Source organism: Zalophus californianus, chromosome 7 (assembly GCF_009762305.2).
Source record: "Zalophus californianus isolate mZalCal1 chromosome 7, mZalCal1.pri.v2, whole genome shotgun sequence".
Taxonomy (NCBI): Eukaryota; Metazoa; Chordata; class Mammalia; order Carnivora; family Otariidae; genus Zalophus; species Zalophus californianus.
Genome location: NC_045601.1, coordinates 43285096 through 43346043, shown reverse-complemented (window position 1 = coordinate 43346043; position 60948 = coordinate 43285096). Strand labels below are relative to the sequence as shown.

At 39.1% G+C, this 60948-nt stretch overlaps 1 long non-coding RNA gene across 1 annotated transcript; it reads right to left on the bottom strand.

Annotated features, from left to right (window-relative positions):
* Window positions 1-9389: 9389 nt before the first annotated feature.
* On the bottom strand, window positions 9390-28307 carry LOC113926266. Its single transcript, XR_003521255.1, has 3 exons — window positions 27993-28307; window positions 18165-18216; window positions 9390-9630 (listed from the first exon to the last, which is right to left on the bottom strand). It is a non-coding gene; the product is annotated as an uncharacterized LOC113926266 (long non-coding RNA).
* Between the last annotated feature and the right edge of the window lie 32641 nt (window positions 28308-60948).

Genomic DNA, 60948 nt, shown 5'->3' with positions numbered 1-60948 from the left:
TAGTCACTCCAACCATAAGCTCCTATGATGACTGTGGACCAGTCCGGTCCCTATAAGCCAAATGGAGGCTCTGGCCCCTACAGCTCTAACTCATTGCTGCCCTTTGTCCACAGGCTTAAAGGTGTACAGGCACTGTTAGTCATGAATTTGGGACTTACTTAATTGTTATAAGTGAATTTAAATTATTTCAGTGTTTGTGATAGCACTGACATATCGTTTCTGGTGTTTTCTACCCTATGTCTCCAAAATAAAGCACATCCTGGATACATGTTTTTGAGAAAGAAGGAACTGAGAGAGAGGATGAACTAACTTTCCTTTTCCCAGCCCTACCACTGTTCAATTCAACACAGTCTTCTGTGGCAAGTAAAATTGAGTCCTTTACAGAGAGCATCTTACTTGCAATGCACTTGCAATTTCGAGCAGAAGCAAAACGTGTGTGTGTGTGTGTGTGTGTGTGTGTGTGTATTCATATATATGATACACATGAAAAAGTAAATTTCTTAGAGAAAGGTTATTATATACACACCCAAAGCAAACCAATCACTACTTTCTTAATGCTTATATTCCAATAAAATTTTTAAAAGGCAGGGACACTGGAAGGCTCTCCCTCCTTTACGGTGACTCCTGTGAGCCGATCCTGGTTATTCTCCTTTACCTGAGGCCCTGAGGCCGGCCCTGAGGAAGGGCACCAGCACTGATCTCTGTATTGGCTTTTAAGTTATGAGCAGTCAACCGTGAGAAAAAAGCTTTGAAACCTGAGACTACAATGCATGCTTGGAATTAAAGAAACTCTTTTCCTTAAAAGAAAAGAGCTTTGGCAGCTCACAGAATTATCTCCTCATTTCACATATGCCTTCTACACGTATGAAGTCCCAGACTCCATAGGTAGGCTCGCCTTTGAAAGTCATCAATTCCCCACCTCCCTTTTAGTGCCAACCTCGTGCTGAGCTGAGAGTGAGCCTCTCCAAACAGCAAACTCATGACCTCCCATTAGAGAGCTCTGTTAAAAGGTGTCTTCCTTTCATTGAATCGAAATCTGTCATCCCAAGTGACCAACTATTCTTGTTTGCCCAGTAATATCTTGGTTTGAACTGAAAACTCTGTGTCCTGGAGGACCCTTCAGTCCTGGGCAAACCAGGACATTTGGTTGCTCCATCTTTAGTTGTCATTTGTTGGCCCTCTCCTCCATCTTGGGCTATGCAAAGAAATGCTTTTGTTTCCTTCAGATGATATCCATTTTGACACATTTCAGGTACAGTTCTCTAGCTCCAAAAATCTCAGCTGGCATAGCTCTAAATACCGTATTTTCTACATCATCTCCTCAGAATGTGTTGTCCTCCATTGGGGGAGGAGCTTTCCATTTCTAACCACGTGTTTCCATAGAGGAGAGGAATTTTACTTCCCTCTCCATGCGGGGCTGAGGGGTGGGGTGGGAGGGTGGTGGATAGGAACACTTTTGTTGTTTCTCTATCCACTTCTCCTTTTATTCCACTCAGCGAAGAACTGAAGCTAACCTGATTGTTGAGAACCGTAACTTTTGGGCCAAGTTTCTCACAATGGCCAGGATTCCTTTACCTCACGGGTGATAAGGAGGGTCTATCTTTTTCACTGCCAGCCTCAGCCTCACAGATCACGTAAAAGACCTGACTTTCCTCCTTCCCTGTTCTTGCTTCCAGGCAGTGAGCAAGCCTTGTCTTTTAGAGGCAGCTAAAAGTTCCTTAATTTTGCTTTAATTTCCAATTTCCCTGCTTTCTGGGCGAGTAGGTCCGGTCAGCCATGCCCTATAAAACATGGCTGTTTTTAATTTAGAGTGGACGAGAGGAAGGTGGGCTATCACTTCCTCCCATTTTTCTAGAGAGCCCAACACTTGTTATAACAATTAATTAGTCTAATTCTTTGGTTTCTCCTTTGGCTTAATTCCTCATATCTTGTCTTCATCCTTTGCAATAGTGATGAAAAAGAGGAGTGAATCCTCTAATTTAAAGCCCCATTAAGCTAGAATTGAAGGCCTGGTGCCCAGAAATGAGTGTAATAATGTACATGTGACAATTTTTTTGTTATAGATGTAGCCCTTCCTTAATCCAACCCACAATCACATTAGTTATTTTACTGACTTTATTCTAGATTCCTAGTTTTCTTAGTGATGACTGAAACCCCTGATAAGAAATGCATTTGTCCTCACACTTCTGCACTGGTTGTTTGTACCAAAGTCCAAAGGTTTGACAACCTCGGTACCCGACATTCACTTTGAACTGACTGTTGTGAGCCTCCTGCCCCCCAGTATGCCAGAGCAATTGCTGTCATTAAGGTTACTGATGATTTTCCAGTGGACAATGCTATTAATTCCTGGCCCTCTGCCTGATCACTTGCCCTGGGTGACCTCCTTCAACCCAACGGGCTTTATCTACCACCTAGATGTTCATGACCCACAGCCCAGACCTCTCTCCCAAACTCCATATTCAGGTAACCCAACTACCTGTAAGATAGCTCTATTTGGATGTCCTATTTGCACTTCAAATTCGACATCCAGCAATCAAGTCATTGTCTTGGTATAGGATTCTGATTTTACTCCAGCATTCCCATTTTCTGAGACTGGTACCACTATTCACCTAATCTCCCAAGCCAGAAACCTGAGTACTGTTCTTAATTCCACTCTTTTTCTTTCCTTTTATAAAATTTTTATTTTTTATTAAAGATTTTATTTATTTATTTGAGAGAGGGAATGAGATAGAGAGCATGAGAGGGGGGAGGGTCAGAGGGGAGAAGCAGACTCCCCGCTGAGCAGGGAGCCTGATGTGGGACTCAATCCCGGGACTCCAGGATCATGACCTGAGCCGAAGGCAGTTACTTAACCAACTGAGCCACCCAGGTGCCCTCCCTTTTTTTTTTTTTTTTTACCTTCAATTTATACTGTTAATCCTACTTCCCAAATATTGTTTTACATCCCTCTCTTGCTCTTTGGTGTCATCGTCATAGGCTTAGTGCCCTTTCTCATTGGTATCGCTTCAATTGCTTCCAAACTGCCCTCTCTGCCTCCAGTCCTACCTGCCCTCATTCTCCACACCGTTGTCAGAGTAACCTTTCTAAAAGGGAAATCATATCATGTCACGTGCCTGCTTTTAAAATCCTTGAAGGAGCTCCCATATTCTTCAGAATAAAGATCAAACTTTCTGTTTGACACAGAATGTCCTTCATGGCTTGTCTCCTGACCGTGTGTTTTCCTCATTTCCTGCTATGCTCCCTACCTCTGGCCCTCATTCCTGCTCAGCAACATGCAAGTTACTGAGTACATTATGCGGCTTCATGCTCCAGTGCTGTTTCCATACACTACTCCTCTGCCTGGATCATGCTCCAGTGCTGTTTCCATACACTACTCCCTCTGCCTGGAATGCCATTCCTTCCCTTCCCCCATCAAGCCCCAGCCCACTTGTCCTTCAGGATCATATCAGGGGTTACATTCTCTAGAAGTCTCTCCAGGCCCTGTTCTCCTCCATTATCAGCCAGTTTCATTTTTGATGCTCCTGTTGCAATCTAACTAAAACTCATGCCTGAATGAACGGTCAATTCAATATTCCATGGAAATGGCGCAAAGATCTATGGGTGGAGTGTACAATTTTCTATAGAAAGCCCCTCTATCTGCACCATTTTATCTGCACCATTAACAAAAACAAATGAGTGATCATTGTCCCAAAGCTGTATACTATAGAATGCAGTGGATATAATATATCCTGGAATATTTTCAAAGGAGGAGTTGCCAATTGCCTGTCACAGTCATGGAGAGTTCTTAGTAGTTTGCTCAAGAAACATCTGGTTTGGCAAAACGGAGCTACAGAGCTTCCAGTGAAACTGCCAAGGTCCTAAGCAACCACATGAATGATTTGTTAGATGGAATTATTGAATATAAACTAATTGAACCAGGGAATAGCTGCCCCAAATAATGATTTTTACCTTCAGAACTATTGGTCATAACCTATTCTTTCTAACAATCATTAGACAGCTGAACCAATTAATTGTCTATTGCTGCTATTAGTTCATGACAATAAAGCTATGTCCTCAGCATTGAGGAGGGATATTTTTCTCTCTGTGGTGAATCATGTGCTTCAAATCATCCTGAATAGGTTTTATTTTATTCAAGTATAAGTTTAAAGGAAATTTGGATTATGATTTGATCATATAGGAAGTTTTCTACAGACCCCAAGTCTCATGATGGTGCTAAAGAGAAGATTTTATGTAAGAATTACCAGCTTGGAGACTGACAGCTTAACCTGTAATTGCTTCTGGTCTGCAGAATTAAAAGCCAAAGACAGTCAACAATCTTTCATTTGTACTAAAATGACTGCTCATGTGACCCATACTGTGTTGTACTTTTGTCTTTTTTTTTTTTAAAAGATTTTATTTATTTATTTATTTATTTGAGAGAGAGAATGAGAGACAGAGAGAGCATGAGAGGGGGGAGGGTCAGAGGGAGAAGCAGACTCCCTGCCGAGCAGGGAGCCCGATGTGGGACTCGATCCCGGGACTCGAGGATCATGACCTGAGCCGAAGGCAGTCGCTTAACCAACTGAGCCACCCAGGCGCCCCTGTACTTTTGTCTTGACAAGTATCTTCGCAAGATGATTAGAGATTAGAGGTTCTACAGTGAACGAAGCAAGCTGCAGATTCTCAGCTCTGCTCATGCTCTTTTAGCCTAAGAGTTAGAATTAAATTGTCATTAGGGTTATACAGAGCACCTAATAACAAATGTGGTTGTAATTGTGGAGAAATAAAGAGTTGTTTATTTTTACAAGTGAGATAATATTTCACACCCAGCCAGCTAGTATCATGCCTAGACTTAATAAAGACCAACACCTAAGTTCTCAAGAATTGGAAACCATCAGTGAGAACAGACAAATTCATTTCTTAAACATGGATTATAAAACAGAAAAATAATTCTCCTGTGTATTCAATGCATCTGGACTTCCGAAGGCTTTATCAGATCCATATCACAGATGAATTCATCTCCAAATCATACTTAAATGTTTAATGTTTAATTAAATTAATAAATGTCAAAAAAATTGTGTCAGAGTAATTACAAAAATTCTTACCAAAGAATAATGAAAAAGTAAAATGTTTAGTGAAAAGTTGAACAAAAGTCTATGTAGTTTGATCTTAATAAACAAAAATGCATATGGCGCACCTGGGTGGCTCAGTCAGTTAAGCATCTGACTCTTGATTTTGGCTCAGGTCATGATTTCAGGGTCTTGAGATTGAACCCTGCATTGGGCTCTGTGCTCAGAGCAGAGTCAGCCTGAGATTCTCTCCTTCCCTCTCTCTCTGCTCCCCCCCATAAATAAATAAAATAAAAAAAACTTTCATAGATCTATGAAAATATTGGAGGAATATTCACAAAAAAATTTTGTGTGTTTATTTTGAAGAATTAAAATGAAGGGAAACGTTTAGAACAATCTGACCACATTTCAAAATCCATCCTAAGGAGCATGGTAAGCAGGTTATGGGCAAACTGTGCTACAGACCTCCAAGGATGAGTATACGAACGGCTTTTCCTTAGTCTTCTCAGGAGCAATATCAGTTTCTCTTTTTGACTATTTTTAATGAGGAATTTTCTACATGAGTTGGAACCCTTGATGCTAGAAGAATGGCACAGGGGAAACAGCTCCCCTCTGCCACACTGATCCTGGTGGAGCATGGTACATTGTGGATAATCAGGCTGCACAGAGCAGTCTTCAACTGTACTGCAATTGTTCATCTGTATTCTCCACTGTACAGTTGTGCTCATTATCTCTAGATGAGCCTGTGTCTGGAGAATTGCAGAGCTTCTGACTCCTACACAGAAGCCCCCATGCAGAAATGTGTGCCATTTCCACGGGGCAAAGGGCACTGGGATTGGTTTTGGGAGGCGAAGTAATGTTTTCCCTTGTTGGTAATGGTAATGTGGTAAGCGGACACATAGAAGAAAAGGGTGACCACCTCTGATGTCACTGCATGCATGTGTGCATAAGCATATGTGTCTCTGTGTGTCTGTGCCTTATGGGTACACTCACTGTATGAAGAGGATGAACGGGATTTGGTCTCTAGGATCAAAGGGCTTGAGCGGTGTGGGTGAATCTTGTCCACCATGATCCCATTTAATAGGGAGAGGAAAAGGGAGGCTTTTTCATTTCTGATGGCTTTTCGATTAGATGATGGGCTCATCTGAGCCTCTTAGTGTCTTAGGGTTAAGTCTTGATAATTCTGAGTGAGCAAAGAAGTGGGGTGGGGTGTGTGTGCATGTGTGCATGTGTGCGTGTGTGTGTGTGTGTATTTCCAGATGCTACTGTGGGAATCCCTTGCTAACAAGCCTTAAATAGGAAACCTACTAGGGATTCTAGTCCAGTATCCTTTTTAGATACGCATGAGGAGAAAAAGTTGGGAAACACACATTCAGCTGGCAGAAAGTTCCTTTCCTTTGCACATTCAGACATAGGTGAAGAGCCTTCTCTACAGTACAGTACTTACGGCTGCAGCTTTGAAGCTTTGCCTCATTTCAGCTATTCAGAGCAGAGCTGATTTTTGTTAAGAACAGAAAATGTATTCTTGAGGCCAAGCTTTCCTTTTGCTTCTTTAAGGTTTCTTGAAAAGAGTTAAGTCTTTAAGGTTAAACAGTTACTATGTGGCCATACAGTGAAAGTCATAACACTGTTTAGAGTAAATAAGGGAGTCTTTATGAAAACACCATGATGCATATACAGTGGTTTCTGCATGAATCAAATCGTATGCTTTCAAAACATAATTGATATTCTTAGGTGGGGTGGTGGCTTGGTCCCGTCAGAATACTGAATGGACTGGTGCCGGCCTGTAAGGGATAAGGATTAAATCCAAAGAAATGACACCAGCAGAGGTGTACAAAGAATCCATATTAAAATACCGACACAAAGTTGGGTTTGGGAATTATTTATAACCGTGAAATACAAAAGGAATTGCTAAGGTGCACATATAAGCACACACAGATGATTTATCTCAGCATCTATTGGAAACTTTGCTTTTTCACTGGTTTAGGAAAACAGTAATTCTTAGGTGGAATTGTGTATCTCTGTTAGGAAGATTATGATAATTTGCCTGGTCTTGGAAATAGTATGAATAAAAAAGAGCATGATTCATAAATAGAGGCCCTCTCTCTTCCCTTTTACTTTTTCTTAGCACATATTTTTAAAAAAGTAACTGTTTCAGAAAATAAAATGGATACAATTTATTGCAGGAGAATCTTTCTTTTTGAGTTTACAGTTCCTACGGGAAGAAATGCAAAGTTCTTTTAGCTATTGGAAAGCACTGGAGTGTAATGGCAGGGCTTAAATAATACTCAGCGTTCAGTCAGGGAGGGGGTTCGCAGTGTCCCTTGTAAGCCATGGTAAGAACAAATATACAAATACTTACGAGACATTGGGCTGTCTTCCTCTAAATGTTTTTGTTCTGTCAGTCGTGTGAAAGGGAAAAAAACCCTGTAACTCATAAAAATCACATTTCTCCATTTCAAGTACAAGTTTTGTTCCAGAGATATATTCAAAGTGGAGAATAGGACAAAGTATGTTTTATGTTCCCATTCATCTTTAAAATAGTCTCTTGACACTGTTAACTTGCAACCGGACAATTACTTGGCACATAACCCATGCAGACACCAACCTTGACAGAATTAGAGGAAATCCTACTCCAAGGATGAAGTGTTCTTGAACAATTCATTGGAAGCATTCAGTACAAATGCGCTCTTTTTTTACACCTCATGCACGCCACCCTTCTTGCTTGCCCATTTTCATGTGTTATAAATGGTTTTGTTTGTGTCATGTTTCCTGTTTTATTTCCGTAAGCATCCCTTCCCCATGACTGAGATCAGTTGAACAGATAGGGAGGCATTCCTCACACGTGTAATTCAGGTCTCCTCAGAGAATTTTTATGTTTTTAGAGGGTGCTTACATGGCATTAACAATAACCTACATCATTCTTCAAATGTCATAAACTCTAGAAAAAAAGGCTTTATTTAGCTCACTTGTCTCTTCTTGCTGAACAAAATAAATCCTCTGAGCATGGATTATTGATAAGAACAGCTCTGATTCCAGCCCAATGCTGGGCCTTACCTTATGCTCAATGATGACTGAGTGAATGACTTGCTACTTGGGGAGATTGTTAGGTGCCATTGTGACCCTTAAGGGAGCAGACAGAAACACCCTTCTCAACACACACACACACACACACACACACACACACACACACACACACACACACAAACTTTATATGCTTAAACATGTAAAGAACTGGGCGTGCAATCCTGAACGTGTCCTGACAAGCATGAGTCCCTTAACTTCTCCTTCCCAACTTTCTGCCTAAGAAAACATACACGCAGGTTCTCACAACCTGTCCCTGGAGCATTGTGTCCCGGACATTTTGGGGCTCAGTCTCCTAAACTCACCCTCTTGGTCTTATCTGGTCTCATTCTTTTAGACTTCAACTTCTAAAGATCCCATTTTGCTGTCTGGCCTTAGCCTTGATGCTTTAGACCTTCCCTTGCTTTCCAGAATGTCCACATGTGATACTGTGATTTATCATAAATATATGTTTGGTCTTTATCCTTGTGTCTGGCACAGAGCTCCTAAAACCTTTGGAGTTTCCTAAGTGAAGGGAGCTTGACAGATAAGTGTCCAAATTGAGTTGCATTGTAGGACACCCAGCTGGTGTCCAAGAATTGCTTAATGGTGGTGGAAAACCCATACACATTGGAACTGGTCAGAATGGTACCATATCTAGGATGCTTGCGCCTCCTTGCTAATATGTCCCGCCTCCATGGGAAGCCTACATATTTGCTCGGCATCAGAATTTACTTCTCTATGTTCCTCATCCAGCAGCCAGCTAACTGCCCACTCCTATAATCAGCCACAGCCCCAAGGGACTGCCTAGGGTCAGAGCTAAGGGAAGGAGTGTCAGTAGAGAAAATAATTTTTTTTTTCTCTTCTCTCCTTTTTTCCAGTCATGGCCATGGCTATCTGTGAGCATTTGGTGGGTATCCAAAAGGAAAGTGATTTAGAGAAAGGAGCTTTCTTGCCCATTTACCTAGGACCCATTTTAAGTGTGCTTTCCTGGGGCGCCTGGGTGGCTCAGTCCTTAAGTGTCTGCCTCAGGCTCAGGTCATGATCCTGGGGTCCTGGGATCGTGCCCTGCATCGGGCTCCCTGCTCAGCAGGAAGCCTGCTTCTCTCTCTCACTCCCCCTGCTTGTGTTCCCTCTCTCACTGTCTCTCTCTCTGTCAAATAAATAAATAAAAACTTAAAAAAAAATACATCTTCTTTCCTTTAACTCTGTAATGTACGACACTCCACATGATATCCTGCATTTATCTTTTATTATTACCACTCAAATGTAGCCTCTGCATGTTAGTGACAATTTGAGAAAGACTGAACAAAGGTGCTGCTCCCCATTTGCCTTCTATGGCCTTCCCTCATGCTCAGCTTTCTCAACAACAAGGACATGGCCACCAAATTATCATCCTCAGGGGAAGCAAACATCAGGAGAGGAGCTTGGGAAAACCCATCCATTCATAGGAACCGTGCTCGTGAGTGCTCTCCCTTTGCCACATCTTCGGGTGGTGAACATGGCGCCTGTCATGCTCCTGAGGGAGAGGCACAGAAGGTTGGAGGTCAGGATCAGGCAAACCAGCACAGAAAGTGTTCTGAGTCCTTACAGAAGTGGGGCTCAAAGGTTCACATTTTAAAGTTGCAAAGAATTAGTGATTGAGTTTCCATTGCCACAAAGGTTATCAAATGAAAGTGTCTTGCTGTACAGTGTTATAATAAGCAGAAATCTTTTGAATGTATTGGGCAGACTTCAACATAAATGATGAGAGTGGAGTCACTGCTCTGACAGAAATGTTAGCTTGGAATCCAAGAATTGTTAAATTATTATACAGTTCAGATAGGTATTGAATCCATTCATTTTTGCAGTACAAAAAAACAAAACAAAACAAAAAAAGCCCATTAATGCCTTCCTAAAGACTCCCACTATTAACAATTTTAACCAAGGTGAAAATATATTTAATTGTGTGATCTAAGGTTTCAGATTAATTTTGCTGAGGGAAGACCTTTCTAAAGAGTAACTGTTTGTTTGAAACTTTTAGATAATTCAGAATGTATTTTATTATAATTTCAAAGGGGTTGTCTTTCTTTTTAACCTTACCCATGGCACAGAAGACATTAACATTCCCATGCAGCCTTAGTAATGCTCGGTTTTTTTGTGTGAGAGGCATACTTATCCATAATGCAGGTTTGTTCTCTCATCTCTCTTAGTAGGGATTGCTTAGCATATTGAAAATGCAGGAGAATTATGAATTTATGTAACTCAGACAGAGGACAGACTTTGGCCCAGTGGGTTGACTTAGTGCGGCAGCATAGTCTCCACTTTGGTGTTTGCCCTTGAAATCACTGCTAATCACTGTGTGCACACCCCTCCTGGTCCATTAACAAGAAAACAAACAGAAATAGTTGAAAACACTGATGTTTGATTGATTCACTATGAATTTCCTGAGCACTTGCTATATGCCAGGGCTGTCCCAGGCCCCAGGGACAGAGTGGTAAAGTTAAACAGATGAGTTTCTGCACTCATGAACCTGTGAAACAGCAAAACCAGATAAATCAAAGCCATGATCAAAATAAACCAAAGGTTTGCTCCAAGTATTTTTGTACTCGGCTTTTTTTTTTTTTTAATGAACTCTTGGCTCCACACCCAAATGTTGGCTCCGGCCATTTGACATTTGGGCAGAACACCATGTTTAATGCTTTTTACACTCCCCTCTGGACATCTGGGGTCTTTGCACACTGCATGTCCTCCAGTTTTGCTCTTCCCTTTGACTTCTGCTTTCCTCATTGCTTCAAGCTGGGACTTAATTCTGGTGACCTTGGCCCTAAGAAACCTGCCCATTTCTACCTCCTCACGCCCTGGCAGTCTTAGAGGCCAAGAAATCTTCTGGAGCTACCTGCATGGTGATGGCATCTGCGATCACAGAGGCTGCTTGGAAGTGATGTGGATTGTTTCTACTTCTATGATCTCAGGTAAGGAATGATGTGGAAACTTTTTTGGGGATTGTAGCTGAAACCTCATCATGACAGATTTTCAAATATAATGAGAGAATGATAATAAATTGGGAGAACAACATCTGAGAATACTTGACTTGCCCTCCTGACAGTTTCGTTTCTTAGAAGTGAAAAGGGGACCTGCTGCTCTGAACCAAGTTCTGATGAATAAAGGAAGATGAGCTGCTGAGGAGGAAGTGACTGTGCTATGATATATATAATAGCCAGAGGAGGAGAGAACCTTAACTTCTATGGAGAGGTAGATTTTTCAAAAAGCATAATCCCTGAATCTGAGACTCTGAAAGAGCCCAAGAGGCACAAGTGGCTATCAAAAAAAGAAAAAAAAATCCGACAGTCCTGTGAGAAATGATTCTTATGAGGGATAAAATTTAGTTATCCAAAGAAATAGGGAGGTCTCAGGTGAGTGCATATTTCAAAAGAATGTGCTCCCAGCACCAGAACCAGCAGAATATCAATCCCATTCTTGGAATCTGAAGTGAGTGTAAATAACTAGTAGTTGTCTTTCCTACTCACCTTCGTTCTGTTTCTCTTGTTTGCTTTTTAATGTTTCCTCCATCTTTTGGTTTCCTTCTGTCTGTGAATTCACCTTTGTGTTTAAATTAATCTCTCTAGGGGCACCTGGGTGGCTCAGTCATTAAGCGTCTTTGGCTCAGGTCATGGTCCCAGGGCCCTGGGATCAAGCCCCACATCTGGCTCCCTGCTCTGCGGGAAGCCTGCTTCTCCCTCTCCCACTCCCCCTGCTTGTGTTCCCTCTCTGGCTGTGTCTCTCTGTCAAAAAAAATAAATAAAATCTAAAAAAAAAAAAAATTAATTCCTCTTTCTCTCTTATTCCTGTAATTTCCTCTTGCAGTTTCTCTTCTTGGATTTCAACCTACACTCACAGGAGTACTCTTGCCCCTCACAGTCCTGGTGTGCTCCTGGTCCTATACTTTCACCTCCCAGCTTTCTTTCTCCCTTCCTTAGCCCCCTCCACACCTTCCCATCCCCCAGTAACCATGGCCAGAGAGCCTTCATCAAAAGACTGTACCCCCAGTTGGGGTGGGGGCTAAAAAGCCCACAAACTTCCTATAGTGATGCTTCCTTCCCTTCAACCCCCATCATTCCCAGCCAATTTTTTTTTTTTTTGACACTAGTAGCAGAATGCTTACTTGAAAATTGGAAGATAAATTTAAGAGTGGATTCATTCACTTCAGTACAGAGGGATCAGAGTCCCTTTAAGTAGCATCTTCTCAAGTGTTTGTTTACAGATCATTAAATACTTAACTTAGTGAGAAACTAAAAGCTGAAATGTTCCAAACCACTGCTGATTAAATAGCAATCTGGAATTAAGATAAGGCAAATCTAAAATTAAAATAACAACAAATTCGAAAGGTTCAGGTTATCAGATAAGAAGCTAAAATACTTGACTCTCTGGTTCAAAGGGAGACACCTGGCCAGCCCAGATCTTGCTTTTTCTGCTTACTGAGATCTGATGACAGTTTCTGTGTCCTTCTTTTTATTTATTTATTTTTTATTTTATTATGTTATGTTAATCACCATACCTGTGCTGCTTGTATTACTGGGGATCTCCCCAGGGCAGGAGACAACTGCTCTGTTCTCAGCCTGGCTCCCTATCCCCTTCCATCTCTACCCTGGTCTCCCTTAGCCAGAACACAAAAGATTGAAGGAAGGGATCATTGCCAAAAATGAATATTCCTATAGTGACTAAAAATGTAAGAATCAAATCAGCAGGTCTAAAACTCATCATGATAAAAATGCTAACGGTAATAGAAAAGGACATTCAAACCCATGTTTCTAACTGAATAATCAGGATGGGATAAAGGCTTGATGGAGGAGGGATGGGTGATATAAGCGTAAAGGATTGAAAGAATGTCCCTACCAAACTTTGATTTCACCTCTGTCTTTTTTTAAGAGAATGCTCTCCAAACTAACAAGAATAGAACAAGTAGAGTTAAAAAGGAACAGAAACCCGAGGATGGGGAAGCAATAGTGAGGAAACACTTCGCTCCCTTAAAGGGGCTCGAGTCTCTGGGCAGAGTGCATTCTAGCAGAACTGAAGTGCTTACAGGTGTGATTATGAAACTACTCTTGGTAATTTTGGAGGATTTATGAAAAGAAGTATGCAAAGTTTGGGATGGGCATATATTATTAATTATTAATAAGGAGAGTGGATTTGAAATCAAGATTTAGAAAGGGAAGTGATGACTCCTAGCAACAGTGTGGATTTAGGAAATAATTCATTTTCTTTTTGTTTTGTGAGTGTTTCATCTCTTTTTATGAAAGTTACTGGACAATAGGACATAATTCACTTTGTTGATTCATGCATTCAGTAAATGAATCCATTATGAAGTGCTTACCTGGCTCTGAAGCCAGGTATGGAGATCGGAGATAATCAGACTTCATCTCTGACCTTAAGAACTCACAGTCTATCCGGAGACATAAGGAACCTAGAAGGAGGAAGAGATCTGGGCAAGCAAGCACAATGAATGTGGTCTCGGGGTTGTGTTGAATTTGAGGTCTTCAAGTTGGGACATCTAGTTGTCCTCTGGAGATGTCTGAGGTCCAGAGAGCTCTTGTCTGGAAAGGCAGCTAGGTGGTAAGTAATGCTGTGGTCTGGAGTGAGAAGAAATGAAGGTGAATTGTGGAGGACACTTGAGAGGCAGGTAGTGGCAGGGAGCGACCAGTTAAAGAGACCAAGACAGAACCAGCAGGAAGGTAAAAGGAAGATTATGAAAGGGGGACTATGTGGAAGCCAAAAGAGGTCACAGAAGAACTGAAAGAGAAATGTCCCAAAAGAAAGAATACAGAGGCTAGAAACAAGAGACAAGTAGAATCTACCACTTTTGGAATTTGATCACTGATGACCTTAGCAAGGCCACTTTAGTGGAGTGGTGGGGACAGAAGCCAACTGCAGCAATGTAAAGAGTAATGAGATGTGAGGAAATGGAGACAGACGATGGAGATTTTTATGGGCTTGGCTACAGAGGTGAGAGTGGGACATAGGGTGGAGGGAGGAACTTTTTTATGATGATAAAGTAAATACAGCCTCCATTTATTGAATATTTAGGCATTGTGCTGAGTGCTTTACCTACATTATCTCATTTAATCTTTATTACCATCTACAGAGGTGGGTATTAACATTCCTAGTTTATAGATTAAAATACTGAGGCTTAGGGATGGTAAGTCAAGTGACCTCAGTACACAGGAAGGGACACAACAGGGATCAAAACTCAAATTTCCCTGGCTGTACGGCCCTCTTTTTACTCCATATGCTCACCAGTGGTTCTCAGACATTGGTGTGCATGTGAATCACTTGGAGGGCTGGTTCAAACAGATTGCTTGGTCCTAGTCCCCAAATTTCTCATTCAGTAGGTCTGGAGGGGGCCTGAGGTTGTGCACGTCTAACCAGTTCCCAGGTGGTGCCGATGCTGCTGGTCCAGGGACCACACATAAGAACCACTGGAACTTAAAAATGGAAATTCTTGGGCCCCAGAGATCTGTGATGTAACAAGACTTCCAGAAACTTCTGATGCCTGTTAAACGTTGAGAGCCACTGTGCCAGGCTAAGGAAGAGGTGGAAAACAAAGAGAGAGGAACAATGGTGCTTTAGAAGACCTAGAGGAGATTGGAAGTGCTGAGATTCATCATGGCACAGGCAGAGGGGGTGGCCCTTGGCAGAAGGAGTAACTTCAAGGTGGGAGGAGGGGGAGGAGGAGGTGAGGAGGTGAGCATTTGTGCAGAGGTAGCTGAGTGTGTAAGAAGGGAGTGGAGAGAGGAAAATCAAGGGCAGAGCTAGAAATTTCAGTGTTTCGAGCCTTTAGCAAGACATTTGACATTACCTTTTTTGATGCTTTTGTGCAAAGGTGAAGAAATGGGGGCTCGCTGCGAGTGTCTTCAGTGGTTTTGAAGCTGGCTATCTTCTAAAGGAAGATTTTTTTAGGGATGTGCCACAGGGTTCAACTGAACTTAGAATAAACCAGCAGCAAAGCATGGAAAGCACACTCATCAAATCTGAGGATGACACAAAGCTGGGAGCCACAACTAAGTACTTGGATGACAAGTCAAGATTCAAAAAAGATACTGACAGGCTGGACTGGTGAGCCAAAAGAAACGAGATGAAATAGGTATAAATATAACTTCCTGCACTTTAAATTTAAACGTGTCAGCCTAACCAGTAGAGGGGCAATTTCCAGAACCTGAGTCCAGTAGTTCAAGCAGCTCAGCATTGTACTGGTTCCAGAACAAAATTGTTGCCTTATTTCTTACGCCAAATTCTTTCCTTGTATCTTGCCTCTGGTAACATGTCCCTTCCTCTCATTTCCTCCTGCTGGGTACACCCCAATACCGCAGAAATTAAATAACTGTTGAGATTTTTTAATGAAGTTTCTTTTTGAAGGAGTGAGAGCTTTAGCCTCGATTTATGTATAATTGCTCACAAAAATAAGATTCTGCACTCACACTGCACCGTAAAATGTATGAAGTACGTTCATATACTTTTTTCCCCATTTAAATGTGATCATAATCCTGGAGATAGGTATTGCCATCTTCATTTCACAGCTGAGGAAATTGAAGCTCAAGATGGTGAAATGACTTGCCTAAAAGCCACACAGCTTCTAATTGGTAGGAAGGAGATCAAAACTCAGGTCTTCTGATGCCAGCTAGCCTCTCACAGCTGCACCTGTTAATCAACTTGTAATGAAAACTCAAGTTGTCTCTTAAGTATTAGCTTTTCCTAAATATATATTTTGGGAAAGTGTCAAGTAGATAATGATGCCAGTACATGAAACAAAAAGAATGGCAAGGCCCTGAGAAGGCAATTTTAAGTGTAATATATCAGGGTCGTTTTCATTATTAACGGCATCAGCAACTACTTTGCCACTTCAGCTAAATAACTTAAACAGGTAAGTGTCCTAAGGAAACACAAGAAATGCAGCTTAGTCCAGCGCTGAGACATCTTTCCCATTTCCATCATCTCTGTCTAAGCTCTCATTAGTTCATGCTTGAGGATTTCTGTACCCATCGTTGGCTGGTACATCTGGTTCCAGTCTCTTTTTAGCTGTAGGGGAGAACCTTTCTGTAACACTGCATTTACAATTGCTACAAATAGTTGAACCAAAGGCCTTTGCTGTTTCCACTTGTCTGAAACATCAAGTTGAAACTATTTTCACGGTCTTCAGTGCCCTTCCTAATCTGACCATATCCTACCTGGCAAACCTATTCCTCATACAGACCAGTCTCCTCCCTCTGTTTTATCCATGCTAGTTGCTCCTCATGCTCTCTGAACTCGCCAGATCTAATTCACTTCTTCACACACTTCTAGTGTCTACCATGGGTCATGCCCTGTGCTCAGCCCTGCATACTTGAGAGAATAATATTATGGTGCCTGATTTAGCTACAGAAAGCATTTGCTACATAAAACAAGTAACCATGGGGGAAAAAGAAGTTCTCAAGCATGAGCTGAAAAAATTTCCTTGGAAAGAGCACAGATTGGGAAATTAAAACCCACTCTAATAAAGAAATCTGACAAAGAAGGGATATATTTTGAAATTTATGAAAATGGTGATTTTATAGAGATCATGGAGTCTTTTACTTTTAGATTTGCAAGGGATACAAAAAGTCAATTATTTTAAATGAGAAATATGGTGTGGTAAAAAGAACATGGGACTTGGTGTCAAAATCTCATTTCGAACATTTATCAATTTGTTAACTTGGGTCAATTGTTTGCCCTCCCCAAGCCTCATTTCCCCTATCTCTAGAGTAGAAATAATAATAATTCTTATGTATATACATATGGTAGTCGAGAGGATTAATAAGTGAAGTGGATTACCTAAGTGTGGCTAAAATTTACTACACAGTGTGGTGCTTAATAAAGGGAGCTATTATAATACACAAGACATGTTAGTTTTGGATGAAGTTATAGTGTTTTTCTGGGAACCTAGACCCTGAGCACCCTAAACCTGTCTTTTTCTTTAAGAAATACCTATACAAAATAAACAACCCAACGAGGATACACATAAGGCTACTGCCCTCAAACTCAGTGTGCAGGCCTTCCGAGGGGAGTCCTAAGTCCTTCCTCTCAGGCACTGAGGAGGATAAAGAAAGAGGCACTTTCCTCAATACGGGCAAATCCTTCACCTCCTAAAGACATGTGCATTTTATGTTCAGCGTATCCCTTCCTGGGCCAGTGTGCTGTGTAAGAACAGGGTAGTGTGTGTCTCCTTGCTTTGGGGAGATGGCTTCTAACTTCCCTCAAATCACACTGATATTAACTTTCCCCCATAGACTCAAATGATCTGGCATGGAAAAGAAAAAAATGAGAGAAAACAAAAGGTGAGACAAAGGGAGAGAAGGAGATGTGTGGAAAGGCAGAGACAAGATTAGGAAGAGAGAAGGGGGTGGGCTGTGAGGAGAAAAAGCAAAAGGAAAAACCAGCATTTTCTTCTGCTTACTCCATTTTCTGCAGGCCACATGCCAGCCCCAAAGTACTGTTTCCCTGCAGTTAAGCTGCTGTTCAGAACATACTTCTAGGTGTGTGTAGGCACCCTTTCAGCCCTTTGCCCCTATCCACAGCCCGTTGAGGGCACCATCCCCCCCTTCCTTCCTATCTTGTCCCATCCACTTCCTGGGCAAGCTGCCCCAGCACCTGGACTAGTGTCTCAGAGAAGGGCCTCAGCTCCCAGAGACAGGCTCAGAGCGTATCAGCCAGAGGAGGAGGGTGCTGGGTGGGGTGCCCTACGCACTTGGAGATACGGATACAATTGGATTTGATGAACTGTCTTTAGGAGAACTAGGAGATGTCCAGTTAATGTTTAATTTCAGGAGATTTGCTGAATGAAGCCTCACCTTGAACCACTGGAGGGAATGGGGTCCTGCTGACACCTTGATTTCAGATTTCTGACCTCCAGAACTGGGAAAGAATACACTTGTGTGGTTTTCAGCCACCAAGCTTGTGTTCCATTGTGACAGTGGCCACAGGAAGCTAACGCAGGGCCCAAACCCAACTAGCTAGAGATCCACCTCCCAGAGCAACCCTGATCAAATGCTCTTTTTCTCATACCTGAGGGTGAACGCTCTTCACGTATTTGAAGACTGACACAGAATGACAGAATCTGGAAGTAAAAAGGAGATCTTAGAGATAGTCCAACTGCTTTACACATGAGGAAACTGAGGTCCTCTGCTTGTGGCTGACAAAGTCTTGGCCAAGCAAAGGTGAGAATCAGGTCTCTGCACCCCACTTCAGTGCTCTTTCTTTGCCCCTGTGCTGCCACCTTTTAAGGGTAAGTCTGTGTCTTCCAACTTTTTGTTCCATATATTCCTCTATCAATTATGTATTGACCACAGATGATGGACATTCTTCTAGGTACTACAGACATGACATGACAAAAATATCTCTTCCTTATAATTTTAGCATGTGTGTGTGTGTATGTATGTGTGTGTGTGTGTGTGTGTGTGTGTGTGTGTGTGTGTGTGTGTGTGTGTGTTGGGAGGGAATGGCAGGAATGAGAGAAAACACAGCCTACAACCCAAAACACAATACTTAAAATGTTATGAAGAAGCACCTAAGCCCGAAGCATAGTTGCCTACAGAGTAGGTGCTCAGATCATTGTTTATTAATATTTATTGATTTAAGTTCTCTCCTTCTACCCCCAAATCCTGAGGAAACTCCAAGGTCCTTTGTAACTCTAGGAAGCTATATTCTCTGGCTCCAGGCTCCTAGTAACACTTCCTTCATGCATGACTGTGGTTTCTCAAGAATGATCTCCTTCAAAGTAATATTTATATTACATCTTAAAAATGTAGTACTGGCATTTGAAAGTCCAAAGACAGATGTAGTCTCCTTGGACGCACCCATTAGATCAACAATGATCAAATTCAAAATGTGGAAATCATGCCACACACGTGCTTAATAAAATAATGTTCTTAACAAGATCGCACATTAATTAGCAACATTCTGAATCATATATGTTCCTAGGCATTGCACTTGATTTCAAGTTTTTTTTATAGTGGCTAAATATTCTCTCACATATTATGGTCTATATTCTAATCACTCTTAAACTTCAGTTATGCTTCAGGTGTCTTGCTAACTGAATACACAATATTCCAGTTTTCTTAATACCACTTCTAACAAAATTATCTGTTAACTTACTTTTATTTGTAGTTAGCACACTCCACATTTTTTAAATACCAGAGTTACATTAGTATATCTAATAGAATTTCATTTTAATCCACTAAAAGGCCATTAAAATTACTTGGACAGGGAACTGATTATATTTCTTATGTGTACAAATCATGGGATGCCAGAAATGCTAGAGATACCAGGCTGGGGATATATGACTTCAAATCCTTAAGTGAAAATTGAATATCAAGTTAATTTCTGATTACCTGGATGGCTGCCAGCTTTTGGACAATTTTACATTTAAACATTTAATATAGTTTTAAAATGTTCTACTAAAACACCTTCTATTTTGTAGACTGTAAGCACCATGAGGACAAGGACTAAATCATTAATATTTATCTGTGTGACTTCCAAACATTACTTAACCTCTTTGTGTCTTAGTTTCCTAATCTGTAAAATTGGAATATCAGTTGTATGTACTTCGGAGACATTCAGCAAAGACAAAATGACATAAATATGTAGAGGAAATGGAGATAGAGCATTGGCATTTGGCATAGGCTCTTTATTGGCATGCCTGCTGCTTTGCCCAATGACCTGGACATAGGAAGCGCTTAGTAAATGTTTGTAAATGACTATATATAGAGAGAAGCATTTGCTGAGACCACACCCTAAAAAAGATGGCTTACACACACATTTTCAAATACGTTTCTTTATCTTAATGCAGCAGATGTATTTTTTTCCCCGGTCCACTGCCTGATTTTTAGACCCTCAGTAGATAGAGGACAGAATCAGGAAAATTTCACAAATTAACCTTGTAATCTCTTAACTACTTTCAGGGCAAAAGTGTCAAAGAAGTGAAGTTTACAGTTACTCTTCCATCTGCTGATTTTGTGTCCCTCTAGATCTTTCCGAGCCCCTGTAGGAGTTACTGTGAGAATGTTAGTGGGCTAGGATTAAAATAAAAATTGCTAGCAGTTATTGAGTATACCTAATGTACTGGGCATTATATTAAGTATTTAACCTTCGTGGCAAATAAAAGAGGGAAGTATTATTACTTTCACCACTTTATAGAAGAGGAAACAGAGTTTAGAGAGTGTGTGCAACTTGCCCAAGATCATATAATTAAAAATTAGCAATGGATGGTCTTCCCTCCACTCACTCTGAGCCACTGCAGTTCATGGTCTTATTTGCTGAGTGTCCTGCACATGAATGGTTGCCCATGCCCTTACTCTCAAGAAAGTTGGGATCTCTCCCAAATTTTCTCCCCAGGTTTAAAGAGTCAGGAGCTGGTTGGGGGTTATTAGATACCCAGGGTTAGCTGTGAATACACTTATGATTACTGCCTCCATTTCATTCAGTGTGGCAAACTGCTTTTGCCCATAAGAGAGAAAATGAGATGGACAGGTGCCCAAGGGAGCACTGGATACAAATACCTTAATTTTTTGGTGTGTGATTAAAAACATTCTTACCACAGTTTAGAAGATAGAGTGAGTACCTCAAATTCAGGAAAATATAACAAAGCTAGTGTGTGGAAAGTGGCCTTAAATCTCTTTTAGAGTAGCATTTCTGCTGCCTCTTCCTCTTCCCATCCAGGGGGACTGGCTATTTGGAGGAAAAGGAGAGATAGGAACCAGGTGGGATTTATGCAAAGTTGTAGAAATACAATCCTAAGGCTGGTCAAGAAAGAACAGCTTGTAGCAGATGAGAACTCCTAATGAGAATGACTATAAAGCTGGATGAAACGTAAAAATCATCAGTATGGTCTAGGAAGTGAAAACAATACTAACTGATGTTAGATTCTTTTAACTCAAAATGCATGTTATAATCTCCAGGGATAAAAGAAAGTATATCTAAGAAGCTAACAGAGGACAACAAATGGAATTATAAAACAAATACTGGATCTATCCAAAGAAAAGCAAAAAAATAAACAAATGGGTATATGACAGTTACAAATTTAAGTATTTCAGTAACTATAATAAATGAAAAGGATCTAAATTCTCTAATTAAAAGACAAAAATTTAAAAAAAGGCAAAAATTGTCAGATGTATAAGGAAAAGAAACACAAAATACACCAAAGACCGTTACTTACAAGAGACATAACTTACAGGGATGCACAAAGCCTGAAAGTAAAAGAAGGCAAAAAGACATAAGTGTATTAGTTTGCCATGGCTGCTGTAGCAAATTACCAAAAATATGGTTTAAGACAGCAAAAGTCTTGGAGGCAAGCAGTCTGAAATGGATCTTATGGGGCTAAAATCAAAGCTTCAGCAGGGCTATGCTCCTTCTGGAGGCTCTAGGAGAGAATCTGTTTCCTGCATTTTGCAGGTTCTAGAGGCCAGTTGCGTTCCTTGCCTGTGGCATGTTCCAGCAATCACATTACTCCAACCTTTGCTTCTATTGTCACATTTCTTTCTTTGACACTAACTGACATGTATGAAACACTGCCCCCAACAATGTAACCACACATACTATTTTCAAGTGTATATGGAGCATTTACCAAAACTGATCATATGATGTCATATAATAAATCTCAACACATTTGAGTGAATTAAAATCATTGACAGTATGGTGTATGATCACATTGTAATTAAGCTTGAGGCCAATAATAAAAAGATAACTAAAGAATCCCCAAATGTTTAAAAATAACCCATGGGTCAAGGAGGATTTAACAATGGCAATTAGAGATATTTTGAATTGAATCATTCAAAAAAATATTTTGAACTGAAAAGTTGGCATCTTAAAACTTGTGGGATATAACTAAACCTGTGCTAAAGAGGTGAATTTATAGTGATATGTGCTTTATTATAAAAGAAATTCTGAAAATTAATTATCTAAGTATCCATCACAAAAGTTAGAAGAAAAAAGGAAATTAAACCCAAAGAAAGTAGGAAGATTAAAATAATAAAGATAAAGCTAAACATTAATGAAATAAAATAGAGCAAATCACTAAAATCAGAATTTGGTTCTTTGAAAAGATTAGTAAAATTAATAGACCAAAGTAAGATTGACCAAGGAAAAAAAAAGTACAAATTTCCAGAAATAGGCAAGAAAGAGAAGATATAACCACATTTCCCATAGATATCTAAAATATAGTTAAAAGATATTAAAACAATAATATATTATTACTAGATTTGACATATATGTGAAGTGGACAAATCCTTGGAAATCCATAATTTCCAAAAAATTACACAAAAAGATACAAAAACATAAATAGTGCTACATCTACTTGTAAATAAACATCTTCCCAAAGAAAATTCTCCAGATCCAGGGGCTTCAACTGTGAAGGTGCTGAAACATTTAAAGAAGAAATAACATGAGTCTTAAGAATCTCTTTCAGAGAAAAGAATGAGAGGGAACGCCTTCCAACTTGTCTTATGAAGCTACCATAACTTTGATAACCAAATGGAACAAGGATATTACCAAAATAGAGGCCCATCTCTCTCAAGAATATAGATTCAAAAAAATTCTACAAAAAGTACTAGCAATTTGAGCCAGTGATGTAAATAAAAGGATAACATATTATGATAAATAGGTTGTATTCCAGGAATTCCAAGGTGGTTTCACACTAAAATAATCAATGTAATAAACCACAAAAGAATATGAAAAAAATCATCCAATTGTCTAGACGCAGAAAAATATTTGATTAAATTTAACAACCATTTATGGTTACAAATTAAACTCTTAGGAATCTAGGACTAGAGGGGAACTGCTTTAATCTGGTAAGTGACATCTGCAAAACATGTGGTACATTTCCTACTCTATGGTGAAATATTGAAAATTCCCTTGAGATTGAATTGATGCAAAAATTATGTTATTGTCTCTTCCATTTAACATTATACAGACATTTTTAGCCAGATCAATAAAGCAAGAAAAAGGTATTAACATTAGAAAGGATGAAATAGAATTGCCTTTATCTTCAGATGACATAGAAATCCAAAAATTATAGAAACACCAAAGAATCTGTAATCAAACAACTTAGATGAGGAAGGCCTGGGTGGCTCAGTTGGGTAAGCATCTGTCTTTGGCTCAGGTCATGATCCCGGGGTCCTGGGATCAAGCCCTGAATCAGCGAGGAGTCTGCTTCACCCTCTCCCTCTGCCACTCCCCTTGCTTGTGCTCTCTCTCTCTCAAATAAATAAATAAAATATGAAAAAAACAACTTAGATGAAAAAGTAAATTTAACTAGGTCTCTAGCTAAAAAGTGAATATACAAATTCAATTGTATTTCTCTATATAAGCAACAAAAAATTTGAAATAAAATAATAAAATATATGATATATTTACATCAACACCAGAAAACATCAGAAGCCTAAAATTCAATCTAATGAAAGATGCCCAAAGACTTTTTACAGAAATATACAAAAACACTGAGAGAAATGAAAGCGGACTTAAACAAATGAAAATTTATTCCATGTTTGTGTATTAGGAGATTCAAAATTGTAAAGATGTCGGTTCTCTACAATTGATCGATACATTCAATGAAAACCCAATCAAAATCCCAGGAAAATATTTTTTCTAAAAATTAAAAAGTTGACTCTTAATTATGTACGGAAATGCAGAGGTCCAAAAATAGTCAAGGTAGTACTGAAGAAGAAAAGAGCTGGGAGACTTACACTAGCAAATTTTAATATTTACTATGAAGTTACAGTAATTAAGGTAATACTGTATTGTCTGGGGGAATAAACAAATAGATAAAATAGTAGAAAGTCCAGATATAGAGCTATCAATACATGGTTACCTGGTATATGACAATATTGACATAGTAGAGAGAAAAGAATGTTTAATAAATGGAATGGTTCAATTGGATATCCATTTGGAAAAAAAGTAAATCTGACCCTTACCTAATGTCACACACAAAGATAAAATCCACATGGATTGTATATCTTAAGTGTAAAAGGTAAAACAGTAAAGCTCACCGGAGATAACAAAGGAGAATATATTTATGACTTTGGAGTAGGCAGAGAGTTCTTAAAAAGGACACAAAAAGCCCTAGCCATAAAAGGAAAGATCGGAATTCATTAAAATAAACAGCTCCTCAGAAAAACACATAGTTAAGAGAGTGAAAGGCTAGTCACTGTGAGAGCATATATTTGGAATAGGTATATTTAACAAAGATCTCATGTCCTCTGTATAAAAACAACTCATAAATTAATAGGAAAATGATGGGCAACCTAGCTTAAAAATGTGCATAGGCTTAGCATGCATTTGAAAACAGAGGATATCCAAATGGCCAGTCAACAATGGGCAAATAAATTGTAGAATATTAATAAAATGTAATAGTATATAAAAAAATGAGACTACAGGAATTACGGCTATATATATAATACTGATGCATTTCATAAGCAGACAAAATTAAGTCTGAACTGTATGAATCCATTTCTATAAAGTTCAAAAACATGCAAAAATTACTGATGGTAACTGATGTCAGAGTAATAGTTATCTTTGGGGGGGCACACTGGTGGGAGGGAGCAGAGGGTAGGATACTGAGGTGCTGGTAATATTCTACTTCTTGATCTGGGTGATAGTTACACAGATGTTTCGCTTTGTGAAAACTGAGCTGGACACTTATAACTTGTTTCTTTTATCTATACACATGTTACAAAAAGAAAACTTAGAAAAATAAAATGAAGTGATACAACACCTGAATGCAAAGTTGAACTTAGACTAAATACTGGCAATATGTTTTTGGGAGAGTATAGATAATTTGAATATTGTCTAGATATTAGATGATATTAAAATGTTTATTCATTTTCTGAGGTGTGATGGTGTTGGGGTCTTTAAGGAGAACATTTTAATTTCTGTTAGAGGTAAGCTGAAGTGGTTATGAATAAAGGGCCATGATGTTCACAATGTACTTTCAAATGGTTCAGTAAAACAATATATACACATATATAAATATATTCTTAGGTATTATCAGTACACACACCAATAAAGCAAATATGGTAAAATGTTAATAAAAATATTAACAACTGTTCCATTTAGGCAGTGACAATACTTACGATCAATGTACCAATCTTTCAACTATTTTTTACGTTTAAAAATCTTTATGATAATAAATTTGGGGGGAAAGTCTTAAAGCATCAGTTAGTGTTCAGCTACATGTGGCTTGTGGGCTTGGAGTCCTATGGAATGGCTATGCCTGGCCAGAATGATGTGGAATGTTTATTTCTGTGGGCCTCCCAATCTTTCTAGCTCATTCTGCACTCCCAGGAGTCAGGAGGCAAGGCCCAGGCCAGATGCTGCCTTGCTCGGCCACTCACCCTACCAGATGTCAGGCGTCCCTTCCCTGCTTCATGCTCAGCAACCTCTCCGTTTTCTTGTCCTTCTCTCCTTGGGCATGGCCTTCCTTCCCTCCAACCCCTGCACATGGCACCACACAGTCCAACTCCATTGTTTTGGAACCAGGAAAAGAGAAACAAGGAAATCAAATAAATATATCACCCCAATACACTGGAGGGGACTCTAATGCAGCAGAATGAAGACAGTTCCTCTGTAGCCAGCACCAACCACGCCAGAGCTGGGCTCTCCACCACCTGCGAAACACTCTGCATGTAAATATTTTCCAACGGCCTTATTAAAGAGAAGAGGAAACCCAGGCGGAGTCATACATCGCCCAGATGTATTAGATCAGAAGAATGAGAGCGGGAAAGGCGAAATACTTCTGTAAAGGAGAGAATATCCCTATTATTAAGGGCAGAACGAAGACTATTTGGACAGGGAGACAGATACTAGCAGGCTGCCTCTGGAAAATTAATGCAGCACTGCAAGGTGTAAGAGGACAAAACCCTGGCACGTGTGAAAGTGGGACGGAAAAAGGAGGAAAGGCTTCGGAACTGCTCTTCTGTAATATGCGGGCCAGAGGTGGTCCTTGCAAGTACATGATTGTTTCCTGGTCCCAATGCCCCTTATGAACACTATTGAGAACCAGCAATAAAGAAAGTTTGTCCGACAAAAACATTTTGATGTCTGCCCCTCACTCAGTTTTAACAATTTCAAGAGGACTCTGGGGCCAGAATGTCTGGACTTGCAATTCAGGCACCACTGCTTACTTTTAATGATGTGACCTTGGGCAAGTCCCTGACCCTTGTGTGTCTTCATTTTCTTACTTATAAAACGAGAGTATTATTAGGATGTACTTCATCAGTTGCTTTTAGTGTTGAATTAGTTAATATGTGTTAAATGCTTAGAATGCTGCCTGGAACAGAACAAGGGCCCTCCCTTGTAGACTGTGATGATGGTGATGGTGTTGATCAGGAGGAGAAGCAGGAGGAGGGTGACTCCAGAGGCATTATCTTCCCTTCAATCATCTTTTCTCACCTGTTTCTATTTCTGAAACCATCATTTCAGCCTCTAACCGCAAATCTGAGAGTCACTGTTGACTTCCTATTTTCCCTAAGATTTCCAGAACTCAATCAGCTGACACTTTCTGTTGATTTGACCTTCTTATGTTTATCATCTCTCTTACCTCATTTCATCATCAAGGCCTTCACTCTTAGTTTGCTTCTAACCTGAGAAATTGCCAAGGACTTCTGGGTCTTACTGTCCTCCCCGTTCCCTCCATTCTATTATGTCTATGATGCCACTGACTTGGGTAATGTCAGAACCTGCTCAAAACCTTTCAGGGGCTGCCCACGCTGTCTGGCAACAGAGTCTTTTATCTAGTATTTGGGACCTTGGGAAATTCTGACCTGCATTTCTAGACTTATTACTATTTAGTTTAGAGATATGCACCAAAAGCTCCATTCAAACTAGATTCTAACAGGTACTTGAAACATTCTCAGTTTCAGATGGTGCTACTTTTAGCTATATGGTCCTGGGCAATGAACCAGAATTTCAGTTTCCTCTTTTGTAAAATGCAGACAATAATAGAATTTGCAGCGTGGTTGTGAAGATTAGAGGCGTTCACCGCGGAGAGAAGTTAGCTCGGTGCCCACCATGAAGTGAGTCCTCCGTGAATGCCAGTCTGATGATGACGAAGAGTGCTATTGTTTATGCTGCTGTCCTTTTACAGACGCTTTCCTCACCTCTGTTTCCTTTTGACAAAACACTAGCTATCCTCCAAGTCTTGTCTTTTCTCAAATCTTCCCATTTTATAAAGTGTTTTTTCATTCCATCCAACCAGATATCTTCTTCCTCTCCTCTGAACTCTCATGTGCTCCCCTTTCTTTTGGAACAAAACCCTTTTCCTGTAGCCACCCTATCTCAGGAGCCACAACACATATCACCAAACAGACAATGAACCCCTTGGAGGTCAAGACCGCTGCTTTACTTACCTTTGTGTCCCCTGCAGGATCCCCCATGATCCCACGCAAGATCCTCAAATACCCCTTTAATGGACAATTTAAGTGATATTGATAAATTAATTAGTAAGCTTAATTGATAAGCCCCGTTTTCTGGATTACCTGTCATAACTCCCAGAAATCCTGCATTTTGATTTGATAGCCACAAAATTGAGTGTTAACTACTTCCCAAAGCCCCTGGCTTCCACAGGGGATTACTTAACAGGAAAGTCCATCCTCAGGACAACCATAAAACTGTGGTATCCAAAACTCTTTGGAAAAAGTTTCCTATTTCCTATTTCCCTGTTAAGATATACAGATCAAAGTAATCAAGATGAGATATCAGAACTTTGCTGATACTCCTTTACGCATATTGGGGGTGGTGGAAGGATTGCATTTTAATTTTTTTTAGTGTTTAAGCTGTAAAGCTCTCTCTCAGTCTGATCCTATTTTTTTCTCTTTCCCCAAAAGGAACTTTGTTCAAGCTTACCCTTTTGTTCTCTTTATTCGTCTGCACTCCGTGTTTCACGTGGATGTGGGGTGGTGGTGGAAATGTTTTCGCAACCCCAGGCGCTTCGCTGGTGTAATCTGAAACTGGCCCCCATACACAGGGGGCAGGGACAGACGGAAGAAGGAGGCAGCCACCCCAGGTTGGTAGGTGGCGGGTTTAATAAGCCAGGGAGGTTCCATCCGGGGCATGTCCTGAGCACAGGCAACTGGAGTAGACCTCTGCACCTGCCCACCAGAATCTTACATATTTACCTAGAGGCCTTCACTCGGTTGGTCACATACACCACCCCGGGGTCCGGAGGGAACGTTCTCTCTGACGGTAACAGCCTGTTACGAGGGGGTGGAGTGTTGGAGCAGGTCATCGCGAGAACGTGACCGCTTCTTGACTCGAGAGCTGGATCCGCGCAATCCGGGCTCCTCACGCCCTCCCCTCCCCTTGCGGGGTCTGTCCGCCATTCCCATGGTGGGAGCCCCTTTCATGGGCGCGGCCTAGAGAGAATGTCGTGTTGCTGAGACCCTCTGTGCAGTATGTAAACTTGGAAGATTCTGGGGGGCCGGGGAGGAGATCTACTGGAGTGGCGGCCGCGCGGGACAGGCCTGGGATGGGAGCTCCCTGGCTGATTAAACCTGCCACCCACCAATCCGGGAAGTGGCTACCTTTTCTTCCATCTCTCCCTGCCCTCTGTGTATGGGGGTCAGCTTGAGAACCAAAAGGAAACTGTAAGGAATAAAGAGGGAGTCCTTCATTCCCTTCTCATGGGGAGACTAAGTTACATTCCCTTATCTGTACTCTGAAAAGCTTTAGCTGCACATAGCTGCTGATTCCAGGCTTCAGATGAAAAGCAACAGCCTTCCTCAAGTCAGCGCAGGGACTTTTTCTCTCAGTGGGCTGTTAAACCCGGACCCTGGGTTCCCTGGAGCACCCTTAATCAAACCAGACCACTTAAGCAAGGTTTTGAAAAACCAAAAAGGTAAGATAATGGAGGACATAATTTGTTTTCAGATTTATGTTTTTAATGATATTCTTCTGTAGATTGTGTATCTAAGAATCCATGCCACATAACCTGGGTAAGTGAGGACAAATCTGGCTTAGCCTAAGGAAATTATTAGATTCATGGACTGGTAATTAGAAAGATCTTCATGTTTTAACCGATGGATTGCTTATGTACTATCTACTGCAGTAAGGCAGGGTCACAGCACCTCTTACCTGGAGCTGCTCTACACTCATGCTTGAAAATTGCTGACCTACACAGGTAATAGAATCTCTTTTAAAGATATCTTTCTAATGTATTCACTTTCCAGACAGCCAAATACCAGGCTGCTAACAGATGAGTTGTTTGTACTTTAAAAGTTTACTGTTCCAGTTTAGGACATTCTTGATGGCATTTTATATTCTCTTTGCTGTGCAGTCAGCTGATTCATGCTGTATTCTGAAGGTTATGAGTCTCCATGTGATGTTAACTATACGTCTGAACCATTAAAGAAGTGTATAAAATGCAGTGTTGCTCAGTGGAAGTATATGAACCAGAAGTATTTCATCTTATGCCATGGCTCTAGCTATATTTGTAGTTTTTGAGCACTGATAGTTCTACTTTCTTTTACTTTTGAAGTTATAGCTGTCTTCCATGTTGAAAGACATAGAGCAAGGTTACTACCAGAAGAACTCTTTATATTTATTATATGTGTTTTTAGTTCGACTTACAAATGCCACGGGTTGCTGAGTTACTGCTATTTGTCGGGTTTTCTGCTAGATGCCAAGAGGACTACCAAGATGATTCAGGTAGAGTCCCTGCTCTTCAGGATCTTTTAAGTACACCCATGACTGAAATGCTTGGTAGAATGTGTTAGAGATTATTTGAAAAGTATAAAGCATTAGAAAGATTCAAAAAAGGGAGAGAACATATTTGTTTGGGAGATCTGAAAAAAATGCATAAAAAGTCTTGAGATGTGCAACTGAAAGATAAACATGGAGCTTGTTTCGGGTACAGGAAATCCAGGAAAGGGAAAATCATGGATTAGGCCATACAATCTGGGAACGTATGGCATGCCTTTAAAGACCAGTGGGTAGTCAAGGGGGCTTGTATAGGAGTGGAGTGGGCTGTGCCCACCTAAGATTCTTGCTCTCTTCTCCAGTATATTGTTCCTAGAGAGTGACTACCCAACCAAAGGTAGTATTTTCCAGATTCTCTTAGAATAGAGGCAGATGTGATGGGTTATTTCTAGGCCTCACCTGCCAGTTAGATCTTGATTCTGAAGGTGACCTTGAACGCTGCCTGCTGCAGTTGGTATAGTCTCTGTGAGCTTGGATTCTGAATGAGTAGAGGAGAGCACTGCTTATATTCCCTTTCCTACCCCAAGTGGGAACACTCAAGTATACTTAGGGGAGGAAGAAAAACAATTCTTCAGTGTGTTTAGGTTGTTTTGTGTGTGTTTTCTTAAGGAAGCTGGAGTTTATATGCTTTAATACAATGCGGTAGTTAAAAGGGAAAGGTGGTCCTGGCCCATGTTTTTGAGACAGCATGAGATAGTAGAAACATCTCTAGGCTAAAAACATGGATTTCATTTATTCATTTATTCGCTTATTCATTAATTCATTCATATTTACAGAGACTTTTATAGCCTGTCAAATCTTGAACTAAATGCTGGGAATGCTGTGATTAACAATGCATAGTTCATGGCCTTATGAAGCTTACAGTGGAGTGCAGGAGAATTAAGAAAAAAACCCACTGGGCTGTGATGATCCACTAGAATGCCTTAGACCAGCAATATCAGCATCACTCAGGAGCTTGTTAGAAATGCAGAATCTCAGGCCCTACCCCAGATCAATGGAATCATCATCTACATTTCAACAAGATTCTCAGGTGATTTGCATGCACATTAAAATTTGAGAAGCACTGGTAAAATGGGTGCTTGATAGACATGCATGAGGGCAATGGGAAGCCCAAGGAAGCACAATTAGTCCAATCTTTTATTGAGACGTTTTAGAAATTTTCTAGACCAAATGATGGCCAAACTTGACTATTGAGCAGCATGTTTTAGTTATAACAATTGTGTGAATTTGGGTAAGTTATGTACTGTCATCTTTGGTTTCCTTCTCTGCAAAACTATGGATATATTTCAAGGTCGTTTTGAGGTTCAAGACTTTCCAAGGTTATTTTGAAGCTCAAATGAGCAATATGTGAAAGTGCTTTGAGTACACTAAAGCTGTACAAAAAAATGGAAAACTTACTTTTTCGGCTACATTTGGAATATAGGGAAACATTGTCTTCTTTGGTATAGTAAGGTACTGTAGACATTATTTAGTAAGAAAAAATTATCCTGTATGGATGTGTTCTGAGTATATGCAGAACTGAAAGATAATTTTTTTCCTCCTACTTATTGTGGAAGAGTATATAATATCTGAAAAATAGATCAAGTATGTTGGTCAAAAAGGATGTCTCCTGGGGTTGAAAATTGCATTTCCTTGGGGCTTGTGGGGTCTGGACTTTAACCATTTGTGCCGTTGTATAGAGTTTACCCAAAACACAGAGATAGTGGGAAGGGACTTTCTTTTGACTAGGGCAAACATTAATTCCTTGGCACAAACAGAAAAATCTAACCGAATGAGTTTATTCAGAATTAATAGGACTGCAAAAGGTTAATGAAAAATAGAGAACAATAATTAATTAGTGATGTTAGTGATCCAGTAATACAGTCTTCACACAGAATTTCCTCACTACCAACAAGTATTTTTAGTGTTTACCAGCTTTCTAGTTGTGTATGGTCCAGTCACACAAAATGACCTATTCATTGATGCTTCTATCCTTTTGCAAGTATTTTTTGTCTTTGCCTGGGATATTCTTCCTTTTCTGGACCACCTGGGCTACCTGGGCCATTTGATGATTTTCCTGAAAACATCATTTAGATATCATACCTGACAGTACGAAGCTTTTATTGACCAGTGTAGGCCAGTTGAGACTCAGCTTCCTTTATAGTCCCATGAAAAGTATACTGAGTCACTCTGGGATCATTACTCCATGTCTTACTCACTTTCTATCCCTAGCATCTGGCACAGTGCCTGGCACCTAGTAGTACCTAAATAAATGTTTGTCAAATGAATGTGAGAAAGGCTAGCAATTTTAAGAATTTTAAGAATGAATACATAAACAAAAGTTATACTAATACTGATTGAAGCTTGGTTACTTGTTGATGTCACTTAGAAAGGGAATTCTGTCAAATAATAGTCTAAGAACATGTAAAAAGAGGTGGTTATTCACAGATTTTAGATTATCTAAAATCTAAAATATGCTTAGATATTAACATATATTTAAATTAAAAATACTTTAACCCAGAAATTCTACTTTTAGGAATTTATCCTGAGGAAATTAAGAATGTGTACAAAGGGAGTGCCTGAGTGGCTCTTGATTTTGGCTCAGGTCATAATCCTAGGGTTATGAGATTGAGCCCCTTGTGGAGCTCTGAACTCAGTGGGGAGTCTGCTTGAGATTCTTTCCCTCTTCCTCTCCCCTGCTCTCTCTTTCTCTCTCAAATAAATAAATAAATCTTTTTAAAAATGTGCACAAAGATCTAGCTACAAAGATGATCATTTTATTCACTTTATAATAACAAAAAACTGTAGGTGAGCTAAATGACCAACAATTGTGAATTAAATAAATTATGGTACAAAATTAAAAGTGAAAGTGTAAAATATATTTATATTTAGAAAGATATATTCATATTATTTCAGATGTAAAAAGCAGGTTATGAAGTATATTTACTAACTTGGCATTTTATTAAAAGGAAAAATTTGCGTGCTTAGGGAAGTTTGGGCAGAAATATTCTTTAAAATGTTAATAGACGTTTTCTTTGGTTGGTAAAATTATGGGCCACTTTGATTTTTGTTCTCTTCGCCTATAATTATTTAATATTCTCACACTGACATGTATTAATTGGATAATCAATGTTTAAATTATAAAAGGAATCATAAACATTCTTAGAACAAATCATCCCCCTGAAGGCTTCTTGGGAACTTCATATCTTTTAATGTTCCCTACATTCTATTCTTGCATGAGTTTTTCTCATCCTCCAGTGGGTTCCCCAGATTATTACAGGCTGCTGAAGGGGGAGGATGGAATTAGGGACCAGGAAGAAGAGGAGTCTAATTCACTCTTTCCATGTTGCCCAAGTTTATCTGCTGAATTTGAACCACCAGTCAGTTTTTGGGCTGGCTGGGCTGTCCACTTGGATCACCGATGGCAGGACTTGGAGTGGAGAGTAAGATGTGAACCAGGTGCAAAAGATGTTGACAATGAGGGGGTGTGCAGTGCAGTTCTTAGATCTGATCAGGAGAAAAGGAAGAGGATTGAACAGTAGAAACTCATGTTCTTCAAAAGAACATGGCTTTTTCTCTTTTTTCCAGGAAAGTGAGAGAGTGTGGTTTGGAAGTAGCAATGAGGAATAAGACAGACACCAACCACGTCTGCAGATCCTGAGGTACATGAGGTGTGAGAGAATAAACAGGTACCCCTTCAGGAGGTCACAGGGGATATGGCGTCCTGGGAGAGTCAGGTTTCATTTAAGGCAAGGATGCTGTTGGTATCAGACCCAGTAATCTTATACCTCAAGCTCAAGGACCTTGGGTGTCCCAGAGGTTGCTCAAGAAGGATAAGACATAGTTCCTGGCTTTAGGTAACTTGTTCCAGCTAGAAGGCCACACTTGGCATACACAAAAACACCTGGAAAACATTCTGATGCTGAGCTATAGCAATTGGCTGTTAGCCTTGGTCTTTAAAACTAGCCCAGCTGGATCTAAGGTTTTGAACTCCGTCAGCCTTTGAACACAATTCCTGCCTCTAAGTCCTTCTCTCTTGGCAAGCTCAAATTCCATGTCATGAAGAAGGAGTTACACTGCAACCTTCTGTGCAGCAAGGATTCAGAGAAGGCAGATCAGAGAGGCAGGCAAGAGATAGAATGGGGTTGATGCATGAGATTGACTTAGCCAGTTCTTAGAAAATGAATAAGATTTAATTTCTAGATACTGGAAAACAACACAAGCAAAGATAGAACAGTGGGGATGAGCATGATATGAATATTGTAATATTTTTGTATGATAAAGTTGTTTCTATTTTTCTTAGCCCATATTTTAAAATTAAGTTTATTAAGGTATAATTTACATTCAATAAAATTCACCCTTTATAGTGTACAGTTCAAAGAATTTTGTCAGTGTAAGCATTCATGTACCCAATATCACAATCAAGATACAGAACAACATTGTCCAGTAGAAACATAACATAAACTATATATGTAACTTTACATTCCTAGTAGCCACATTAAAAAAGTAAGAAGAAACAGGTAAAATTTATTTTAATAATATATTTTGTTTAACTATATACATAAAAGTATATCACACTTCAGTGTGTAATCAATATAAAAATTATTGACATAACTTACATTATTTTTTCATACAAAGTTTCTGAAATCTGATGTGTCTTTTATACCTACAGCACATCTCAATTCAGACTACTCACACTCAGATGCTAGTAGCCTCATGTGTCTAGTGGCTACTGCATTCAACAGTGTAGACATTGATTATTCCCCTCATACCAAAAAGTTCTCTTGTGCTCTTTTGCAGTCAATCTGTTTTCACCCAATTCTGGCCACTGACAACTACTAATTTGTTTCCTGTCCCTACATCATTAGTTAGGGTTCTCCAGAGAAACAGAACCAAAGGGATGTATCTACATCTGCCTATCTCTCTCTGTCTCTATCTATCTAGAGACATTTATTTTAAGGAATTGGCTCATGGGATTGTGGGGTTGGCAGGTCTAAAGTCTGTGGGGCAAACCAAAGACTGGAGACCTAGAGTTGATGTTGCAGCTCATATCTGAAGGCATTCTGAAAACAGAATTCCTTACTCTCCTGGGGACCTCAGGAGAGGTCTTCTTTTAAGGCCTTCAACTGATTGGATGAGGCCCACCCACAATATGGAGGATTATCTGCTTTAATCAAAGTCAACTGATTTAAATGTTAATCACATCTAAAAAATACCTCACACCATAAGATTCAGCAATTCCATTTCTAAGCATATACCCAGAATAACTGAAAGCAGTATCTTGAAGAGATATTTGTACACTTGATAGCATCATTTAGTAGCATCACTATTCACAACATCCAAAAAGGTGGAAGCAATGCAAGTGTCTATCAGCAGATGAATGGATAAACAAAATGTGGTATTTATTTACATATGATGGAATATGATTCAACCTTAAAAAGGAAATGCTGACAGATGCTACGACATGGATAGACCTTGAACATCTGCTAAGTGAAAAAAGCCAGTCACAAAAAGACAAATGCTATATGATTTAACTTCTATGAGGTACCTAGAGGAGCAAATTCATAAAGACAAAATAAAAGTGTGTTTGCCAGGGGCTGGGGACAGAGTGGAGAGGGGAGTTATTATTTACTGGATATAGAGTTTCAGTTTTTCAAGATGAAAAGAGTTCTGGAGATTGGTTGCACAACAATGTGAATATACTTAACACTACTGAACTGTACACTTAAAAATGTTTAAAATAGTAAACTTCATGTTACATGTATTTTACTACAATAAAAAAATGTATATACCTTCACAGCAGCATCTAGAGTGATATTGGTACCTAAAACCGGATACCGTGGCCTAGCCACGGTGATGTATAAAATTAACTATCACACTATCGTTTTTCCTTTTCTAGAATATCAGATAAATTGAGTCATACAATATATAATCTTCTGTGGGTGCTTCTTTTACTCAGTATACTGCTTTTGAGATTTATCCATATTGTTGGCTATATCAGGAGTTTCTTCCTTTTTACTACTGAGTAGTATTCCACTGAATGGATATACTGTAATCTTCTTAACTGTGTACCAGTTGATGGACATTTGGGTTGTTTTCAAGTTTTTGTTATTATTAAGGCTGCTATCAACATTCACCTACAGGTCTTTGTTTCTCGTTCCTTTTGAGCAAACATTTAAATCAGTGCATCATACTGAATGCTTATAGCTGCAAATCACAGAAAGTTGCCTCCAATCAACTTAAAATATAGAAATTTATTATTTCATTGATAAAAGTCTACAAGAAGAGTGGCTCTTAGGGTAGTTAATTCAGCTGATCGACAGCATCATCAAAGACCTAGGCTCTCCCTCTCTTTCCTCTATTTTTCTGTGTATTGGTTTTGTCTTTGAGCTGCCCTCACTCTTGGTCACAAGATAGCTGTGACAGCATCAAACATGATACCCAGATAGAACAATGTCCAGAGGTCATATTTTTTCTGAAGTTCAAGGAATCTTCCCCAGAAGTCCCCCAGTGGACTGTCTCACATTTCATTGCTTTGGGTTGCATCAAATGCCCAGAATTGCATCAAATGATTAAAGCCACTAATGGCAAAGAGAGTGGGACCCCTTTAGTTGGCTTAGAGCATTCAGAACCCAATCCTTTGGGATGAGGCTTGTATAACTTCCCCTAAAGCACATAACTGTGCAGAGGAGCATAGACACTTGAACATAGTCAGAGTCTGTCAGCAGGAAGAGTAAGTCAATGTTGGATAGACACAGTCCACATCATTAAATCTGTCCCATGCTACTTACACACTGGTTCTGCTGTTCCTAACTAATGCACACTTCCTAAAATATTTTCACATCTATTATTCTATTTTTACTAAAGGGTTAACAACAACAAAAAGAAACTCCAGTCCCACCCTTTAGAACAGAAAACTGAAAATTGTACTCATTCCTCCTTCAAGACCCTGTTTTAAATAATTTCAATAATTTATTCAACAATAATCTGCTGAACTCTTATTCCGTGGAAGGCTTTGCAAGGCAAGTAAGGAAGGATAAAATTAAGATTCCTGCCCTTATCACTTTACAATATAGTTTAGAAGACAAATTAGAAGTGATGAGTTAAATAGCTGCAGAAGGTATAAACAGTGGCTCTACATAACTATGCGGAGCTGGCGCAGGCAGGACGATGATTAATAGTTAAATGACAGTAAGTACTGTGGCAGTTCCAGGAGGACAGCATACCTGCAGGCTGGAGCAGGCTGAGAAAGCTTGTCAGCAGAGGAGGGATTACAGATGGGTCTTGACAGATAGGATTTACAGAGGCAGACAGGAGCGAGGGCGGGCCCCCAGCTGGAGCATTGGGAACTCTTTGGACAGAGTGGTGGAACAGTGTATTTGCTTATATCCAAGATGTACAGAAGACTCTCCAAATAGATTATTTTCACTTGTTCATTAGATAAATCTTTTTTGTGTGCCTATTACGTCCCCGGCTCTGTTCTTGGCAGAAAGGATATTTCAGGAAACCAGACAGACACAGATTCCTGTCCTCATAGAGGCTGTATTCAAGTAAAGGAATATAGACAACCATACAAGAAGAAAAATACGTCTCATATCACATGTGGTAGAGAAGAATCAGGGAAAATGAGGGACAGGATGATGGGGGAAGATATAATTTCAGGGGTATGTCTAGACCTGGAGATCTGAACCGGCCTCTCTCACATAATGTACCCAGTGATACAGGGCAAGGTGAGATTGCCCTCAAAGGTTGCGAGGCAGATGGTGGTGGCAAGGCTGTGAGTGTGGCAGGGGAGGAAGGGTGGAGGTCTTGCCAAGATCATGCAGGGACAAAGTCTCCTCCTTTATTCCTGCCAATGGTGAGGGGGAGGCTGGGGGGAAGGCTCAGACTTATCCAGAGCTCATGGGACTCCTGGCCTCTTCCCTACTTCTGCCATTGGAGAAGGGCAGTTGGGAGGGATAGCCTTATTTTTTACCAATAGTAGGAGTTAAAGTTGGAAAAATAGACTGAAGCCAGGTCGTGGAGGGCCTTGAAAACCAGGGTAAGGATCAGGTGGAGTCTTGGTGAGCTAGGGGATGGTTGAATTCTTGTTTGCTTGAATTCCTGTTTGTCAGCATGATGAAGGCAAAGTATAGAATGGACCCTCTCAAGTACCCCTTAAGTCAAGTCTCTCTTAAAGCTTTTGAAGTTCCCGATGTGTTACAAAACAGAAGAAAATCCAAACTAGGTTAGCAAAAATTGTGGTCTATTTAAATTGTTTAAATTTAATAAATTACTGTTTTATCAGACATTAATGCCATGCAATATAGCTGTGTTTCCTGTAAGATATTACAAGATTTATTAAAGAATATTCAAAATGCCCTGATAGGTTTGATCACGGGACTCTTATTTAAAGTTATATGACAAGTACCTTCTTTCAGTCCTGTCAGTTTATCTCTGCATCTGTATGTGCAACCTCATCATTTGGGTTTAATAACCCTCTACTTTGGGCTGAGCTTCAACTTCAGCTGATTTCCCATTTGCTCATTGTTGGATCCTTTATCATTCTCTGTCCTCTGCTGTCAGTGTCCTTTTGACTTTTATTTGTTTAATGACTTTTGACCAACCCTGTTACTGATGTGACCCTCATGTTTTGTCTGTATCCCGGTTTCCTGATTCTGGCTCCTTGCCTGGATCCCTCAACCTGCTGCAATTCACAGCCTGGCATGACAGATGGCCATAGGCTAATGGCAAGGGCACTCCATCAGAGCTTTGGCACTGCAGTCATCTAAGATGTGAGACAGGCAGCAGAAGAGAAAACATGAATAGGTAGCTGGATGCTTTTCATGGTTTCTATATAGTGCCAAGTTTTGCTGGACTGCTTATTGTCCACCTACATGAATCACTATAAGTGAGACCTTGGGTAAATGGAATCTCCCTTTAGGTCATATTGCAAATTAGTTTAATTCAGTGCATGCTTGTTATAGGTCGGTCCTGCACAAAGCTGTGCTGGATACTGAGGGGGATACAAAGATGACAAACACTGTTACTGCCCTTAAGGAGCTTACAGTCCAAGAAGGAAGATGCCCATGTAACTAGCAAATGATAATATAAACTAAGATGGGAAAGTCCTGTGGCAGAGATCCAAACCAAGCTGCCTGAAGCACATAGACAAAGCCATTAGCTTGACAACGTGAAGGATTCACTGATGGATTTGGGTTGTACTAGTTGTGATCTGTGTGCCCCTGGGTCTTGCAGACCACACACAAAACATCAGTTTCTGCTAATTCTTTTGATCACTGTTTCAGAGTCATTATTTCAGGAGTAAAAGGAGTGTTTAGATACAATTAGCACAATAAGGAATTTATTCTCTAGATAGGATTCAAAAGTGCATCATATTTATAGAAGAGGAAGTGACGATGAAAAAAGGGTGAAGAAGAAATGGCTCATTATGGTAAAACCATGGCATATAATACATTTTAATGTTTAAGGTCAAACAGTATGTGGAATATTTTGGTCATAGGTCCAGTGTGTCAACTTCAATAGTCACTTAACCATTTTCAGGTGCAACTTATTCACCTAGAAACAAAAAACAAAACAAAACAAAAATAAGTCCTCTACTTATCATATGTGGTTACAATTGATTAGGAAAAACTCTTTTATTTTATTTTTATTTTTTAAAGATTTTACTTATTTATTTGACAGAGAGAGACACAGCGAGAGAGGGAACACAAGCAGGGGGAACAGGAGAGGGAGAAGCAGGTTTCCCGCAGAGCAGGGAGCCCGATGCGGGGCTTGATCCCAGGACCCTGGGATCATGACCTGAGCCGAAGGCAGATGCTCAACGACTGAAACACCCAGGCATCCCAGGAAAAACTCTTTAAGGGGTGCCTGGGTAGCTCAGTTGGTTGAGCGCTGGACTCTTGATTTTGGCTCAGGTCATGATCTCAGTGTCATGAGATCGAACTCCTGATGGGGCTCCGCAATGGGTGTGGAGCCTCCTTAGGATTCTCTCTCTCCCTCTCCCTTTACTCTTCTCCCCCGTTGCTCTCATGATGTTTCTCTTAAAAAGAAAAAAAAATAAGAAAAACTCTTTGAAATGCTTGGAATTTACAGTAAAAGACTTTTTTCCTTGGAGAAATACACCATATCAGTTCCTTTAAGTGTTCTAGCTGATATTCCTAACATTTATTTAAACTGACTGTATTAATATAAAGAACTACTTTATATTTTTCATAAAAACAAACAAGAAATAATGACAATTTTAATCCCACAGGAAAATATACAGAATTTTTTTTTTTTTTGGTAATATATAGGTTTTAAACACTAACTGGTTTCTATGTTTCCTACCAATATTTGCTCAGAGAAATGTTGTATATACATGAATTTTTGTAGATAGGCTTGTGCATGTGTATAGAAAAAACATCCTGCTTATCATCCTGCTTCACATTCTGATCCTCCACGGATACAAATTAAGGTGTGTCTGTCATAGACTTTACTTTTCTAAAACTATAGTTTCTATTCCAAACTTCTATTTTTTTGATATGGTGCAAATTTAATTTTATCAATCTGGAGGTTCTTCTCATATCCCCTAGAGTCATGACTAAGGTCTGGGGGTCCCCACTCTGTCAAGATATTAGAAAGTTTGTCTAGTACTCAGTGGTATCTGTCCACTTTATATAGATATCAGAAAAGATATCCTTTATTCCTATCCTTAATTACCCTAAGGAAAAAACTCAGTTTACAGCTTAAATGATCCCAGTGCATTAATAATTTATTCATTCTTTTATGTATCTCATTATGTATTCATCCAAAAGTTCTGTACCTATTGTGATATCTTCATGAAACAAAATGAAACTGTGGTAAATACAATCTGAGTTTCAATTTATTTTTAGATATACCTGATGGAGACACTTAAAATCCTTTTTGGAAGTAGGTATGGATATAAATAAATAAATAATTGCTATATGATTGATGAATTTGTAAACTTAATTATTTATAATCTTATTTTCTCCAGAATGGATTTCGGGAAGCTAACAGAAATGAATGCGGTAATATATCATGATAAAATAAATAGATAAGAATAAATCATACAGTAAGTTTATGGAAAATTGCTAGAACTGGATTGCAAATTTAATTCTGAGTTTTTGAGAGGCCAAAGCAAAGAGGAGATCACAGTTTATGGAAGGATTCATGTATCAGCACAATACTCTTCAAGAGTCGCCCTAATACCAGGGTCTCAGAGAGGGGATCTCTGGTAGGTCTTCATGCATGGGACCTTAGGATGTCATAGGCAACGTCCTCAGGGCCATCCTTAAAACCAGTCTAATACTGGCAGGGGCAGTTCATGAACAGTTACTGCATAAGGCACCAAAGCAATGTTGCTTAAGTACTGACTTCTCTGCTGGTGTGACTTCAAGGGAACAGTATTTGAAATATCCAGAGGGATAGAAGTGAAGTTGGCATTTGGCTCAACTGAACACTTTCATCTGTGATTGAATGTAGGCAGGGGTTATACATCCAACAAAAACATACTCAGGCATAGTTTTGGTGTTTAGAGGTTCCTCTCCCTCATTAGTTGAAACTCAGTTGTTGACACTTAGTTTCAAGTGAAAAACATTGACTATGTGACCTTAGAGTTCAGAGCAGAGCAGTTTTGGGGCCCAGAACAAGCAGAATGGAAAGCAAACTCGTCACCTGTGTGATTTGTGATGTGGCTTTCAGACGGCGCTATTATCAGCGGGTGCCATCTGGTTGCTGCCTGTTTTTGTTATTTTTGCAGTTAGGTGCGGAGCTCACTTGTTACTGAGCTACTGAAGGGGGGTGTATACAGTAAACATGTAAATGTCACATATTTTAAAAGGAATAAAATTAAAAATATTATTATTATTTGCTTCCTATACATTTTGGTGGTCCAAGGCAAAGGCCTACGTGCTGTAGTACACTGGGGTCACATTCCAAAGTAAGTTCATTAGGGCTTTAGGAATGTCTCCAGCTTCAGATCCAATCTCTAGTAACCAGACACACTGGTACCTCAGGAATCTGAGAAACAAAGTCTTTGCTGGTATCATGATCCTGATGAATTAATTGCAAACATTTATTTACTTGTCTGACTCTGCATTATTTTGCAAACTCCCTTTGAACAGGAACTATTTATTTGACTTAGATATATTTGTAAAAATTTTTACTTTAATATATTTTAGAGGTTTTTGTAAATACAAGAACATTCAGAGAATAATTCTTTACCATATATCCACCAGTCAGCATTAACAAAGGGTCATATTTTCTTAGTCTTTTGTTGGCAAGGCAGAATGTTGAGGTATAATTTGTATACAATAAGGTGCATAGATCTTCAGTGTGCACTGTGAAAGATTTTGACAACTGTACATACACATTTAACAACCACCCAAAGCAAGTTATATGACAGTCTCAGGAATCCAGAAAGTTCCCTGAAGCCACTCTTCCATCCATCGCCTGTCACAAAAGGGCGACCTTTCTGATTTTCTAACAGCTCAGATTAATTTGCCTGTTTTTGGACATCGTATAAATTAAATCACACAGTATATACTCCTTTGTGTCTGGCTTATTTCACTCAGCATAACGTTTTCTAAATTCACTTGTGTTGGTACATATTACATTAATTTATTTCTTTTCATTGATGAATTGTATTTCATTTTATTTGTTCATTTTCCCTATTGATGTGTGATATTCAGGTCATTTCCAGTTAAGGCTATTGTGAGGATTCTTGTAAAAATCTTCTTGTGAACATGTTTTCTTTTCTTTTCTTTTTTTTCTTTCTTTTTCCTTTTTCTTTTTTTTTTTGGAGGGGGTAATAATTTAGGAGTGGAATGCTGAGTCAGAGGGTAGGTGTATGTTTAACTTCACAGGAAAATGCCAAATTGCTTTCCAAAGTGGCTGTAGCATTTTACACTCCCACCAGCAATGTGCAGGAGTTCTGCCTGATTCACATTCTCCTCAAGAGTAGGTGTTGTCAGTCTTTTCAATTTTAGTCATTCTAGTGGCTTTATTTTGCATTTTCCTGACAATAAAGATGTTGAATTCCTTTTCATGTGCTTATTGGACATTTGTATATCTTTTCTCTTGAAGTGTCTGTTCAAGTCTTCTGCACCTTTCTGTTTTTTCCTTTTGTTTGGTTGTCTTTTTATTCCTTTGTTGTAGGAGTTCTTTATATTCTGGATACAGAATGTCAGATATGTATTGCAAATATGTTTTCCCCATCTGTGGCTTCCCTTTTCATTTTTTGCCTCTCCTAATTTGTAAAGATATTCTCCAGTGTTTTCTTTTAGAAACTTGAAAGTTTTAGCTTTTCTTGTAGGTCTAAAATTCATTTTGAATTAATTTTTCTGTGTGGTTTCAGAGAAGATGGGTCTCTTTTTTTTTCTCTATCTCATATAGATATCTAGTTACCATAGAGCCATTTATTGAGAAATTTTTCTTTCCCCATTAAGGTGCTTTGGTGCCTTTGTTGAAAACCAATGGACTGTTTAAGTGTGGTCTCCTTCTGAATTCTCTATTCTGTTTCACTGATCTACTTATCTGACCTTATGCCAGTGCCACTCTGTCTTGATTCCTGTAGCTTTTGATCAAGTCTGAGGTTACCTAGTCTAAGTCCTCCAGCTTTGTTTTTCTTTTTCAAGATTGTTTTGGCAATTGAGGAACATTTTATTTCCAAGAAAATTTTAGTATGGGCTTGTAAAGTTCTCTAAAGTCCTCTACTCTAAGGAATTATGATTAGGATTGCATTGAATATATACATTAATTTAGGGAGAATTGACATCTTAATTATATTGGCTCTTCTACTACCATGGTATATCTCTTCATTTATTTAAATCTTTTAAAGCTTTTCACAACATTTTTTTTGTCATTGTCAATGTAGATTGATACTATTGTAGATACTGTTTCTCATACTATTGTAGATGGAATTGATATTTAAATATACCTCATAGTCAGGAAGTAATAAAATTCTAATTGGGTGGTGAATTCTGAAAAAAGGATGTTAGTGCAGAATTATCTGAGTAAGTGAATTGCAAGTAAATTCAGAAATGACTAGTTATTAGAAGTTCCAGGCTAATTTGCAATGATGCAACGATGTGGATGGAACTAGAGGGTATTATGCTAAGTGGAATAAGTCAATCAGCGAAAGACAAGTATCATATGATCTCACTGATAATGAGGCATTTGGGAAACAAGACAGAGGATCATAGGGGAAGGGAGGAAGAAATGAAACAAGATGAAACCAGAGAGGGAGACAAAGCATAATGGACTCTTAATCTCAGGAAACAAACTGAGGGTTGCTGGAATGGAGGGGGGTGGGAGGGATGGGGTGGCTGGGTGATGGACACTGGGGAGGGTATGTGCTATGGTGAGTGCTGTGAATTGTATAAGACAGATGAATCATAGACCTATGTCTCTGAAACAAATAATACATTATATGTTTAAAAAAAAAAGTAGGAAGGGGAAAATGAAGGGGGGGAGGTCGGAGGGGGAGATGAACCATGAGAGACTATGGACTCTGAGAAACAAACTGAGGGTTCTAGAGGGGAAGGAAGTGGGGGGCATGGGTTAGCTCGGTAATGGGTATTAAGGAGGGCACGTATTGCGTGGAGCACTGGGTGTTATATGCAAACAATGAATCATGGAACACTACATCAAAAACTAATGATGTAATGTATGGTGACTAACATAATAAAATTAAATTAAAAAAAAGAGAACGACAAATACCATACGATTTCACTCATATATGGAATTTAAGAAACAAAACAAATAAACATAGGGGGAAGAAAAGAGAGGAAAACAATGAAACAGACTTAACTATAGAGAACAAACTGAAGGTTACCAGAGGGGAGGTGGGCGGGGTGATTGGTTAAATGGGTGATGGGGATTAAGCAGGGCACTTGTGATGAGCACAGGGTGTTGTATGGAAATGTTGAATCACTAAATTATACACCTGAAACTAAATTTATACTCTATGTTAACTAACTGGAATTTAAATAAAAACTTGAAAAGAAAAAAAAAAAAGTTCCAGGCTATTTCTAAGGGCACCTTGACATTGCCTAATTGTGGAGATTTAAAAGTCCTATAAATTACAAGTCATTGAGATGATGGTTTTATTTGGTTCATTAAAACGTTAAGTTGATAAGAAAATTTTGATCATTGCAGCAGATGCTCCCTCATATCACAGTAATTATGAGGAAGGCCTTTTCATTCCCATACAAAAAATTACAAAATATGTTTTTTTAACTTGTAATCATAATTCTACCTTGAAATTTGTAATTGATTTAATCAATTAATGTATGAGGTGATATTTTCTCTAAGTTAATTTAGATTAATTATAGAAACAATAAGATCATCATAATAAATTGAGGTTGTTTTGCCAATATGTAATTCATAAAACAGAAATCTCCTTGATGAGAAGGAAATACTGATAAATTACAGAAAGCTCATTAATTTTATTTAATTTATAAGTCTATCCAGTTATCTATAACAGTTAATATTTACAATAAAATTAATATTAGCATAAATATATACCAAGATTCAACCTTTAGATACAATTAATTCTATTTTGTAAAAATTAGTGAGTGACAATGAAAAATTTGTGACAAGGGAAAAACTCATTCTACATCCTTTTTTTATTTTTCAAATTTCTATTTAAATTCTAGTTAGTTTACATAGAGTGCAATATTGGTTTCAGGAGTAGAATTCAGTGATTCATCATTTACATACAACACCCGGTGCACTTCACAAGTGCCCTCCTTAATATCCATTGTCCATTTAGCCCATCCCGCACCCATCTCCCTCCATACTGAGTTTATTCTCTATCTTTAAGAGTGTTTTATGAGTAATATTCCTGTGTGTGTGTGTGTGTATGATATATATTAAATATATACAGTAATATTCCTGTATGTATACACACACCACATCTTTTTCCATTCACCAGTTGATGGACATTTGGGCTCATTCCTTAATTTGGCTATTGTTGGTAATGCTATTATAAACATCAGGGTACATGTACCCCTTTGAAACTGTATTTTTATATTATTTGGGTAGGTACCTAGTAGCACAATTGCTGGATCATAGGGAAGTTCCATTTTTAACTTTTTAAAAATTAATTAACATACAATGTATTATGTGTTTCATGGGTACAGGTCTGTGATCCATCAGTCTTATATAATACCCAGTTGTATATAATGCTTATTACAACACATACCCTCCCCAGTGTCCATCACCTAGTTACCCCATCCCTCCACCCCTCTCCCCTCCAGCAACCCTCAATTTGTTTCCCAGGATTAAGAGTCTCTTATGGTTTGTCTCCCTCTCTGGTTTCATCTTGTTTCATTTTTTCCCTCTCTTCCCCTATGATCTTCTGCCTTGTTTCTTAAATTCCACATATCGGTGAGATCATATGATAATTATCTTTCTCTGATTGACTCATTTCATTTAGCATAATACCCTCTAGTTCCATTCATGTCATTGTAAATGGGAAGATTCATTTTTTGATGGCAGCATAATATTCCATTGTATATATATACACACCACATCTTCTTTATCCATTCATCTGTTGATGGACATCTAGGCTCTTTCCATAGTTTGGCTATTGTGGACATTGCTGTTGTAAACGTTGGGGTGCAGGTGCCCCTTCAGATTACTACATTTGTATCTTTGTGGTAAATACCCAGTAGTGCAGTTGCTGGGTCATAGCGTAGCTCTATTTTCAATTTTTTGAGGAACCTCCATACTGTTTCCCAAAATGGCTGCACCAACTTGCATTCCCACCAATAGTGTAGGAAAGTTCCCCTTTCGCCTCATCTTCACCAACATCTGTCGTTTCCTGCCTTGTTAATTTTAGCCATTCTGACTGGTGTGAGGTGGTATCTCATTAAGGTTTTGATTTGTATTTCCCTGATGCCGAGTGATTTTGAGCACTTTTTTATGTGTCTGTTGGCCATTTGGATGTCTTCTTTGCAGAAATATCTGTGCATGTCTTCTGCCCATTTCTTGATTGGATTATTTGTTCTTTGGGTGTTGAGTTTGATAAGTTCTTTATAGATTTTGAATACTAGCCCTTTATCTGATATGTCATTTGCAGATATCTTCTCCCATTCTGTCCGTTGTCTTTTGGTTTTGTTTCCTTTGCTGTGCAAAAGCTTTTTATCTTGATGAAGTCTCAATAGGTCATTTTTATTTTTGTTTCCCGTGCCTTTGGAGATCTGTCTAGCAAGAAGTTGCTGCGGCTGAGGTCAAAGAGATTGCTGCCTTTGTTCTCCTCAAGGATTTTGATGGTTTCCTGTCTAACATTTAGGTCTTCCATACATTTTGAGTCTATTTTTGTGTATAGTGTAAGGAAATGGTCCAGTTTCATTCTTTTGCATGTTGCTGTCCAAGTTCCCCAACACCATTTGTTGAAGAGACTGTCTTTTTTCCGCTGGATATTCTTTCCTGCTTCGTCGAAGATTAGTTGACCGTAGAGTTGAGGGTTCATTTCTGGGTTCTCTGTTGTGTTCCAGTGATCTGTGTGTCTGTTTTTGACACATAATTACAGCTTTGTAATAGAGCTTGAAGTCTGAAATTGTGATGCCACCACTTTGCTTTTCTTTTTCAACATTTCTTTGGCTATTCGGGGTCTTTTCTGGTTCCATACAAATTTTAGGATTATTTGTTCCAGCTCTGTGAAAAAAGTTGATGGTATTTTGGTAGAGATTGCATTGAATTTATAGATTGCTATAGGTAGCCTAGACATTTTAACAATGTTTGTTCTTCCAATCCATGAGCATAGAACGTTTTCCATTTCTTTGTGTCTTTGTGACTTCCTCAATTTCTTTCATGAGTATTCTATAGTTTTCTGAGTACAGATCCTTTGCCTCTTTGGTTAGGTTTATTCCTAGGTTCTATTTTCAACTTTTTGAGGAAACTCCGTACTGTTCTCCAGAGTGGCTTTGCATTCACCAGTTTGCATTCCCACCAACAGTGCAAGAGGGTTCCCCTTTCTCCACATCCTTGCCAATACCAATTGTTTCTTGTGTTGTTAATTTTAGCCATTTTGACAGGTGTGAGGTGGTATCTCTTCATGGTTTTGATGTGTATTTCCCTGATGATGAGTGATGTTCAGCATCTTCTCATGTGTCTGTTAGCCTTCTGGATGTCTTCTTTGGAAAAGTGTCTGTTCATGTCTTCTGCCCATTTCTTAATGGGATTATGTGTTTTTAAGGTGTTGATCTTGATAAGTTCTTTATAGATTTTGGATACTAACCCTTTACCAAACATGTCATTTGTAAATATCTTCTCCCATTCTGTAGGCTAGCTTTTAGTTTTGTTGATCATTTCCTTCAGAAGCTTTTTATCTTGATGAAGTCCCAATAGGTCATTTTTGTTTTTGTTTCCCTTGCCTCTGGCAATGTGTCTTGTAAGAAGTTGCTATGGCTGAGGTCAAAGAGGTTGGTGCCTGTGTTCTCATCTAGGATTTTAATGGTTTCCTGTCTCACATTTAGGTCTTTCATCCATTTTGAATTTATTTTTGTGTATTGTATAAGAAAGTGGTCCAGTTTCATTCTTTAGCATGTTGCTGTCCAGTTTTCCCAATACCATTTGTTGAAGAGACTGTCTTTTTTCCATTGGATAATCTTTCCTGCTTTGTCGAAGATTAGTTGACCTTATAGTTGTGGGTCCATGTCTAGGTTTTCTATTCTGTTCCATTGTTCTGTGTATCTGTTTCTTTGCCGGGACTATACTAGTTGATGATTACAGCTTTGTAATATAGCTTGAAGTCTGGAATTGTGATGCCTCCTGTTTTGTTTTTCCTTTTCAGAATTGCTTTGGCTATTCAGGATCTTTTGTGGTTCCATACAAATTTTAGTATTGTTTTTTTCTAGCTCTGTGAAAAATGCTGGTGGTATTTTCATAGGGGTTGCATTAAATATTTAGATTGCTTTGGATAGTATAGACATTTTAACAATGTTTGTTCTTCCAATCCAGGAGCGTGGAATGCTTTTCCATATCTTTGTGTCCTTTTCTATTTCTTTTGTAAGTGTTCTGTAGTTTTCAAAGTACAGATCTTTTACCTCTTTGGTTAGGTTTATTCCTAGGTATCTTACTGTTTTTGGTGCAATTGCAAATGGAATCAATTTCTTGATTCTTTTTCTGCTGCTTCTTTATTGGTGTCTAGAAATGCAACAGATTTCTGTATGTTGATTTTATATCCTGTGACTTTGCTGAATTCATGTATTAGTTCTAGCAATTTTTTGGTGCAGTCTTTCAGATTTTCTATATAGAATATTGTGTCATCTGCAAATAATGAAAGTTTAATTTCTTCCTTGCCAATTTTGATGCCTTTTATTTCTTTTTGTTGTCTGATTGCCAAGGCTAAGACTTCCACTACTATGTTAAATAGTAATGGTGAGAATGGGCACCCCTGTCTTGTTCCTGACCATAGGGGGAGGGCTCTCAGCTTTTCCCCATTGAGAATGATATTAGCCATGGGTCTTTTGTATGTGGCCTTTATGATGCTAAAGTATGTTCCATCTATCCCTACTTTGTTGAGGGTTTTTTTTTTTTTTAATCAAGAATGGATGCTGCATTTTGTCAAATGCTTTTTTTCTCTGTCTATTGAGAGGATCATATGGTTCTTATACTTTCTTCTATTAATGTGGTGTACCATGTTGATTGATTTGTGAATATAACCAGTCCTGCAGCCCAGTAATAAATCCCACTTGATCATGGTAGATATTCTTTTAATGTACTGTTGGATTTGATTTGCTGGTATCTTGTTGAGAATTTTTGCATCCATGTTCATCAGGGATATTGGCCTGTAATTCTCCTTTTTAGTGGGGTCTTTGTCTGGTTTTGGAATCAAGGTATTGCTGGCCTCATAGAATGAGTTTAGAAGTTTTCCTTCCATTTCTATTTTTTGGAACAGTTTGAGAAGAATAGGTATTAACTCTTCTTTAAATGTCTGGTAGAATGCTCCTGGGAAGCCATCTGGCCCTGGACTTTTGTTTGTTGGGAGATTTTTGATTCCTGTTTCAATTTCTTTGCTGATTATGGGTCTGGACAAATTTTCTATTTCTTCCTGTTTCAGTTTTGGTAGATTGTATGTTTCTAGGAATTTGTTCATTTCTTCCATATTGTCCAATTTGTTGGCATATAATTACTCATAATATTCTCTTATAATTGTATTTCTGTGGTGTTGGTTATGATCTCTCTCCTTTCATTCATGATTTTATTTATTTACTTAATTTTTATTTTTTATTTTTTTAAAAGATTTTATTTATTTATTTGACAGAGAGAGACACAGTAAGAGAGGGAACACAAGCAGGAGGAGTGGAAGAAGGAGAAGCAGGCTTCCCGCTGAGCAGGGAGTCCAATGCGGGGCTCCTTCCCAGCACCCTGGGATCATGACCTGAGCTGAAGGCAGACGCTTAACGACTGATCCACCCAGGCGCCCCACATTCATGATTTTATTTATTTGAGTCCTTTCTCTTTTCTTTTTTATGAGTCTGGCTAAGGGTTTGTCAATTTTATTAGTTCTTTCGAAGAACCAGGTCTTAGTTTTGTTGATTTGTTCTACTCTTTCTTTTGCTTCTTTATCATTTATTTTGGCCCTAATCTTTATTATTTCCCTTCTGCTGTCTTCAGGCTTTACTTGCTGTTCCTTTTCTAGCTCCTTTGGGTGTAAGTTTGGGTTGTGTATTTGAGACTTTTCTTGCTTCTTGAGGTTGGTCTACATTGCAATATACTTCCCTCTTAGGACTTCCTTTGCTGCATCCCAAAGGTTTTGACTGACGTGTTTTCTTTTTTATTTGCTTCCATGTGCTTTTTTATTTTGTCTTTAATTTCTTGGTTAACTCATTCATTCTTTAGTAGGATGTTCTTTATTTAGTCTCTGTTTATTTGTGGTCTTTCCAAATTTTTTTTTATGGTTGACTTCAAGTTTCATAGCATTGTGGTCTGAAAGTATGCATGGTCTGATCTCAGTCTTCTGTACTTGTTGAGGGCCGATTTGTGACCCAGTAAGTGATCTATTCTGGAGAATTGTTCCATGTGCACTTGAAAAGAATTTGTATTGATGAAATGTTCTGAATATATCTCTTAAGTCCATCTGTTCCAGTGTGTCATTCAAAGCCATTGTTTCCTTGTTAATTTTCTGCATATATGATCTGTCCGTTGCTATAAGTGGGGTTGTTAAAGTCCCCCACTATTATTGTATTGCTATCAATGAGTTTCTTTATATTTGTTATTAATTGATTTATGTATTTGGGTGCTCCCAAGTTGGGGGCATAAATATTTACAATTGTTAGTTCTTCTTGTTGGGAGATCCCTTACTTATGATATAATGCCCATTTTCATCTCTTGTTCCAGTCTTTGTTTTAAAATCTAGTTTGTCTCATACAAGTATGACTATTTTGGCTTTCTTTTGACATCCATTACCATGATGGATTGTTCTCCATCCTCTCATTTTCCATCTGTAGGTGTCCTTAGGTTAAAAATGAGTCTCTTGTAGGCAGCATGTAGATGGATCTTGTTTTTTTAATCCATTCTGATACGCTATATCTTTTGATTGGGGTTTTTAGTCCATTTCCATTCAGAGTAATTATTGAAGGATACGAAATTAGTACCATTGTGTTACCTGTAAAGTTGGTGTTTCTGGTGATGTTCTCTTTTCCTTTCTAGTCTTTGTTGGTTTTGGTCTTTTTTTCTCCCCAAAGAGTCCCCTTTAATATTTCTTGCTGGGCTGCTTTAGTGGTCATGAACTCCTTTAGTTTTTGTCTGGGAAACTCTTTATCTCTCCTTCTATTCTGAGTGACAGCCTTGCTGGGTAAGGTATTCTTGGCTGCATATTTTTCATATTCAGGATGTTGAATATATCCTGCCACTGTCTTCTGGCCTGCTAAATTTCTGTGGACACATCTGCTGTGAACCTGATCCGTCTTTCTTTGTAGGTTAAGGACTTTTTTTCTTTGCTGCTTTCAGGATTATTTTGTGAATTTAGCTATCATATGCCTTGACCATGGTGTGTTTGGTTGAATTTAATGGGAGTCCTCTGTGCTTCTTAGATTTTGATGTCTGTGTCCTTCTCCAGATTAGGGAAGTTTTCAGCTATAATTTGCTCAAATAAACCTTCTGCCCCTTTTTCTCTCTTCATCTTCTGGGACTCCTATGATATGAATGTTACTCCATTTTAATAAGTCACAATTCCCTAAGTCTACCCTTGTGATCCATTACCATTGTTTCCATCTTCTTTTCAGCTTCATTATTTTCCATAATTTTATCAATTGTATCATTGATTCATCCCTCTGTTTCATCCATCCTCATAGTTATGGCATCCATTTGGGATTGCATCTCAGTTATAGCATTTTTCATTTTGACCTGACTAGATTTTAGTTCTTTTATCTTTGCAGTAAGGGATGCTATAGTGTCTTCTATGCTTTTTCCAAGCCCAGCTAATATCCTTATAATTGTTGTTTTAAATTCTAGTTCAGACATCTTATATCTGTTTTGATTAAATCCCAGGCTGTCATTTCTTCCTGTTCTTTCTTTTGGGGTGAATACCTCCATCTTGTTATTTTGGAGGAAAAAAGAAAAAAAAAGGTAAAATAAAAATAAAAAAAAAAATAAATTAAGGAAGCTAGATCCTAGGTGTGTTTTGGTTTGTTTGTTATAAGAAACTTCCATGGGTCTTTTTTTTCTGTTTGTAGGCATGCAGCTTTGTTCTCTAAGACTTTCGATTGATTTCATTGGTGTTCAGAATGACTTGATATTTATCTAGTGTTTTTCAGTGGAGGAGGCAAACTTAGGGTCAGCCTACTCCTCTGCCATCTTAACCCTTCCCTCACTCATTCTCCATCTTAATACTTAGTATTAATGTTCAGTTTTCAATATATATTGCTGATCTTAACTGTGTGAGGATCTGTTACACCTACATATAAAACACATGGTCTCTAGATAACGATTTTCATCATTGCTGTTATATTAAAATTATCTGTAGTACTTCTAAATATCTGGATGTTCTTCCCTGTGTGACTTATGATACTTGTCCATATCAGTCTCTCCCCATCCTTGTCACTGTCACCAGCTGTATTAGTGTGCTATTGCTGCATAACAAATTACCATTAACTTAGTGCTTAAAGTAACACCCATATATTAACTCACAATTCTGTAGGTCATAGTCCAGATAAACTTGATTGGGTTCTCTGTTAGGGTCTTACCAGACCAAAATCAAAATGTGATCGTCTGGGCTGGGCTCTCTTTTAGTCTCTCAGGAAAAGATATGCTTCCAGATTCATTCTTATTGTTAGCAGAATTCAGTTCTTTGTGGTTGTAGAACCGAGGCCCTGTTCCCATGCTGGTTTTGGAAGGGGGTTGATCTCACCTCTGAGAGGCTTTTCTCAGGTCCTTTCCTTGTGGCTCTCTCCTTCTTCAAGCCAACAATGGAGAGTTTCTCATGTACTGAGTCCCCTTTATTCTGACTTTTCCTTCTGCAACTGGCTGGAGAAAACTGTTTTTCCAGGGCTCATGTAATTAGGTTTGGCTTCTCTGGCTAATCTCCCTAGTTTAAAGCCAGTTGATTCACGCACTTAAATCCATCTGCAAAATCCTTTATGTTGTGTAATGCAACACAATCACAGGGGTAATAACAGGGAGTGGAGATCATGAAGCCATCCTAGAATTCTACCTACACCCCTTGCACCAACCTCCAGGCTATGTCTCCCTACCTACTGACCACTTTAAGCATCAGACTCATTATCTTCCTCTCTATCATACTCTGTTGTTTTTTGGTTTTTTGGTTTGTTTTTGTTTTTGTTTTTCTTTACTAGGCTCCATGTGAGACTTGAACTCTTGACCCTGAGATTGAGACCTGAGCTGAAATCAAGAGTCAGATGCTTCACTGACTCAGCCATCCAGGTGTCCCTCTCTATCATACTGCTGATGTCACGTGGGTGCTCAGCATTTCTAAAGAGACCCTTGTTACACATTTACTCTTAAGGTCCTTAACTCTGTGCAAATGGTATTCAGCCCCAGACCTTATTATTTAATATCATTCAGAAATATATGTATGAAATCTGAAACCTGTTCTCCACTCTTGGACAGCATTCTTCTAATGTTTTTAATATATCTCATATTGATTTTACCAGGAGACATAATGGTAAAGAAAGGGGAGGAAGCTAGTAATCGGCAGGGCCAAGGATGTGGGGACCGAGTTTGTAAGAGGGTTCAGGGTTTAGGTCAGCAGAGAAATAGTAGGTCATTCACAATGATCAAGGAGGCAGGGCCTGGTGGTGATATCAAAGAACCCTTACTGAATGGTTAGGGCTGGAGTTTTTAGCTTCCGTGATACTTGAAATCAGTGAGGTGGTCATGTTTTGGCACCAAAAGTCAGTCTGGATTTAGGCTGGATCCCAAGCCAGCAGGTGATAGCACACCAATGTGGTCCCTATGTTGGGTGAGAGATGGCTGTAAGGGATTAGGTATGCTGTTAGCATTGCAGGCAATCATTTGGCACCAGGCAGCACTCTAATCTCCATTGGAAATCTGCTCAGGAACCAGGAACTGGGGCATAGAACTGGGCAATTGTGGAGGATTTGAGGGAAGACCTTGGCTGAGGCCAATATAGAAGCTAGGCTTTAGATAGCAAGATTATTTTAGATGCCACATGCTAGAAAGATGATGCTTCTAATTGTTTTGTGGGCTGAACTGGAACTATATCAGTGTAGGCTAAACTTCCAGTTCCTGCAAGGGAATGGATGGAGCTAGGAAAGCAGGACCATCTTCTGGCTTTCTTGGTCTCACCGAACCTCTCACTCTGTAGTCACCTGCCCAGTCTTTTCCCCATGTGGGAACTAGAGAAGAGTTTCCTCTTCTAGTTGATCCCAGATCCCACAGGGACTCAGTAGGGTACGAGGTCCTGAGGCACTGTATTCCATGGTCTCACAAGTAGGAGATCAGCGAGAGGGTGACATGTCAGGTCCTGGATGGATGGTGCTAAAGTCAAAACACAGTGTATCGAAACCCAGGTGCCCATCAAGAGGAGCCAGCAGAGCAGCGGTAACAAGAATACAGGGTAAAGGGAAGAGGCTTAAAGGATCAGGACAGTTAGGGCAGCAGGGGAATGGGCGGCAGATTGGATGAAATGCAGTCCTCTTCCCTCCTCCCTTGCTCCCGCCCCCACTCTCTTCCTTCTTTTCTTCTTTTTAACATTCTCAGCACATTTTGACCTGAACCAATCAGAATGGGTGGGCACATCTTTCCATTTTACTCTGGTGTAAAGCAGTCTGTGTATATGTAACTTTTGTATCACTGTATCCTCTAATACTTAGAACAGTTTTTTGGGGGGGGGCTATTGAACAATAAAATTAATTTAAATAAAGAAATGTAATAAAAGAGGGAAAAAAAAGATCTTGTTCACAGCTAGGGCAGAAACATTAGCTAAGCCTTGTATGGCTAGAATTTTACTAATATCTTATTGAAAAATGAGTGGCAGCTCAACAGTAGACCCAAGGTGTAATGACTGTGGGTGTTATATGTATTTTGCTTTGTGAAGTTATTGAGTTAACCATTTTCAATGTATATGGTTTGTTCTCTTGCAAGGCTGAAATTCCTTTCAGCCTATCCTGTTCTTGTTCTTACAGAGCATCAGAGTCTCCTCAATATTGTTACTGAGTAGCATTTGAACAGCATATGCTCCATTGATTGTTTTAGGGGCTTTGCTGATGTCCAGACCAGGACAACCCCTTCCTTTAAGTATGAGACTGTGGTGGTGCCCACAAAGAGTCGTAGGAGTACTCTATGCCCTTCAGAACACAATGAATGAAGTGTGGTTACATCACAATAATATCTTGTCATGCTGTGTCCTACGGGACACACAGTGTTCCAGTAAGGGTCTTAGAAGGTTTGCAGAGCTGCCTAGGTTGGGCAGGTCAATAAAAGTTCATTGAGAGCTTTACTCTTTTTCTCTAAGCAAGAATATTGGAAAACACAGAGACCCCCCAGGTGGCTCTGGATCTGCAGCATCAGTGCCCTGTTCTGGTGGAAGTTTGCTTCAAGATCACTTCCTGAATCTCACTGGGCCAGAGCAGGTGGGCAGATGTGAGAGCACAGCCCCCACTCTTGCCTGGCACTCAGCAGCGTTGTCAGAAACATTTGTGTATCATCAATCCCCTAATCATTTCTGAGAGACTGATGCATTTCCGTAAAAAGCCGGATTTACATGGTATGACTACAGATGTAAAAGATGGATTTTGTTCTGGCTTGTTGAAATCATTCTTTAGAGACAATGTTTGAAACAAAATTTATCAAATGGTCTGTGGTCTACTTATTCCCAGATATCAATCTCTGCGTACCAGTGCTGGGAGTCTCTTTTCCTCCTGAAAAAATTCCATTCTTATGAATTTAGTCCATTCTTGTGGCGTCAACCTTATAGGACTATTATTGCCTTCTCTTTTTTGAGGCAATAGAATAAAAAAAGAAAAGGCCTTGGCAACCGATTGTGTGGCCCGGTTCATAGAAAGACAAATGATCTTTTCTTACTCTTTAAAAATATACAAAGCTCTGCTAAAATATCTGCTAAAATAGAACTTCATATTACAGGTTGCAGTTATTAACTTAGGAGTTAATGGGGTTTCTACTTTCTCATGATAAAAGCTTCCCATGTTAACACCACCTATTGCATAATGTCTTGGCACGATGTGCAGAATTTTCTTTGTTATATAGTTAGTGAGTGGCAACTTTTCCCTTGTGAGTTCCAATTTTTAGGCAAAGATAACTCCATGAATTCTAAGAACAAGAGCTTGTGTTCTCCTTAGAAATAGTAAGCAAGGCAGTAAAAGAGATACTATTTTGGGTTGCTTGTTAATCTTCTGTTTTATTATATGCCACACATACATTATTCAGAAAACTTCCCTGAAACATGAACATGAATAAACATTGTAATTCTTTACCATCAACCTTAATATTTCTAGAAAAGTGTATGGTTAAAAAAAGAGGTTTGGCAGAAAGCTCTTTTGCCTTTATTCTCAATCTTCTTGGCTCCTCACCCAACTTCTACAAATCTATAATGCCATCTTCATCTAAACCCCGTTGAAGCGGAAGATGGAAGAAATGTGTGGGACTGAAGAGTCTCATACTTTTGGAGATTCCCAAAGCTTCCATACTGGGGGAGGGGAGTGCGTGCTGAGGAATAGGGATGTGTCTCTAACAGAGGAATTGATTTGAATTATGGATGTGGGGCAAAGGGGACTCCTCAAATCCTTTCCTCTTGCAGTCTTCTTCCTATGGAGAATGGGTTCTCCTCCCACCTTGTGATGCAAATTGTTCCCATCATCCCTGGAATTGTGGTCTTTCCACTTTACTATTTAGGGGTTGTTTATTGACTGGTAGGGCAAATTATTTTCAAGTAAAGTGCTCCAGATCCCCACTTTGACTTGTGATTAGGGGGAGGATCAAGGGGCTATTAGATTTCCATAAGAATTTTAAGTGTTTTAAGTAGTGAAATGAGTGTTTTTTAGTTTTTAAAATGTTCAGATTTATGTTGCAAATTAGGATAGACTTAGGGAAATATTGGTATGCTAACTTAGAAAAGCATAGAATATAGTTTTCAACGCCTTTTGTGTAGAACATTAGATCCATGAGATCCAGGAATTGTAGAACAATAAACTCCTATTTTCCCTTTAAAAATATGGGAGGTATACTTCACTCTGCTTGTTAAATAGAGTAAATGGAAGGAGAAGACATTGAGAATATTATAGTCTTGTGTTTCTGATTTAGGCTACTATTTAGAGTGCTTTTTGTCATTCACATTTTATGCGTATGAAACAATATGAGTTTTATAAAATTACTAAGTTTATGAGAGGATTAAGCAGGTTTTACTTTTATAGTCATAATGTGTTCAAATGCATTTGCATCAAATGGGAGATATAATTTCTCTTTGTAATTGAAATTTAAATCCCAGCATAAATACAGCGCTTAGAAAACTATTTTATGGGCCTTTCTTTTATAAGGATCCTGTATGGAAAGAGGGTTACACAGCTGGAGATTGTTTAGAGACAATTAAACTTATTGGCTTTTCAGCTGGTGATAAAAGCATGGCTCTGAGACTCCGCATCTTGAAATTGTTACCCAGGTGAATTTCCTTTACAACACTAAGCTCTTTAGTATTCTTAAAAAATTATTTAGCACCAGAGACTTAAGGGGATCATCTATTGGAGTGTAAGCCCATGATGAATGCAAAGCATACATTTGTCTTTAACATGATTCATGCAGGGTGAACCTGAGACCCCAGCCATCTTTTTAAGACAATTACTCACTTCTTTTCCTGAGGAAATTGAAGTGTACTGTTAGTTTGAGCACTCTCTGCTTTCTGTTTCTAGTGCCTCTGAAATAGTACCCTGCTCCCTTTAGATTTTAACATCTACATCCTTTTATTCTCTCCTCCAGACTAGGAAAGAGGCTGCCTGATCCAGCAACCCTGATAAGTAAGTGATTTAGAAATAGTGCTGATAGGGACAAGGATTTTATGGGTGACTCTTATTAATGAGGAACTTTCAGAATCCATTGGTAATATACATATATATGTATATGTGTGTATATATATATTTTACCAGTGTTTCTTTTTAGTGATTTACAAATCAGATCATGTAGGGGATGCTTACTTTATGAATAAGTGTGTCAGTTTTTCACAAAAACCCTAGAGGATATAAACTTTTATAGTTAAACACTTTCACTTGGCACCTGGCTTAATTCTCCTTTTAGCCAAACCCCAAGTGGCCACAGCACTCAGATATGAATAGATAATCTGAAGCCATCAGTGTTTTGAGATTTATTGATGTAACTAGTCAGAAATTTGACTTGACTTACTCTCCTCAGTGAGTATGGGTATCACATGGGTAAGGATGAATCTGTTATAGAAGTTTGATTTCCAAACTGAGCTTTTTACCCTTATTTGACTTAAATCTCTCCCATTTAAATGTGACAGAATGTATTTCTTGATACATAGCAAAGGCAGGCTGAATATTGGATTAATTTAATTTGTCCTGTTACACTAGTACTATGTGTCCCTTAACTTCGGGGGGAACCTATTGAACTTGTCTTCGGTTTGCTATTTCATGCCGGGACCTGAGATGGTGTCACTAATGCTTCCATCTCTGTTCTTTGCTTCTACTTGACACGGTTTTTTTTTTCTTTTTGACAGACATTCAGTGGTAAAAAGTAGTGTAATTATTAATTTCCCACTTGACATTGTGAACATTTCAGTGCTAAGTTAGCAGGTAAAAATGTCATTTCTATTAGATGTACCCACAGAACTTCAAAGGGCTCCCTGCAATCGGTTCTTGAGTTGGAAAGAAGTCTGTGACATGCAGATCCAGTAAAATGAACTTTGTTAACAGTACTTGACCTTTCCATAAAATACTCAATTTTGTCAGATACTTTCCTCATGATGATAGTTTGCAAAAAAATGAACATTCATCATCTTACATTGCTTGTGTTAGATGGAAAGAGATTATTTTAGCAACAGACCTGCATTGGTCTCTCCCATATTGAGCAAATGCTACTCCCTGGGGCTATAATAACTGCCAAGCTGTCGTAGGTACGGGAAAATATCAACCTGCTTTACTGAACTGATATATGGTGAGAGACAATTGCTTCTTACAAAGGTACTGCTGATTAATTGGCTTCAGGAGTTATGCCTCGGTCATATTAACTTGAGTGTTAACTGTAGCGGTGAAGAGCACTGGGCACAAAGGTATGGGGAAGGAGCACAGCTTTCGGGCCGTGGTGAATCTTGTAGCTCCGCCCAGTGGAAACATAATACTTGCTGCATTAAAAAATTCCTGTGGCCACAAAAGCACTAGAGGCAGGGGGAATTAATTTTTATAATGTACTTTGACTCAGTATATCCAAAATATTTCCAGGGCTCAATAGCTACCTGTGGCTACCGGCTTCTGTATCAGCCAGAACGGCTCTTGCGACTGCATCTTCAAGGTATTTGAGTTCCTGACTGTGCAAAACTTGCTTTCTAACCCAAATGTTATGTCTGTGGAGGAAATCCTGAAATACCAGTTAGGTACTGTAACTATCATCTTTGGCCTTTCATGGATAGTTTTAACTCTTTAGTTTTGTAACACCTATGATTCAAATGGAAAAGAAAGTGGTTTCTCTAAATCAGATTGGTGTGGTAGAAAGAGTCTTGGGACAGGTGTTCAGACAGCTCTGGTTTGTGAAGGCCATTTACTAGTGACAGGGACAATTCAGGCTATCCTCACTGAGATTTAATTTCCTTATTTAGAAAACAGAAATAATATACTCTGTCTACCATTTTTCCCATGTGTAAATAGGCATGGGAAAGCACTTTAAAAAGTAACTGTAAATGGGGCGCCTGGGTGGTTCAGTTGGTTCAGAGTCTGCCTTCGGCTCAGGTCATGATCCCAGGGTTCTGGGATCAAGCCCCTGGGATCGAGCCCCGCATTGAGCTCCTTGCTCAGCGGGGAGCCTGCTTGTCCCCCTCCCTCTGCCTGCCACTCCCCCTGCTTGTGCTCTCTCCCTCTCTCTCTCTGGCAAATAAATAAATAAAATGTTTTTTAAAAAGTAACTGTAAAAAGCTAAGGAATAAAAGGCACATTTGGGGTACTAAAATTGTTTGAGACCAAAAGTAACTCTTTGAGTGCCATGCCCTGATTCCAAACAATTCTCTGGCGTGAGGCTACTTTCTGCCTCTGTTTCCTCGCTCAGTGACTCCTTTAAACTTACAGATCAATTCTCTTTCCTCTTCAAAACATTTCGTTTATTTTGAAAAACTTTATTGTCTATGTGACATAGGTGTTGGGCTGGGTTCTTTGTGTGTATCATCTCATTTAATCCTCAAGACAACTCTACAAGTTTTGTTTCATTGTATGGGCGAAGGTGATTTGCAGAGAGATTAAGTAACTTGCCCAACACCCCATGGATAGTAAGCTGTCATTTGAGTCAAGCCATCTGAAGAATCCAGGGTTCAGTTACTTGTGCACTAGCAAAAGGCGCCGCTGGAGCATGCCATTGCTATGTAAGAAACCAATGCAGAGCCATAGCACGTATGTCTCGCTCTGGCTCATACACCTCAGGAGGCACTATTCTTTTATCTTAATCATTCTGGAGCCAGGTACTA